At 35.3% G+C, this 72,089-nt stretch overlaps 1 protein-coding gene across 4 annotated transcripts; it reads left to right on the top strand.

Moving 5' to 3' along the window:
- The first annotated feature begins 50,431 nt into the window (after window positions 1-50,431).
- LOC149569015 (proton pump-interactor 1-like) lies at window positions 50,432-56,925 on the top strand. Of its 4 annotated transcripts, none has more exons than XM_089821828.1 (8): window positions 50,432-50,572; window positions 52,417-52,849; window positions 53,027-53,221; window positions 53,437-53,616; window positions 53,800-53,994; window positions 54,672-54,770; window positions 54,858-55,394; window positions 56,433-56,925. In XM_089821828.1, the coding sequence occupies exons 2-8, from the start codon at window positions 52,466-52,468 to the stop codon at window positions 56,757-56,759; spliced, it is 1,917 nt and encodes a 638-aa protein (XP_089677954.1). In that variant the 5' UTR covers window positions 50,432-50,572; window positions 52,417-52,465; the 3' UTR covers window positions 56,760-56,925. The 4 variants fall into 4 exon arrangements, with proteins under 4 accessions (XP_089677954.1, XP_089677953.1, XP_089677955.1 ...); XM_089821827.1 differs by having other exon boundaries at window positions 52,414-52,849; XM_089821829.1 differs by having other exon boundaries at window positions 52,401-52,849.
- Window positions 56,926-72,089: the final 15,164 nt, after the last annotated feature.

The raw sequence follows: 72,089 nt of genomic DNA, 5'->3' as shown, positions 1-72,089 counted from the left end.
ATGTTAATCGCCAAGAGGACAAAATCAAGGAAAATCCAGTCCACCCAATCATAGGCCTTTGAAAGGTTTAGCTTGAGTAGAAACCCTTCCCTTTTACCTAATTAAAGGTAGTTAATAACTTCATGAACCATCATGATAGAGTCCAAAATCTGCCTACTAGGGACAAAACTAGTCTGTTGTTGAGAAATGATCCAAGGAAGAATCTTTAGAATTCTAATAGTTAACACCTTCGAAATGATCTTGTAAAAGGAATTATAGAGACTAATAGGCCTAAATTATTCCATAGAATCAGCCCCTAGAACTTTGGGAATTAGAACCAGGAATGTAGAATTGACTTGTTTAAGAAGACTTCCAGCCCCAAAAAAATCTTGAATATCCTTAACCACATCTTCCATAACCATCTCTCAATAAACCTGAAAAAAGAACATAGGAAAGCCATCTAGCCCAGGGGCTTTATCAGCTGGTAAGGAAAACAAAGCTTGTTTCACCTCTTGAGCATTAGGAATCACCCTCAACATTTTATTATGATGAAGCTAGATAATTTGAGGGAGACAAGACACAATTTTATTCTACTCCACCACTTATAGCAAGGGATCCCAGGAAAGAAGAGAAGAGGAAAAAGAAACAGGTTCAGCAGAAATATCATTTTCCTTAGTCAAAGTCTCCTAGCCCTTTTTAGTTCCTAATATCCTATTATTAGCTTAGTGCTTGAGAGTGGAACGATGAAAAAAACCTAGTGTTATGGTCACCCTCTTTAAGCCATTTAATCCTTGATCTCTGCCTCTAGAAATTCTATTCTTTACTTATAATATTATGCAAATTAGTTAAAATAGACATCTCAATATTCCTATACTACTCATTATACCCATCCTATTGAATTAAATCTTGAATAAAACAAAGCATGTCTGAGATATTCTCTTTCTCCTTAAAGATATGGCCAAAATCTGTCTTATTCCATATTTTAATCATCTGCTTCACATTACTCAACTTCTTGGCAACTCTAAACATATCAGTTCTATCCACTTCCATATTCCACCAATTGGACGTCATGTTTAGTAGATCTAGATGAGAAATCCACATCTTTTCAAATTGAAAAGGATAATTCTTCCTAGGCTCTAGAGAAACAACTGAGATAGAAATGGGGGAGTGATCTGATCCCACTCTAGGGAGAAGAGATAGCCTATAAGAGAAACAATTCAGCCAATCCAAAGAAATGAGAGCTCTATCCAATCTAACATAAATACACTCACTCCCAATTCTTTTATTGGACCAAGTGTAGACTCCACCCTCAAGATCAATATCCAAAAGAGCGAAGCTATTTATGAAATTAGAAAGGTCCAACTTACTTTCCAACTCCAGAGCCAAACCTCCTAATTTTTCCTCATCAGTGAGAGGAGTATTCAAATCCCCCATAATAATACCTTTATTAAGATTATTGTTCTAGACTAAAGCCCCAAGCTTAGTCCAATAATGATTCCTTTCCCTTTTAGTATTTGGGGCATAGACATTCAAAAGCAACCGTGTATCATTGGTATTCATATGAAACACTTTACATGATAGAATATTACCTTCATTATACAAGGGAGTAACTTTAAACTGGTTATTATTAAAAAGAGTAAGCAAACCTCCTGATGCCCCCTCAGAATCTATAGCCTCACCAGCCATAATATTACTAAAGGAAATCTTATCCAGAGCCTCCTTCACTTTTGTCTCTTTAATCAACATTATATCAAGTCTTTGATCTCTTATCATATTCCTAAGAACTTCTTGTTTATGGACCCCATTTAGTCCCTTAATATTCTAGGATATAATCTTCATTTCTGACTAGTAGAACACTCTAGGATGGTTCGTCGGCTCCCATCTACCAAATTCCTTTTGGCCTCCTCTTGCAGAACTTGATTTGCACTCTTCCTACCTAGTGCCTTTGGTCTGACTCCCACATCCGATTTTCCATGGTCTTAGTCTATGCCAGTGAAACCAGGTACAAATTTCTACTATTCTTCTTTTTATTCTTGACATAACTTCCTTTTCTTTTCTCCATCCATTCATCTAACCTTGTCTTCTTACTAGGAGAAGAAAAATTCACCATATCCCCAAATCTCTCTTCCAAATTACATGAAATAGATTGGTCCTTTCTAGTAGATAAAGGAATCTCCTTGATTCCCTACTACTTTTGAATACCCTTCCTAAACTCCATTATCTCTTGATTATCCATCTTAATTTCCTTATTCAAAACCTTTTCCCCCTTTCTCTCCATATGAGGAGGTAATTTATCATCATTTTGGACCCGATCCTTAAGAGTAAGTTGTTGAATCCTCCTTGATCAAGCCTACATCACCCACTAGTAAGCCCCTTTCCTATTGTCCATACACCTCTAAATTAACTATGGTATCCTTCTTAATGTTCTGGGAACTAGCCTACTTTATTGGGATATCATCCGCTCTAGCCTCGAAACACCCAAAAGACTTAACTAAAGTTTCCACCTCTGTGGTCTTAGAGCCAGGCATAACTAGTCCATCCTTCTCAAAATATGTTGGGATATCCTTCTCAATGATCTGGGAATCAACCTACTTTGATAGGATGCCCACCTCTTTGTCTACAAAATATTCAAGACTCCTTCTTAGGGCTTCCAACTCTGAGATCGTAGGCCCAGAAAAAATTGGATCCTCTTTGTCTTTAGGAAATCCAAGAGTCCTAACTGGAACTTCCACCTCTGTGATCTTAGGCCCAAAAAAAATTAGAACCTCATCCTTACCAACCTCTGATCCATTTTGATTTGGATTAGTCCCTCCTCTAATAGGAGCTTCCACAGCTATCTCTTGGTTCTCTTAACCATCCTTAAATTCCTTTTTTTCTAGATCTTTTTGAACTTTTTCTCCTTGTTGGATTTAGAAAATGAAGTTTCCCTTCTGTTATCAGCAGTTATGACCTAATTTGCCTTATGAAATGATTTCAAAGAATGAAAACAAGTGAAAGGAACACTTTCATACACCAACTTTTGAATATGCATCCCAAGCTTAGAATGAAAGCACACAACCTCTCGCATATCATCCCCTCACAAACTCTAATACAAATTTGAGCATACATTAGTCTTCTTCTAGAAGCCATTATTGGGTCTATTGAAAGAAGTTCCCCAAATGAGTTTTCTATACCCACAAACACATCCTCATTCCAAAACTCTAGAGGCAACTTTGGAAGTCTAACCTAGACTGGTGCTTGCACAAAAAAGTCATCATTCAAATCCAGCTTTGAAGTCCACTTTTGAAGAACCAAGGTTGAGCGGCCTAAAATCCACGATCCTTCACACAAAATGCTTGACAAATCCTCACTACATGAAAAATCAAAAGATAGGAAACCTTTCACTATCGTCGTTACAGTGACCTATCCCTTGAGCTTCTATTTTTCTGTGCGTACGATCTAACAATGTCTATATTCGATCTTTGCCCAATGAACTTACCCACCAGAGTAGAAGCCATCACAACAATGTTATGATCAACTAGTGCATCTAGAATACCAATCACACAAGAACCCTTCTCCAAACTAGAGAGTAGTTTGACCAGTGGAAAAGAAGACTTACCAATTGGCTTAACTCCAAAAAGAGATGACCATTTTTCCAGAGGTACCCCAAACCTATCTACCTTGGAAGGCAAAAAATACTTTTTTGGACCTTTGCCCTTATCATGTGGGTCCCCATCTCCATTCTCTATCACATTTTTGATCTCTGCAGTCCCTTGACTTCCTACTTTCCTTCCCTATGTTCCATGATTCTAATCCTATCCTCCCAGAGGATTCCCGCTTAGGAGAAGATTTGAATTTTGACTTTCCAAACTTCCCCATCCTCTCTCTTGTCTGCTCCTGCTTGCCATTATCTTCTTTCCAAAAATCCTAAAGCTGAATATGTTGTTATTGTTGCAAACTGTACAAATATTGTATGGATCAAATAGTTACTAAAAGGTATGAAGGAAGAGGTCATAGAACTAGTGACACTTTATTGTGATAATACAAGTGTTATAAGCATATCAAAGAATCTTGTGATGCACACAAAGACTAAGCACATTGCAATCAAGTATCATTACTTAAGAGAATTAGTTCAAGATAAAGAGTTGAAGATGGAATATGTTAACACAAAAGAACAAATTATTGATATCTTCACAAAAGCATTACCTAAGGATGCTCATGAGTATCTAAGAGATAAACTAGGGTTGATACCCCTATCAAAGGCTATCTAAGTAACAAAGGTGTGCCCTACATCAAAAAAGTTGATTTTCATATGTTACAAATTGATGTAGTGGATCTTACTTTAGGAGCTACCTAAAGTAACCAAAGAGCTAAAACTAAAAATCAGTCATAAGTATGATGATAGAGGGAGAAACTGAAATAGCTTATATCTACATGTTAAGATGACAAGTCTTTGGCATTGTTGTCAAAGAGGGAGATAATTGATGATCAAGAGAAATATAAGATAAGAAAGAGGGATATAGTTACTGATCAGGAGAATCAGGAGAATAAAGAAAAAGAAATCCAAACATCTACCTAGTAAGAGGGAGATACAAGAAGTAATTCAAAGGGATTTATAAGGAAGAATTTTGTAACCTATTTTGAAGATGGAAGTTTTTGATAGAGGGAGAGATTTCAATACAAGGAATTTTTATTTTTTTTGGTATTTTGTTGGTCTTACTATTTTAATCTTGTTAATTTGGTTGATTAGTTTGGTTTGTCATCAATGCCAAAAAGGGAGATTGTTGAGAATAGATCAAAGAAGACTATTAAAGGGGAAGATTGTTGAGAATAGATTAACACAAGTATGATCAATATGTTTCAATCTTTGTTTTGTCACTAATGTCAAACCTATTATTTTCTGGTAAGACAATTACTTATATTATTTAAGTACTACAACTTATTTGATTAATGAAGAGGATTTGATCAAAAAGATGTAACAATGGCACGTAGACAAAAGTTTGAGTTGTGATTATGTAAAGGAGTACAAGAATTAGTTAAGACAGTGATAGTATGGTGTATTGATAATCTACTTAAGGTTGCAAAGGTTGATTATACTAAGAAAGTATAGAACAACAAGTTAAACAAAGTTTCTCTACCAAGCTTCACCGAGTGGATAGTAGGTACTGAGCAAAGTTAGTGCAAGTCGAGTAGAAAATTAGTTTGAGCTGAGTAAAAGTCTATTTTGGTGTATGCTGAGCAAAATAGTGGATGTCGAGTAAAGTTTAGTTGATGTAAAGCACCAGTAAACTTTAGTTCCTGTTGAGTGATTTTACAAAGGATGTCAAGCAATGTAGTATGTGTTGAGCATCAAAAGCAAGTTAATGTTGAATGGCTACATTACTTGAAAGATTATGAATTTGATGGATCTGAGCCAACAAGTTTGTTTTCTTGGATTATGTAAACCAGGTGGAAGATAAGATTGATGAGCTCGTGGCACAAAATTCAAGGTAAACCATTTTGAGGCAAATTCAAAGAGGATTGAAGGAGAAGTTTCTAAAAGAGATATGAAATATGGGGTAGATTCATTGTATCCTACATAATCTATCCTAACCCTAAATTGGACGATGGAGAATGAGCAGCAAAAGATCTTAATTTCCTATTTATAGGAATGGATGGTCAGAAGCAAGGGTTTTCATGTGTGAGAACCTAAAGAAGACAAGGAGTCAAGGGTTTTGCTTCATCAAGTGACCTAAGAGAAGAGTCTACATTGGAATGTTAAGCAAGAAAGCTTAAGGATATGAATTCTTGAGGGGTGAACAAGCTATCAGAGATGAAATGTATGAAGGTCAAGTAGAATGGAGGACTAGAACATAGATCTATAATCTCCAAATGGAGTTGTAAGTTATTATCAGATCAAGCCTTACTATTACTCTCTAATAATTGTATTAGTCTAGGGTAAATCTTTTGGATTAAGGTTGACCTAATAGTCATTTGTAAATCATCTAACTGGGTGACATTCCAAGTGAATGGTCAAAAGTCCTCTAACAAGGCTCACTCCTAACAAGGTGATCGAGATCCTTTAATAGGGTCACATTTAACAATTTTTATTGTAACCTTTAACAAGGTTGGCTTTCATAGGGCATCACTTCAAAAGAGTGAAAAAGAGTAGCATGCTACTAGTGGTTTTTCCCAAATTGGGTTTCTACATAAATCATTGTGTCAAGTGTGTTGATGAATCTATTATGTTTTATGTTTACATTTTTGCAAGTTGATTTGATCATAACCTACAAGTTTTAAGTGATTGCATAATCTTATGGATGCATGCATGATGATAAATGTTTTATGGGTTCACTATACAGTGAAAAATTTTATTTATACATCTGGACCTTGGATAACTAATTCACCCCCCCCCCCCCCCCCCCCACCCCCCACAAGTTATTCTAAAGTATTCCAACATTTTGTGCATATGTTTTCTATTCTCCTGCATGTGGATTTCAATTACATACTTATTTCAGATCTATTATGGATTATGTGGAAATAGTTATATTTTGGAGGCAAGTTTCCTTACAATTTTGGTACAGTACCTCCACGCTTCCTAAGATATTTTATGGTACGAACTAGCATGCTTCCTAAGGTAATTTTTAGTTCTGGTGGGCATGCTTCCTGAGGAATTTTGTGAGGGTCCTAAGGCAATATTTTTTATTTTTCCCTTTAAGCTCTTTCTATCCTACTTGTGGTTTTTTGGTCGTAACATGCTCATTTGGACTTTATTTTTCACAAATGAGATATTGTCCGAAAGTTGATTTCGAGCTCATCATGATGGTGTAGTTTATTTGGACTTTTGATTTATTTTGGTTTCCATTTTATGCAGTCAAAGTCATGGGTTCTTTTTTGCACTCTAGGAGACATATCTTAATACATTCTATTTTTTAGATTTTGCTCCAGGAACATCCCATTCAATTTTTTGCTTTTTTGCATTCAAGTGGATATCTTGGTTATTTCAGGTCTGAAGATTGATTTTGTTGCTTCAGATCATTCATCATGGACTATATTATATTTTGAATGAACCTTATGCCTTTTTTTATTCTTTTTGACATCCTTTTGTAGTATTTTTGCAAACACACTAAGATAAAGTGTCACTCTATTGCATTTCAGGATCTTCCACATCTTTGTGTTTTGTTATACTTGCAATACATTATAAAGTGCCTTGGGGAGTTTCATGTTGTCCATATTTGCCATCTTCCTTTGTCAAGTGAGTGTTCCTTCCACAAAATTAGCCTCATGATGTGTCGATGACACATGCCATTATAGGTGATTGTACTTCTTTTGCACTCTCAATGTTCATGGTTCTTCTTTCTACAGGAGATATTGAGTTCAATTTTAGTGTTCATGTGTTACCTCTTAGCATTATAGGGGGGTTATGTTGGTCCTATTACTTTCTTGGTTTGATGGAGTGAGATTTGTATTCAGTATTTGATCCTATGTACTAGGTTATTGCAATGGATGGATACCTATGCATTTTGGTGAGATGGATCATTTACCATATAAAAATTCTTTTATTCCTATTTTTGGAGGTTGTGAAGATACTTTCCATCTTTGATTGATCAACTCTTCAAACTTAGTCTTCCCTATTTGGTCATGTTCTATACAATGAAGCTTCTTAAGATCAGTAGTTTGGCAGTATTTTTAGCTTCATGCTTTAGTGGTGTTCTTCATGATCATCTTTTGTTTCTATCTTTTGGGACATTCCTTAGTTTGGAGGCTTCTTCAGTCCTTCACTAGTTATTTTCAACATTATTTCCATCTCTTTTTGGAGTAGGGCTTTTCCCATGTGGTTTTCTCTATTTCTTCTCTTTTTAGAGTATTGGTTGTTCTTAGGTACCTCATCAAGCTTTATTGTCGAGATGTCATTCTACTTTCAATAGTAGTTTCTAGGTTTTTCTAGTTACTTCATAAGTTTATCTTAAGGGGGGTGTTAGAGTAATAAAATATTTTCTTATTAATATTATCATATTGATTTAATTATTAAGTTGCTTATTATCTCTAGTTTACTTAAGCTAAAATTTGGGCATATAATAATTAATTCTTTGATTAATTATTATCATGCAACCTAGTTTAGATATCTATTAGGGTTTTGATCTACTTTTATAAGGATTGGTCTCTTTATAATTTATTAATTCACTTTTGATAATAGTGATCTCTTTTTTGTTTATCAAGAATGTCTCATCTATGGATCTTACAATTCCAACCTCCATAGCTTTTGCTTCTCTCTTTCTGTGATAGGTGTTTGCATACAGATGATTCTTGGGAGTTGTGGGGTTGATCTTTCATTAACCTCAACAAATTCCAAGAGTGGAAAGGGTTGATAAAATATCCAAAAATATTAGTCCCAACAATCCTAAAAGAAAATAGAATTCCCTTAAATATCCACCACCTTCTCACCCCATAAGGCACCAACATGTAGTTACTGAACACATACCTATCCATTATTAGAAAACAAAAAATGAAAGAAGAAACTAATACTACTATACTAAGGATAGAGAAATACATAGGACATAGCCTACAATTTAATGGTAAGTTGTCAGCCTCTCATATGGGAGTTACAGGGTTTGAGTTCACTTGAGCTTAGCAAATAATAGTAATTAATCTCAATGAATAATAACAATTAATCTCAAGAAATAAAAAATAATTAATCTCATCTTCAAACTGTTACCCTTAAAAAGGATAGAGAAAAACATTATCTCTTCTATACCTACTTCTTCAACTCCTTCAATACAAAAAAAGACAAATTCTACCAAGAAAAAAGTAAGTGAAAGAGAAGTCTAGAGACCCTTCTTGAGTATATAGAAGGATAAGGTAAGGTAAAAGGGTTGAACATACCAATGAGTTAGAGGAGGAAGGAGAAGAAAAATATCTTCCAATAAGAAAGAAAATAAATAGAATAACTGAGCCCTCAACCCAACCACACTATGTTGCGACACCCACAACTTCTTTTGAAGAAGAGGATCCTACTACACCATATCCAATGGCATCCATGTACCTTGTTTGTCTGCATATACCTTCACCCTAATAACTATGTTTTCCTTATTGTCTCAATTTCCCATGTATTATATTTCTTCCTCTTTGACCCCTTTCCATAACTTTGTACAAGATATTTTACATAGAAAATTAAAATTGCTAATTTGAAAATTCTTGTTATATGTTTTCATTTGCATAGATTTTTCAATGTAGCCTTGGGAATCAAACCACTTTATCATACTTTGTGTAATTGCTTCCTTCCTTCATCTTAATTCCCTTTAATTAGTAATCATATTTCTTCCTCCCTGAAAATTAGTGGTCACCCAAAATAAATAGATAGAAAATTTCAATCTTACATAGTTGATTGGACATATATCAATTATTTCAATAAATTTGACATCAACCCATTTTATTTGTAATTTTTCAGCCTTTTGCCAATCCTTTGCTCCCTTAGTCTTGATTCAAATCTTTATTCTTCCTTTAATGCATTTGACATCAACCTAATTTATTTTTACTTACATTTGTATTTTCTTCTTTTTGTCAAACCCTTGCTTCCTTGGTCTTAACTTAAATCCTCTTCCTTCCTTCCTTTCTTCCTTCCTTCCTTCCTTCATGATATCCTTGATTTTATTAATTAACATTCAACCAAAATAAGTAGATACAATTTTTAGTCTTGCATAGCTATTTCAATGTGGCCTTAAGCATATATCAATTCTTTCAATACTTATTTGGTCTTATGCTAATATTTTATCTTTTTACCAATCCATTTCTTCCTTAGTCTTAATTCTCTTTTAACTTAATAAGCATCTTTTTCCTCCCTAATATTCCTCAAATCAATAACTGATATAAATAGATACCAATCACCTTCAAAAAAAATTGTAGAATTTTATTTTGTGTGTAAATAAAATCTCAATGTAGAATGCTCTTAAAATTTTAGATTAACATAAATGAAAATTGATACAATCATTCGTAAACATAATATGAAGATAGGAATTGAACTTTTGGAAGTAAATTATTTACATAGTACTCTTTTAGAACAAATCTTGAAGCCCTTGGGTTACAACTTATCTTGATAAGGTCCAAGACTTGAAACTTGGATAAAGCTTAGGTATATCTGGTGTAGATCATATTTTGATTATAGGCCTAGAACATCTAAGTTATCTTCCAAAGTTCATTAGGAAAGCCTTCTCTAGGTTTGATGCATTGATGATGTTAGAGCATATGATGATGTAATAAGATCTTGCACCAAGTACACTAGGTAACTAATCATCATAAGTTAGATGCCATAAAGTTTCTTCATATCATTTGTAATTTATTATTAGTAAGATCATGTTAATTATTCTAGGTGGTATTTTGGAAGATAACTTATAATGGGCTATGTCTTATTTTTAACTTTTATATTATAGGCTTTTGTAAACAAAAATCAAGGGGGTGTCTCCGCTACCCACCTAGCAACTGAGTGGGGTGAAACCAGTTCCCCTTGGGGTACATGCATATACCCATAGCATACACACACCATTTAGACCTAGGGTAGTATAGAACTTGAGACCATGGGGGTAACCCATAACCTCAAGCTTGATCACTACACCAAACATGCTTAGATTATAGACTTAATATATTTAATGTTTTGGATATTTAATGTTTGTATCAAGGATGGTTGTTCCTATATGACTATATGATTAAAGTAGGTTTACGTCATACCATATCAATTGAATCTTAATTATGGATTTTTTCACATGAATTAAATCTCATTGTTCATGCAAACTTATGTTGTAAAATTATCTTGTGGAAAATATCTTTCTTAGCTAACCCTTTATAAATGGGAGTTACATTATTGGATTTATAATCATTCTATAAAACCCTTCTCAAATTAAAGAATTGAGTTACTATTCAAATTAGATTTTTATTTTAGATTGATTTTGGCTATCATTACAGGGAATATGAGCTCATTAATAAAAACATGTAGGGGCGAGCTTCCTAGTTCGTTTCTTCATCCTAGTGAATCTCATCACCATATGCTTTATTTTATTATGTCATAGATAATTGATAGATGAGAGATGATAACTGAAAACAAATAAAATAAAATAAATACAACTAAGACATTATGATATACTCAAATTACTAAAGTGAGGTAAGATGAGTGAAATCCCTTTTGAAGTCACAAAATTAGAGCTTAATGGAATGAAGGTGAGGTAGTGACCGAGGAGGTAGAGCTTTGATGTAAGAGTGGCAAGACACTGTGGAAATTAGTTAAAGACCTAATAAGAGAGACCAAAATATAAGAAGAGGTTGGAGAAGTAATAGTATTTTTAATATTCCAACAAACACTTATGCATTTACAAATTTATGGGATAATTTTGCATTGTGTGGACATATTTTGAGTTACCATACATCTTGAGCCAAATAGGTCACATGGTAAAGAATTCAAACATGAAAGGTGACAATGTAAATGAAGGGACATAAAGGATTACATGTAATTTAATTTTTAGATAAGACAGAGACATCACACAATGAGAATTACATGAGATGCAATTTTAAAAATAATGAAACCTTACCAAATAGATTTAATTCCAAGAGTGGAAGGGATTGATAAAATCCACAAAAATAATAGGCCCAAAAATCCTAAAAGAAAATATTATGCTCTTAATCATCCACCACGTTCTCACCCCATGGACACCAATAGGTAGTTACCAAGAAAATACCTATCTATTAGTGTAAATAAGTATTTACTATTTACACTTTACTTATGTTTACTAAGGTCAATGCATTTACATATTAGTTATCATGTAGACACCTAGGAGTTTGTATATTCATATGAGTTGTCATGTAGACAACATAGTTGTTTGCACTTCAATTGAGTACATGTTTCTACTACATCTATTTATGATATACACCTTTGCATTTTTATCCTCTCATTGTTGCATGTACATTCATGCACAATGGAGGATAATCCCCTCTTAGTGGACATGTGCTTAGTTGTGATGATTATCTCTTTGCTGACTCCTAGTCATTCTAGCTGCCTTTATATACAAGGCTCTTCTATGATGTATTCATCCAATCATTTGATATCCATTCTCATTTGATTATCATTTGTCTCTCTTGTGCTATCTACTAAGCTTCTTGATCTTGGTGTTGAATTATTACCTTGGACAAATTCTTACATGGTATCAAAGCCATAGGAGTTTCGTTGCATAGCCATTAGAGAGTTTTTTCTTTTTCTTTTTTTTTCTTTTTTTTTTTGCAGGTTAAGATTGGAGCTTGTTAGTGCAAATCAGATGTTGGTATCACATTCAAAAGGTCAAAAAACCCCAAAGTGACTTTTTTTCATCAAAATTAGACATCTGAGGTGAAATCTAGAATCATTTGATTTTTGGAGGTGCGACAGTAGCAATTCAGGAGAAATAATTATAGAGGTTATTTTCAAACAACGATATCTCCCTCATATGGACTCCTTTTTATAAGCAATTTTTTTTGTTTTGGGGTAGAATTTCATGATCTACACATTGGTGCAAGTTGTTTGTGATCTCTTTTACTGAATTTTTCTAAAAATTATCAGTCCTAATTTTACAACTTTAGAGGCTTCGTTTAGGCTCATATGGACACATATTCAAGTGTTATTTTTCTTGAAAGTGCATAATTTTTTTGTCTACTTTCTAGATCTGGTATCAGTTTGGAGTAATTCTGAGCAAACATAGTACTTTCAGCATTTAGTCATTTTTGGCCTATTTTGGCACTTGTAATTGATTAGATCCTTGAGAGGTAATATGTCTTATCTTGTTGAGTCATATATAACTTCATATTTTTAGTTGTAAATATCAAAAATCAAAGTTCCACTTTGGCCCAAAATTGGCAAGTGGTTATTATACTTGCACTAAATATAAAGTGCTTAATCATATTATTTTTGGGGTGGGGATTCTTTGATTGAGTGAAAAGGGGGAGTGTGCCTTGTGTTCTTCCATCTCCTTGATATTGTGCTCTTTCTTTTGCATTATGGGTTCTTTTTCTAGATTAACACCACAAAATTATGCTACTTAGAAAGATAAGATAAAGGAACCATTAGTTAAAAAAGGTTTACTAAATTATGTAACTGACCATGTAGAAAAGAAACCTGATGATGATGTTGATGAGTCTTGTGAAGAAGAATAGGAAACAAAACAAGAGATGGCCTTAGGAACCTTGCTAAGAATATCTCAAATCCTATCAAATATCACATTAGGAACATTACCAATCCAATAGAAGTTTGGAATAAACTTGAAGCATTGTATGGGATAGTGGATGAAGATATGGCCTACACCATTGAGGATAATCTTCTCGAATTGGATCCTAGGAATTTTGACATCGTCAAAGATTATCTTACCCAAGTAGACATGTATAGGGCACAACTTAAGGATTATGGTGAACCCATCATGGATGGAAAGTTGATCAAACATGTGATGACTCATATGTGGCTTTTTTTTCAAGTTATAATACTCACAAGTTAACAATGGGAAGTGCCTTTACGAAGCCTTCATTCGAGTCATTTTTAGGAATGTTGGTCTTAGAACATGAAAAGTTAGTATGGGAATTCTCTAGTCTTCCAAGTCCAAAGCCCTTGTGGCTAATAAGGGGAATCAAGGGAATCAAGGTGGTAAAAATTCCATCAAGAAGCAAAAGAAATGGAAGGCTAAGCCACAAGATGACACACAACAATCTTCCTCTACACATCAATCTTCCTCCACACAACAATCTTCCTCACAACAAGGAAAGCTTTTTTCCAACAATAATAAGAAGGGGAACAACTTCAACAAAAGGGAGAAGAAAACTTGTGCCTATTGTAAGAAGAATGGTCATGATGAACATGAGCGTAAGGATAAGAAAATTGGTGAGTTGCTAAACATAATAAGGAAACATAAAATTGATGTTCCAAATGCCTATAAGGATAAGGGATATTCATCCACTTCAAAAGGAAAGGGACAAGCTTTGGTAGCAAGTACAAACAATACTGAGGAATGGGTTCTTGATTGAGGAGCTACACATCATATGGGTGCTTCAAGGGAGCATTTTTCCTCTTTGAAACCATCACATGTACCTTACATCTATGTGGGAAATGACACACAAGTGGAAGTTAAAGGAAAAGGGAATGTTGAGTTGGACAATAGAGTTTTCAAGGATGTTCTTCATGTTTCCAACCTTAGCACCAACCTATTTCAATCTAGCAAATAACTCACTATGGATGTGGCAAAAAAGTGGAATTTCTTCTTGATTTAGTTGTGTTAAAAAATCTAAAGGATCATTCTATGGTGGCAATTGGAAAGGCTAATCATGATACAATACTTTATTATTTTTCTCATTTTGTGCCTAAGTCCACTTCCCTTGCCTTGTTGACTGACTCAAATTCACAAAGTAAACTATGGCATGAGAGGTTTGGACATCTCAATTACCATTACCTTCAACAACTTAGCAATAAGGATATGGTCATAGGTATACCTCAAGTCAAGTATTCAGAGGGTGTATGTATAGGTTGTGAAGCAAGCAAGCATTCCAAAGAGAAGTTTGAAACTTTGACAAGGGGAAGTCTTGGAGAGCTATTGTTGTTCTTGAATTGGCTCATAGTGATGTAGCTGACCCATTTCTAGTGCCATCATTTAGAAAGGCTTGCTATGTTCTCACCTTCATTGATGACTTTTCATGCTACACTTGGGTCTTCTTTCTTGCTCATAAGAGTGAGGTGTTTGATAAGTTTATCACCTTCAAAGATCAAGTTGAGAAGAAATCAAGGAAAGTCATCAAGATTCTTCAAATAGATAATGGAAGGGAGTATGTGAACTCAAGGCTTATAGACTTTTATACTCATAAGGGTATTGATCTTCAGCATTCAGTTGCATACACTCCAAAACAAAATGGTGTTGCTGAAAGGAAGAATAGAACGCTTAAGGAAATGACCACTTGTATGCTACAACATAAGTCTCTAGATCAAGTTTTTTGGGCAGAAGCTATGTGTTGTGCCAATTGCATCCAAAATAGAAGTCCCCATAAGGTCTTGGATGGAATTACACCTTTTGAGGCTTGGTGTGGAAGAAAACAAAGTGTAAAACACTTTAAAGTTTTTGGTTGTCCAACATGGGCAAGGATACCTCCACAAAAAAGGAAGGCATTGGAACCTCAAAGTAAACCTTGTATATTTGTTGGATATCCTGACCATCTTAAGGCATACAAACTCATGGATCCAAAGACACGTGAAATTTTCTTTCAAAGGAGTGTTCACTTTGAAAAAACTTGTCCAAGTTTGGCTCCTTCAACTCCTCCTTCCTCCTTAATGGAAAGTGATGATAGTGATGATAGTGACTTGGAAAATGATATTCCTTCAACTTTGACTTGCAAGACACTGACTTCGTAGGATCCACAAATAGTTGAGGATATTCCTTTATTTTCTTCCACTAGACCTTGTTGGGCACAACAAACACTTGATTTAGTATGATCATTAGTGGGGAATCCTTCAGATACTAGGAGGACAAGGGTACAACACAAATCATTTCCACATGCATATAATGCCATTGCTTCTAATCCACGGTCATTTGAGGAAGCATCAGGGGTTCCTGAAAGGGACAAGCCCATGGAGGAAGAATATAACTCTTTAATGAAAAACAACACTTGGGACTTAGTTCGTCTTCCTAAGGGAAGAAAGTTAGTTCAGTGTAACTGGATCTATCAAACCAAGTTTGTAGCAGATGCAAGTGTGGATAAGTATAAGGCTAGACTTGTTTCCAAAGGTTTCTCATAGGTTTCTAGTATTGAATATACTAACACCTTTGCACCGGTAGCTAAGTTGAGCTCCATTCATTTAACACTAGCTATTGTTGGAGGTCATGGTTGGGTTCTACATTCGATGGATGTGAAGAGTGCTTTCGTCAATGGGGATCTTCATGAAGAGATCTATATGGAGCAACCTCAGGGATTCATATAGGGTTTTAATATGGTTTTTAGGTTGAGGAAGTATATATATGGCCTTAAGTAGGCTCCTAGGGCTTGGTATGCTAAGATGGATTCATTCCTACTCTTTGTAGGATTCACCAGGTGCCATTCAGATTCAAATGTCTACACTCTTTAGAAGGATGACTCGCACTTGATACTCATGCTTTATGTAGATGACTTGATCATTACAGGAAGTACTTCATCCATCATTGCCAATGTCAAGACTTCTTTGTAGGATAGATTTTCTAAGAAAGACTTGGGTTTACTTCATTATTTCCTTGGTATTGAGATCACAAAGTCTTCAGCTAGGATCAGACTTTCTCAACCCAAGTATGCTCTTGATTTACTTTCTTGCTTTGGCATGAGTGATTGTAAGCCTAGACCTACTCCCTTTCTTTTAGGTGTTAAGTTAGAGGCAAAGTGTTCCACTCCACTTGTTGATGCTACATTGTATAGATAGTTGGTTGGGAGTCTCATTTACTTGACATATACATGCCCTGGCATAGCTTTTATAGTTGGCATGGTTTCTTGCTTCATGCAAGAGCCACATGAGCTTCATTGGAAGGTTTCCAAATGCATCTTACACTACATACAAGGTACACATACTAGGATACACTATGTAGCAGGCACTGGACTTTAGTTTGTTGGATACATAGACTCAGATTATGTATGAGATCTTGATTCCTACAAGTCTACTTTAGGTTACATGTTTCATCTTGGTTCAGGCTCCATTTGTTGGCAGAGTAAGAAGCAAAATACTATTGCTCTTTCTTTGACTGAGGCTAAGTATCGAGGGATTGTTACTATAGCTACAGAGGCTATATGGCTACGACATATCTTGAAGGAGTTTGGATTCAACTTTCCATAGTCTACAATCATTCATTGTGAAAATCAAAGTGCTATTGAGATATCAAAACATCCAATTCAACATTAGTGGACCAAACATGTTAAGCTTCATATGCACTACATCAGAGAGCTAATACATGAGTAGGTCATTGAGTTGAGGTATTGTCCTACAGTAGAGCAAGTTGCAAATATCTTCACCAAACCCTTCACTAAGGTCAAGTATATCCATTTGCAAGATCTCTTGGGGGTGCATGATATTTCAGTAAGGGGAGTCACTTGACTTCTCTCTTCTTTCTTATGAGAGGGATCCTTTCCTCACGTGAGGTCTTCTTCTCTCTCACTTTCTTTTATTGTACTTATCTCTCTTTTGGGGTTTCTTCCATGTGGTTTTCCCTCTTTCTTCACTTTATGAGAATTTGCATTGCATATTTTTTGCACTTGCAATTTGTACATGGGTACCTAACATGGCCTAGTAGCTGGGACCCATCATGCATTTTCAGCTAGCTTTTGTGAGCTTAAGTGCATTCCCCTAAGTTGCACTTAAGGGGGGGTGTTGGTGTAAATAAGTATTTACTTTTTACGCTTTACTTAGGTTAATTCATTCACATATTAGTTTTCATGTAGACACCTAGGAGTTTGCATATTTATATGAGTTGTCATGTAGACAACATAGTTGTTTGCACTCCAATTGAGCACATGTTCTCTATTACATCTCTTTATGAGATAAAACTTTGCATTTTTATCCTCTCATTGTTGCATGTACATTCATGCACAATGGAGAATAATCCACACTTGGTGGACATGTGCTTAGTTGTGATGATTATTTCTTTGATGACTCCTAGTCATTCTAGCTACCTTTATATACAAGGCTCTTCTATGATGTATTCATCCAATCATTTGATATCCATTCTCATTTGATTCTCATTTGTCTCTCTTGTGCTATCTACCAAGCTTCTTAATCTTGGCATTGAATTATTGCCTTGGGAAAATTCCTAAACTATCCAATCTTAGAACGAAACTAATAATGAGGAATTGAATGAGGTGTAATTTTCAAAATATTGAAACCTTGCCAAATGGATTTATTTCCAAGAGTGGAAGGGGTTGATAAAATCCCCAAGAATAATAGGCCCAACAATTCTAAAAGAAAATATAGTGCCCTTAAACATCCACCACATTCTCACCTCATGGACACCAACATATAGTTAGCAAGCAAATAAATATCCAATATTAGAAAGAAACTAATAGTATTATACTATGGGTAGATAAAGATGCAAGAAATAACATACAACAAAATGGTAAGTTGTGGGTCTCTATGTTGGGAGATCTTGGGTTCAAGTTTACTCGAGATTAACAAATAATTATAATTTATCTCAACAAATAATAGAATATAATCTCAATAAATAAAAAATAATTAAATCTCAAGTTCAACCCATTACTTATAAAAAAAGGATAGAGATAGACACATTATCTTTTCTCTACCTACTTCTCCAATTCCTTCAATACAACCAAGTACAAATCCTACCAAGATAAAAGTAAGTGAAAGATAAGTTTGAAGACCCCTCTTGAGTATATAAAAGGTTAAGGCAAGGGAAAATGGCTGAATAGACCAATGAGTTAGAGGAAGAAGGAGAAGAGAGATACCTTCTAATAAGGAAGAAAACAAATAGAGTAACTAAGCCCTCAACCCAATGACAATATGTTAAATCACACACTACTCCTTTTGTATAAGAGAATCCCACCACACCATCTCCAATGACGTAAATCCAAGAAGATATAAAACAAAAACCACCCCTAGTGACCATATAATATGATATTGAAGTTGAGGATAAGGGAGTTGAATTAGAAAAAGAGAAGATAGAGGAAGAATGGCCTCTAATAGTAAAGGACTTTTATAGGTAAACATACAAGGTGTAGAAGATAGAAAGATACTTCCTTTGATTCATATGGGTTAGATGAAGAGAGAAATGAGTCCCTACATTCTATTCTTAGAGGAATTGACATAGGTGCAGGAGATAAATATAGATTCTCACAAGAAACATAATTTAGAGCCCCATCAAGAGGATAAAGTGCTTGAAGAAACAACTGGACAAGATTCTAGAAAAAAATGAAATCTTGAGATAGAAATAGAAATAGAATAAGATCAAGATCAAGACAAAGAAATGAATAGGAATACTTGAAGAAGAATATCCTCAAAATATCTTACTCAAAGTCCCTTCCAAGAAAACAAGAAGAAGATGGCATACCAAATATGAGGACACATGCATGTGAAGTAGAAAGAGCCAGATGCAAGTGGTTATCCCGAATTGAGCATAAACGTAAAAATGATACATAAGGAAGTCAAAAATTTGAAGACTTCACAATTGTGAGTGAGACATCCATAAGTTAGAGCCAACACTTGAAGCCATTAGAAAGCCTAAATTTTTATCCCCACCATGGACAAGTATGAATAAGAGATGTAGGAGGATGGATACCAAATGAAAGAGGTAGATCTTGGGCTGCCTATAAAGGAAGGAGAGGAAAACCATTTGCAAGTGGTTGTCACAACCATTATTAAATGAATGTAAAAGAATGAAAATACAAAAGAAGAAGTCCAAACCCAATACAAATATTAATAAATATATTGGTCACTTAATAGAGCTAGTGGATCCCTCAACCCCTTCTTCCAATTTGCAAGAAACACTCACCTAAATTGTCAATTTTTTTAGATTTTGACACTTTTGTACCAGTGGCTTAATAATGGATAAAAATATAGATGAATTAGGAGAGAAAATAATAAGGATGACATTGACCTTGTATCACTCTATAACTTGTCAACTAAATATATTATAAAACACGATAAATGGGGAGAAACTAGTTACATGCATTAAACAAATAATTTTGAAGTGGGATGATTATCTTCTAAGGGATGATTATCTTCTAATTTTGTACATCATTAAGTCAACTAGTCTAAATAACCTCCTTAAGGAAGCTATATTTGAACTCAAAAATGTAAGGGTGCCAAAAGGAATGGTTGAGGACAATAAAGTTGGTGATTAAAACCTATAAGAAGACAAAATATATATGATCTTCAAAAAGACATAAGTTGCAAATACTTTGCTTCAACGTGAATTGGATTTTGTTAAAGTAATCTCATGAATATTTTGGGAAGATAAAGAGAATAGAAATAGTAAAGAGACCATAATACAAGATTCAAATGTCTTTGATGGAGGATGCAAAAAATATTTTATAGACTAAACGATATGAGTAAAAAGAAATTTGTAAAATATGAAGAAAGAGCTTTTGCAATTTGAAATAAAAGTAGAATTACTAAGAGCTATTAAAATTAAAATACATGAAGACTCTTGACATTGAAGAAATTAATGTAGTTACATGATCATTCAATTATGAATTTCTAAATCTTGTTGGACATTTGTTAAAATGGGTTTTCATTTTGTTAGTTTTTACAATAACAATTGTTGGATGTTAAAAACCTCTTTGGCTAAGAGCCAAGGACTGAGGGGTATTTATTCTACCAAAATATGCCTAGAGCATTATCCTAACCTCATCACTTATGATGCCAAAGCCTTTGCACTCATTAAGACTTGATCCCTAGTGGACTCATTCAAAATCATTCAACTTCACTAGAAGACCAAGGGATCAATGACATTTTTGTTTTATGAATTTTGAGATTGCCAACAAGTAAAAAGTTTGAGCCAACAAAAAAATTAAGTTTTTACATGATCTTGGGGGTTAGTTTTGGATCATTTTGATGTAATTAATGTTGAGAAATTTCTATGAGTTGAGCAATAGGTTAACTCAAGTTTGTGGCTAGTTGTTGACCCATAAAAATGCCAAAAATGTAACAATGGTTGAGTTTTGCTGTTACCACCAAAATAGCCAATCATTCTCAAAAATCTTAGGGCACATTTTGAGAAAAATGAGTCCCTTCCATGGTAATAAATACAATGAATGAGTTGTCTAGGCATTATTCTTCAATTTAGGAGTAGTTTTAGCTTGTTCATTTGTAGTTTCAAATTTATTTTGATCTATAATGACACGTAAAAACCCTAGTTATAGGTGGACATTTTTTAAGTGAAAACTAGTTAAACCCATGTTTATTGTAAAAATGACTAGAAATCATTTAGTAGACAGAAATAATAAGTGGCACTTCAATTTTAGTGTGAATTTGTTTCATTTGTAGTTTCAAATTTATTTTGATCTAGAATGATACTTTAAAACCCTTGTTATAAAATTATTTAAACCCATGTTTATTGTAAAAAGGGTTGGAAATCATTCAGTAGACACAGGTAATTAGCACTTCAATCTTAGCATGAATTTGTTTCTGGATTTATAAATTTTGAACTAAAAATTGAGATTCAAAGCCACTTGTGTTTTTTATTTTTCTTAATTAATTTGGTAGATGGTAGTGATCTTTGAATGAGAGTGTCTCTCATGTTTGCAGTTTATAACTTGTTTATTTTGATTCAAGAGATACTTGATACTCTTATTATTGTTACTTTTGAGATGACTCGAGGGTCAAATGTTTTACCTTGATTTCAGTATCATAGATGTTTCACTACTATGTTGTTCAGTTTATCATATTTGCATGTTTATGTCATTTTGAGATGATAGTAGGTCTATGATGATATTTGGTTATCTGGTATTTTGGATGTATCTCTGATTTTGTTATGTGATGGGTTTTATGCTATGGATATTTACTTCATTCTTGTTTCATTATGCTTTATGTGAACGTGAGTGATGTAAATGGTTAAATTAGGTATTTAATGCATTTACTACTTTAGCTATGATATTATATGCAATTACACTTGATCATGTGTTTTAGTGTGCAAGAATTCTATCCCTAGTAGTGGCACATGGAGTTAGTGATTCATCTATTCATATTTCACCAATTTCATCCCTGTAGGGTCAACGTATCCTTATTTTAATTATTTAATTAAACCTTTTGGTGATTATTAAATCCGAACTCATTTGCATTATGTGACTAGACCTATGAGCGTGTCTATCCATTTAGAGGTTTGCATTAAGTTGCAAAATTTGTTAAGGAAATTTCTATGATTTTGGGTTTTCAAGCTTTAAATTTTATTGAATTTAATTTTTGGCAGCTTTGCCATAGATGAATTCCTATTTCTAGAAATAACCTATTTTTGTTTGGGTTGATTTGGAGTCTAGCTAGTCTAACTAGCTATTTATCCTAATCGATTATTCACTTGAAAAGTGATTAAGTATTGAAAGAGGAATTTAATTCCTCACTTATCACTTTTGCAAAATACAAAATTAAGAGCTTTTTTGATAATCCTCTTTTGAAGGATCATGTTTATGTTCATTGTTAGAGATGTGGGCATGGGATCTTCGTGAGGTCAATCTCAATGGATCTAGCTTGGGGAGACCTTGTTGTGCAGTGATCTCTAGCAGTTTCTACAAGGGATTTATTTATTTGTGTCATTTCCTCTTTCAACCATTTTTATTATCAGGTAGGGCTCTTTCATTTTCTTGTTTCAGCTCAGTTTCTTTATCTATTTCTAGTAGTTGTTTGTTAGGAGGCTGAGAACTAGTGTTCCCCTTTGTTTCTACTTGTTGGTTCTACCTGGTTGGTCATGTATGAACATTTTTCCTAGTTTTGGGATGAGGGTTTGGAGTTTCACACTATTATGCTGGTCATTTTTGCATACGGTGTTCGAACCCAAATTTTACTAAATTTTCAAGGCTTTTGTGCCCAAGACCAAATGGGTTTTTATTTCAAAGTTTTCCAGTTTTGGGGTTTTTACCTCATTTTGTGTACCACTCTATTTTCTCAAGTTTTCTTAGCACAATGTTGGTTGTGGACCTGGATCATCTGTTTGGATGTCATTCAGACCATTATTGCACTTATATGTTGCACTGGGGTGTGCGATGCATTTATCCTCCCACGTCTATTTTTGATTGAGTGTATTTTGCATTGTGTTCTCATCCGGTCCTTGTGTTATGATCTTCATGATGGTGGCATGCCACACAAGCACATGTGCATGCATTTGTTAGGTGACTTGCAAGGCCCAATCTTTTGTGGTACTTCTAGGAGTTATGATCATTGGGGTTGGGTTGGGAATATGCCAACCTACAAGAACTCATCATTGGATGAACATGGGTAGGGTAAGGTAGCACATGGAGGGGCTTCTATCTTGCGGTTTGGTGACTATTTCTCATGGGTTGGAAAAGGAATTTTTATATAAGTGATAACTAAATAAAAATATTGGGTGGTAATGAATATAAGATAATTAGAAAGTTGGGATTATGTACCTTTTGTTAGGAAGAGCTACCACCTAGACTGTATGCCTTTTGTTGGGAAGTGCAGTTGCCAATACTAGCTTGGGCTTTTTGATGATAAGAAACTCTCCATGATGTCATCCCCTACATAGTAACCCATTGAGTGTCTGACCAGGACCTATTGTACTTGCATTATTTTATGATCTTGGTTTTAGTCATCATTACTATCTAGGGTGAGTGTTAGCCATGGACTTTTTCTTTGAGTGTGTTTGTGGTTGGATCATTATCTCTATCAACACAGTGGGAGTGGACCTATGGGTTTCATGTGGTTGGGAAGCGTAGCTATCTATACCAATACTGGGTACCGATGTACATAAATAGTCTATTATCCTAGTGTGACTATTGCTGGATATTTTCACTTGGTACTTCGAGTTCCAGAGTATGCTTTCTTGTGATTTATGCTTTCATTTGAATGCTTGTATATCGTGTTTGGATGATGTTAGTATTGATGAATTTCCTCATTATGATGTTTAGCATATGATGTTATGATGTTATCTGCTTAGTTGGAGTATCTATTGCTTTTGGTTTAGCATGTTAGATTTCCTATTCTTATGATGTTATTATGCTTGAGTAGTGACATCCTCATAAGATAACTCTGACTATGTAGTTAGTATTTTGGGATGCTACGTACATGGAATGGCTAGGACTTTCAAGGTTTCATAATGCTATTATATTTGGGAGGAACCGTGCACTTAGTTTGTTGTTTCAGTTCATTGTGATGTTGCTTATGTACACTGTGATGTTGCTTTCACTATGTTCTTTCACTACTTTGTTAGATGGTTAGATTCAGCTTCCATCTTCTAGTGATTTGTTTAAGTGTCCTTGCCTTGAATTGTGGATATGGTACTCTCTCGTGTGGAGGAACACTATTTCTTAGCTTTTTCACTTTTTGGTTTCTAGTATGCTATTTTGGATTCTCACGCAAAATTATACATTCTTGTGTGAGAATGAAAAAGCTCGTGTGGTGTGTTGGGTTTTCTCTTGTGGCTTTTAGCACTTTCTCACATGAAAACTCACACCAATGTGGGGTACTTTGGCTACTAGACCAAGTACTTCCTTGTTAGAATTCTTTAAAATAACTAATAGGGGGGGTGAATTAGTTATTCAAGGTCCAATAATGTCAAATACAACTTTTTCTTCTAATCCTTAATGGCACATAACTGAAATTATCATGCATGCAATTAAACATTAAACAACCATGAAAGTTAACATGCATCACACCATAACACTAAGGATTTTGATGACCCAGAAACCCTCTAGGAATAAGAAGGTAAAACTGGGGTGGGGATGATACCCACAAAATAACTACACAATTGATCTCAACCACTTCTGATGGTCTGCCCTGCTAAAGGCCTACCCTGTTAAAGGCTACAACACATTGTTAAATGTGACCCTGTTAAAGGATTTCTACACCCTGTTAGGAGTGTGCCCTATTAGAGGATTTAAGAACATTCAACTTGGAATGTCACCCTATTAAAGGATTTACATAGAGCTGTTAGGCTCACCCAAGGCCATGGGATTTACAGTCACCTTCTCAAAAGAATCTTTCATCCCTCTCTAAGGATCTCCTATCCTCCTCCTAAGGATCTCTTTATCCTTCTCCTGGGGATCTTCTATCCTTTTCCTGAGGCTTATCCACCTAGCTGTTAAGCTAACCTAGAAATGTAGGATTTCAATATCTAATACAATGGTAAGAGAGTATTAGAAGGGTTTTGACATGATAAAGATTGCAACCCTAACCTTGCAGATTTCATATCACTCTTCAATTCTTTTCTTTGCTTGGCTTTCCTCCCTTGCAATGCTGACAGCTTATTCACTCTTCAAGATCTATCTTCTTGAGTTCTTCCACTCGTTATGCCAATGCACTCCATGATCACTTGATCAACTCAGAGTCTTGATGCTCTGTACTTACACCCCTTGGCTTCTTCGCACGACCATACTTATGACCAACTCTCTCTCATACATACGCATTTGATCTCTGACCTGTAACTCCTTATAAAGAAGTTATGTTCTTCATTTCCTACTCAAATCTTGATTTGATCTTGAGAAAATGGTATTATTTTCCCTCCAAATTGCTTCTTCTAGAAACCTCATGATAAATCCATTAGCATTAGCCTTGAATTGGTTTACATGGTTTATCTAAAATTTTGTGACATCTACTCATCATCCTTATCATCCAACTAATTCACAAAATTTGATGTAACAAACTTATCATCACTGATCTGGTGAATCTTTGACTTTATCAAATAATGCAGCAACTTGGCATCATTGGTTTACTGATGCTCAGCTCCTTCTATGTTACTTGACACTTGAATATCACTCGGCTCCTATATCATGCTTGGCACCTAAAGTCACTCAGCACTTGATCTTCACTCAGCACCTGAAGGCTGCTCGACACTTGAAGATCACTCGTCATTTGATCTTCACTCAACACCTAAAGATCACTCGGCACACACTAAAATTGAACTTGCTTGGCTTCAACTGAGAATTAGTTCGGCTCTAACTAGCTTGCTCGGCTCTCTCCAATGAACTTAGTTAGGCTTTACGAATGACTTAGTTAAACCTTACATCTTTGATGTGTCTTAGTGTGTCCAACCTCTTAGAGTATGTCATCAATACACTATTTCATCAATGGCTTAGCTGATCCTTATACTTCATTACAACATCATAACTTCAACCTTTCTCTAGGTACTCTAGTTACATCTTATTGATTGCCACCTCCTTGATAATCAACCAATTGATAGTATTTGGATCACTTAAGCAATTGTCATTCCTGCAAGTAGCAAGTTTGACATCAATGACAAAACAATGATTGAAAACATTCTTTACTAGTTCCATTACTCTTCATTCATGATCTTTTCAATCATTTCCAACATTCCTCGCACCCTTTGATGCATTTCCTCATTCGAAAGGCAAATCCTCACGTGTAGTGTTGCACTTCCTCGTGCAAAATTCTATCATTATGTTGTTTTCTTGTGAAAAATAGGGGGTATCTCCACTAGTTTTTGGGAAATTCATTTTGGACTTTTAAGTACCCTGCATTTTCCAGTGTTTCCTTGCTTCTATAGTTTGGAGATTTTAGGTTCTATTATCTTAGTGGCTTTTCATTCTTCAATTGGTCATGTCAATTAGTAGTGGCATTTGGAGATTTGTTGGTGTCTGGATGGTTGTTTAGTCTTCCATTGTGATCTTTGTGATCCTTATGTGATGTTTCCATGAGAAATCATAACTATAAATTTTTTTATCTTGGCTTATATTTATTCTTGTTACAAGGGTCTCCAGGCGGGGCACTACAGATTTCTTTATTATCATTGATGAATTGATTAGATCATATTGCTTTTTGGATGCTAAGTACAAATTTGTCTCATATATACACATGGGTGATGACTTTGCGATGTGAAGAGTTTTGAGAAATCATTTTCCATTTTAATTTCATTTAATGATTGCATTGTGTTTATATGAGTTGTGGGTTTCTAATTCATTTTTACATAACTTTTATTGATCTAATCTAATCATTTGTAATAGAAAGTTCTCACTTAATGGATCATTATTTGAAGTACTTTTAAAATTTATTATATGTACTTGTTGTATATCCTTATCTCTTTTTTGGTTTACTTTTGATGCATTGTCTAGTCTAGGTTATAAATTAGTTTGTTTTGAGATGTTATTTATTGTTAATATAATCCTTGAAGATCTGGAAATATAAATTTGTAACCAAAAATAATTAATTAATTTAAGTTAATCTAGCTACTTTCACTTATTTACTAGTGAATTTCTACTATAAATGATCACATAATTCAAATATATCTATCTACATAGTTGAGAACTAGCCTCCCAAAACCTTGGAGGGGTTTATTCCACTTTTCAAGAGAGGAAATTCATTTTTGAATCTCCTACCATTGTTCATGCTAACATCACAATCAATAGTGCATACATCATCCAACTAATATGTCCCTAGCCAATAATTAAATGAGCCTCCCTAGAAGAATATGTTACTTAATGAAGGATCAATGTCCTTATTATGCATGTACATTTAACTATTTCCACCAACCTATTGTTCATAATAGATACCAATCATGGAGGAGGTTGTGAAGTTAAGGCCATCACTAAATGTTTGATCATACTAAATCAAATCTCTCAAAGTGATTTACCAAGGTTTCCAAATAGTAGAATGGTGCAAATCCACAAATCTTTAAAAAGATCCAAAAGGAGCATAACATTCTAATTCACCACATATCATTAGTGACCAATAATGAAATATTGGATTAAAGATTAGAGAAAATGTTTCTAAGGGGATTTTCAATCCAAAGCACACACAATCCATTTATTGGTATGGAAAATACCTTGGGTGCAAGGATCAATGACCCCCAAGTCATATTTGTCTTTCATTGAATACAATGTGATGCAAGAGAATCCTAGGTGTAAGAGAAATCTTGCATCACCCAAACATATTTCCTTTTTTTCCCCTTAAATAAGGGTTATCTTAGTGCAAATTTGTTATTTTTGGAGGCTTAGTAAGTCAGTCTCATGAGCTTAGATTGTCCTAATTTTAGAGTTGGATGTTCATCTTTGATATATCAACCTGCCAATTGAGGCTTACTGTCATATCATGAGTATTCATGAAGTTATTGTGGATTTTTAGTGTGAAATTTGGTATAAAACTACAGGCTTAGTTTTGAAGGCCCTAGATGCCCTTGATGGGCTCTGAAATGGGATTAACTAGAGCTTGCATGAGTTAAACATTGTAGATCAGAAGCAGAGGATTCTAAAAGGAGCTTATAATAGCCAATTAGAGCAATGGTTTGAAAGTTATGGTCTTCCAAAGTTGGGTTGACCAAAATTTCCAAAATAAGTGTTAAAGGTGTATCAAGCTGACCCTATATGTAATTTTAGGGTTAGTCGATCTCAATGGTTAGCATTTGATGTCTAAAAACTTCTTGGGTGGTGTAAAAATTCCTATATAAGAAATGCCCATAGATTGTTTATGACAACTCTAGGAGATAGTTCGCAGTTCTATGTTGCAAATTATTGTAAGGAATGCACCTATGTGGGTTTGCATATTGTATTTCAAAATTTTGTAAATCCACATTTGGGCAATAATAAGAAGCCTGTATTTTTTTCTCACAAATTTATGTTATTTATTTGTTTATGTTATGTGCTTGTGGTATTTAGGGGAGCACCCTTCATCAAGTCGTATTAGAGAAGGAGTTCTTAAGTGTGTAAATAGATCACCAACTATGAGGCAATTGCACCATGATCACAGTTTTGGTTGAGCATGTAGATAGATCACCAATTGTGAGGAAATTTGCACTAAGATGTTAGTGGAAGCATGAAAATGTCTCCATGAAGAGAATGTGGTGGAAGAGTCATAGGTGTTACACCGAAGGGTTTTAGAGCCTATCAAAGATAGATGCAAGAATTGGAAGAACAAATGCGTCAAGGAATAAATATTTTCATAAGAGATGAAAGTGAGGATGAAGGAGAAGAAGAAGGAAATATTAAAGAAGATGTAGTTCTAAACACAGAAGAAAAGAGAATTTTTAGGGTCATCTCCATGATTGGAAAAAGACCTAAGTTTGAGGTTCCTACATTTTTGAGAAATCTTAACTCAAAGGAGTTGATCGATTGGATCAATGAATTAGAGGAGTAGATGAGTATGAATATATTAAGGATTCTGATAGGGTCAAGTTTTTGAAGGCCCAACTGAAGGGTCATGCAAAGATTTGGTGGTAGGAGATTCAGTTAGAGAGAAATAGAAGAGGGAAGGACAAAATCACAAGATGAGACTGGGTGATAGATAAATTGAAGTGACAATTCGTTCACATGGATTATGAGCTTGATCTATTGAAGGAAATACAAGGGTTGAAGCAAGTAGGAAGATTTTTTCAATAATATACCCAAGAGTTCTATTGATTTATCATCTGAATAGGCCATGCAAAAGCTAACAAGGAGAAAGTTTCCCATTATCTTAATGAGTTGAGGCCAAGCATTTAGAAGGAATTGAGTTTGGTCCAAATGAATAGTATTGAAGAGGTATAACAATTCACTCTAAGAGTTGAGAAAAAAGATGAACAAGAAGTTTGATAACAAGAATAGTGGAAGAGGTCGTAGTGGAAGATCTAGTGGATGGTCTTATGGAGGTTGAAATGATAATTAGAAGAACAAGGGTGAGGTCAACAATAGAAGTCAAAACTAGAGGGGAAACAATTTCAATTGTTCCCATGATGAGAACAATAGAGATCAGAGAGGAAGAGGAAGAGGGCAAGGATATGGAAGAGGATGTTTCTATGGAAAAAATTTTCACCATGGAGAAGAAGGGCATAGAGCATTTGAATGTTCTGAGTGCCACGTAAGGACTGAGAGAAGAACAAAAGACTAGCCCATAGTTACACATGTTGATGAAGATGCCAAATCATCAAATTCTAAAGATTTTGAAAGAGGAGATGTCCTAGTTAACAAAAGAGTCTTGCTAAGTGGTGAGAATGAACCTGATCAAAGGAGGAGCTTATTTTGCACTAAGTGTAAGTGGGAAGATAAGTGTTGTGAACTGATCAATTATGGTGGAAGCACTAACAATCTAGTGTTAGAAAATGTGGCCATGAAGCTAAAATTGAGGAGGTAGAAACACTCACATCCATACCATATTTCTTGGGTTCAGGGTGACCACAAGGTCATGGTTAGTGAGTAATGTTGATTAAAGTTCAAGATTGGAAGCTACTAGGATGAGGTTTTGTGTGAATATCATACCTATGGACATATATCATATGTTTTTGGGTAGGATGTGGTAGTTTCATAGGCATGATATTTTGATCTTTAGTAAGACATTGAAGGAGAATTTGATGCATATTTGTAAGGTGTTTCATAAGTTGATGAAAGAAAAGATGTTGATTAATCTAAAGAAGTGTAGATTTGTGAAGGATTTGGTGTACCTAGGATTTGTAGTTCTAGCAAAAGGTCTAAAAATGGACCTAGAGAAAGTGAAGGCTATTCTTGAATGGCCTTCTCCAAGGAGTGTGGCTAAGGTAAGATCTTTCCATGGACTGGATAGTTTTTACAAAAAAATAATCAAAGGTTTTAGCACTATTTGTGGACCCTTGACTGAAACAATGAGAGGGGATAAGAAAGAATTTAATTTGACTATAGGAGTAGATAAGAGCTTTAATCTATTAAAATAGAAAGTTACAAAGCAACCTATTTTAGCACTTCCAAATTTTAATAAGGCATTTCAAGTAGACTATGATGCTAGTGGTACTACAATAGGAGTTTTTTTGAGCCAAGAAGGTGGACCTATTGCTTATTTCTGTGAGAAGTTGAATAATGTCAAAAGAGAATATTCTATTTATGATTAGGAATTTTATGCTATAGTTCAAGCATTAAAGAAGTGGAGACACTATCTTCTTCCTAAGGATTTTGTTTTGTATACTGATCATCAAGCTTTGCAATATTTGAATGGTCAAGGAAAATTGAACCAAAAACATTTCAAATGGGTTGAGTTTTTGCAAAGTCATACATTTATTTTGAAACACATGAGTGAGAAGTCTAACAAAGCTACATATTATCTTAGCCAAAGACAAGTTTTACTAACAGAGATGCAGATTGAGGTGGTTGGGTTTAAGGAACTCAAGAATTTTTATCTAGTAGATTCTGATTTTGGTGAAGCTTGGAAGTCTTGTACGAAACTTGTTACACTTGACAGGACAAAGTGGTTGGATTTCATAATCCAAGATGGTATGTTGTTCAAGGGAAAACAATTATGCATTCCTAGAAGTTTTGTGAGAGATAATCTCATCAAGGAGAAGCATAGTGGAGGACTGGCTTGACATTTTGGTAAAATTAAAACCATTACTTTGATTTTTGAGAATTATTTTGGCCATAATTGTAGTAAGATGTGAAGAAGTTTGTATAGAGTTGCAAGGTATGTCAGATGGCAAAAGGAGTGAAGTAGAATACGGGTTTGTATCAGCCACTACTTATACTAGAAGCCATGGGAGGATGTCAGGATGGGTTTTTTTTCTTAGTTTACCAAGGACTTAGTGTGAGCATGATTCAATATTTGTGGTGGTTGACATATTTTCAAAGATGACACGTTTCATTCCCTGCAAGAAGACTAGTGATGTTGTTCATGTGGAAAAATTATTTTCAAAGAAGTGGTGAGACTACATGGTCTACCAAAGAACATAGTTTCAGATCAAGATACCAAGTTTGTTGGGTATTTCTAGCGTACATGTAGAAGAAGTTGAAGATCTATTTGAAGTTTAGTTCATCACATCATCCAAAAATTGATGGACAAACAAAGGCAGTGAATAGGAGTTTAGGGAATTTGCTGAGATGTTTGATTGTGTAGGGCCCATTTGCCATTGCACCAAAAGTCCTGGCTTTTGGTGCAACAAAAAATGGGCCCTACAATTAGTATTAGAGCCTGGTTTTGGCTTGGTCATGGGTTCAAATCTCCTCGGTGCCTTCCTGACCCGCGTAAGCGCTTGGTATGTGCGTCGAATTGTTGGGTGATGTGACGCGCTCCCCTGCCCACAAGTGGTTAATTATGTGGTGTTCCATGTTCACTAATAGTCATGGCTTTTGGTGCAACAACAAATGGGCCCTACAGATTGGAGATAAGCCAAAAGGCTAGGATCTAATTTTACCAAGGAAATAATTTACATTTAATAATTATTTTAATAGGAGTATTGGTAAATCATCATTTTAGATTATATATGAGAGAAATCCCATAAATGCTTTTGAGTTGAGGTAATTGGATAAAGGGGAAATAAGTAGTGTTGAAGCAGAAGATTTGTTGAATATTTGAAGAACATCCATGGGAAGGTGAGGAAGCACATTATTAAGATGAATCTATAGTAGTGTTAGAATTATTAGAATAACTAGAGGGTGGGGGGGATGGGGAGGTTAATCATCTATCCTTAGGTTTAGATGTACCAATTCAACTTCTAACAACTTCAACCAACTTATTCAAACTCATAATTCCACTCAGCCAATATAGCAATTCATTAGTGACTCAACTTATTCATATCAAAACTTGGCTCTTTGTTTTAGTATTTTCCAAATAACAAAAACATGTAATAGTAAATAGCATGAAACATGAAAACAACATTCACACAAGTATGACATCAAGATTTATTGTGGAAACCCTATTTGGGAAAAACCACCAAGTAAAATGCTACCACGTTTTCACTCTTTTGAAGTAAGCTTTGTTAAGATCCAACCCTGTTAAAGGTTATAAAACACATTATTTGGTGTGACCCTATTAAAGGATTTAATCACCCTTCTAGGAGTGACCTTGTTAGAGGCCTCAAAACATCCCATCAGAATGCCACCTTTATTAAATGATTTACAATATGACTATTAGGTCAAACTTGATTAAAGGATTTTACTACCATAATGGTAAGAAAGTAACAGTTAGGTTGATCTGATAAATTACAACTCACTTTTTATGTTCAGATCTCCAATCGACTCATTCTTGGTTCATTGGTTGGTCTTCATCACATTCTCCATCTCTTATCTTCTTGGCAACACTTCAAGCAATCTTGCTTTCACCAACTTCTCACTTTTTCTCTACAACTCTTTTTCTTCACAAGTTCTTCACAAATTCACCAATAAACTCAGAAATTATCTCATATGTCTTCTTAAATAGATAGGTTTAATATTTTTTTGCTTGAACATAACTATAGAACTTATGGTGTTATCAAATTCATTGAATCTATACATCATTTTGTCCTACTTTTTCCTTGAAACTTCTGGAAACATCTCATTAAATATTTGCCTTAGATTACTTAACAAACTCAATTGATGCATTAAATATGCCAAATCATTAATCTTTTTTGTGTTTTAACTATTCTGTAAATTCAACTCTATCAGCCTCAAATATTGATTCTTTCATAAATTGTTCTTTTGTTGACACTCAGTCATCACTATGTTCTTCATCTCAGTCATCACTAGGTAGCTCAATCACTACTAATCTGTCTCACTCAACTTACACTGGCTTGCTCAACCATCTCTATGCTCGATCATTACTTCAGTTTCCCTTCATCTTGCTTAGTCATTACCATCACTCAACTAATACTTAAGTTCCTTAATCATCTGCTCGGTAATGCTTAACTTCTACATTGACCTAGTAACCTATTGCTTGGTTAAACTCATGTTTTACACAACTTCTTGACTTCTATCAATCATCTCTTCCATACTTCAACTCATCCTTCTTCTTCACTGATCAAACAACATATTATCTTGTCAAATAACCAAGTGCCCTTTGTAGTTCCATCATACTTACTCCTCTTTCCTCAACCACTTTACTAGTTATCTTGTTATCTATCTTTTCAAATCATCTTTATCAATCAAATAATATGTCACTCTACACTATTAGCAAATGTTTTACCAATAATATTTGACATCAATGAAAAAATAACAATTGTTCCAATTGTAGTTCCAATAAGTACAAGGATAAAGTAGATGTGAAAAAGAGATATAAGGAATTTTAGATTGGAGATGAAGTCATGGTTCATTTGAGAAATGCCTATGAAAGAGAGTGGCTTGCTGAACTGAATATTTCACAAGTATTTAACATTTCATATTGGACAGAGCATCATGAAGGATATGATGGAGATGAAGTTGTAGAAGCACACTCAAGTATTCTAGCAACTACTTCAAATATGAAGGAGATTGAGGAGATAGTAGACAATTGTGTTGGAAGGAGCACAAGGAACATAATGTATAAAGAGCATCTAGTCAAGTGGAAAGGGAAGACTAGTAGAAGATTCATCATGGATAGTAAGGGAAGAGGTTAACCATCTTGATTTTCCTCTGAACACCTGAGACATGATGGGTTCACTTCTCAAGTTTTCCTGGGTGTTTAACATAGAAGCATCCTGGGTGTAAGAGCAATCTTGCATCACCCAAAAATATTTCCTTTTTATTTGTTGAATAAGGGTTGTCTCAGTGTAGAGTTGTTGTTTCTAGAGACTTTCTACTTAGTAAGTCAGTCATACAAGCTCATAATGTCCTAATTTTTGAGGTGGATGTTCATCTTGGATATATCAACCTGCCAATTGAGGCTCAATGCCACATCATGAGTATTCACGAAGTTAGTGCTGATTTTTGGTGTGCAATTTTACTATAAAAAATTTAGCCTCAATTTTGAAGGCCTTAGAGGCCCCAGATGGGCTCTAAAATGGGGTTGACTGAACCTTGAGTGAGTCAGGCCCTATAGATTAGAAGTTGATGATTCCAAAAAAGGATTATACTAGCCAATCAGATCAACAATTCAAAAGTTATGGTCTTCCAAATTTGGGCTGACCAAAAATTCCAAAATGTGTCCACGGTGTATTAGGCTGACTCTATATGTAATTTTAGGGTTAGTCCATAAGGAATGCCTGTAGATTGTCTAGGAAAACTCTAGGTGATAGTTCATAGCTTTGTGTTGCAAATTATTGTAAGGAATGTGCCCATGTGGGTTTGCATATTGTATTTCAAAATTCTATAATTCTACATTTGCAGTGATAATAAGAAGTCCATACTTTTTTCTCACAAATTGTTGTTATTTCTTTGTTTATGTTATGTGCTTGTGGTATTAAGGGGAGCACCCTTCATCACAACAATGTGAAGAAGTAGAAGGATTACCTTTCTTGTTGCCTTGCTTGGACCAAATAAAATTCAATGATCAACTTTGTTGATTTAATAGATTTCAAAATCTTGAATCTATAGTTGTTCAATTATTTGTCAATTCAAATTTTAGATAAGGTAGGTTGGAGACAAATTCACCACACTTAAGATGTTTAATAGTGAAGGGAAACTTACCTATCTTCAGAGAATTTATTTTGATTGGTCCTCAAACAATAAAATGAGTTTTATGTAATAAAATGATGAGTAGAGATAATATGATATTTTATTGGAGTGTTTAATTGTCAATTATAAAAATAATTTAAAATTTGATAATTTAATTATTTTACTTAAAGAAGCTATTTTTAATAATAAAATTGAGTTTGTTGATAAAAACCTCAAATACTTTGTGTATATGACATGTTTTGTGTATATATTTGCATATATTATTAAGTCATCACATGTATATTACTTATTTGTGGCATATCATAAACATTGGGATCCAATTTATCATCTATCATACAAATATCCTCTTTAACCTCCTTTAATATAGTGTTGAAAAACAAAATAATAATTTTGTGTTCTCTTTCAATATACATTTTGATCCCTTGTTTTGATCATTTTCTTTAATAGATGTCAAAGACACTTCTTTGATACTCCTATGATTGAAATTGACAACATACTTGTCATTTTCACTAGCTTCTACATAAATAAATGAAATTTTGTCTAAATTTCATGAAACAAAATTCAATATTAAAAATCATTTATTTTAAAACATCAAAAAATTAAAAATTAAAAACATAAGAATTAAAAAAATCATACTATGTCCATGAATGTTTGGTCTATTATCCACTTAAATTATTCTTAAGAAACAAGTCTTGTTAAGTACAAGATTGTTTTTGAATTAAAAAGTAGTCAAAGTAAGGGGGTCAACCCTTACAATAGACAAATTGGCATACAACCAACAGATTACCCCCTACTACTACTAATCCAAGCAAAAATAACACCTAAAGGATCATTAAAAAAGTTTTACCAAGCAACTTACTACTATTGCTTGAAACAGTACTACTTAAATTGTAAAAGTTTATAAATAAAGATAGAACCACTTTATACCACACTAAGTTCTGTAACCAACAAACCATAAAACACAAGAAACCAAGGGGAGTAGGCCCTAATTGGGCTTCTTCTCATCCTTCCCTTTAAGGAGGATGTTGGCCCAATCCTTAGCTAGGAAGTCAAACAACATTCTGGAGTCTTCATGAGTCAAGTCCCCCTCCTGATTATCCTTCAACAGGTGCAGAGTAGTGGTCATCATGTGTGTCACCTTGATGGTGAACTTTTCCAAATTTCTTACTCTTTCCTCCAAGGCATCCACTCTCTCCCTCAACTCTTTGTCAGCCAACTTGAAAATCTCCTCGGGGACCTCTTGCTTACTGCTCGGATTACCTTCCACAATGTCCTTGTCAATTTCTTGAAAAATTGGGGGGTTAGAGATAATCTTATCTTTAGGTATAGCCTTAGTAGATGAAGACACCATCATAGGGTAGGAGGCTTTTTCCACTGTATTAGGGAATTGGTCCTGTGTGAGGTCCATACACCCCATAGTAATTGAGGCAGAGACATGGATCATCTCCTTACTTCCTTTAGTCCCACCACCTTAGCCAAACCTTGAAGAGTCTGAGACTTCCACCTCCTTTTCCTTATTATTCCCCACACCATATTTTGAAGTCTTGTATTTTATTCATTGTTTGGGGTGGGCCATTTCCTTAGAATCTGAATCCTCCTCCTACAAGGTTGTAGACCTCAACTTCCTTTTAGCTTTAGTTTTTGCAATTCTTCCAGATCTTTGCCTACCACCTCTCACCTCATCCTTAGAGTCTTCCAACTCCTTCTCCTTCCCTTTCTCCATTTTTATTTTTTTACCATGGGGGGAAATTTTCCTCTCCTTAGGGGACCTAGAGGCTCTAGGGCTAGTAATTCTTAGAGGAATATGTTGGGGGTGAGGGTTATGGAGAGTCGGGATATCAACCTCCACAATCCTAGGGGGTAACAGGGCTAGGTGGAATTGGTAAAGACAAAACAACAATCCCTAATGGAGGATAGTACAATCCTAGGGGGTAACAGGGCTAGGTGGAATTGGTAAAGACAAAAAAACAATCCCTGATGGAGGATAGTATAATTAACCCCCCTTTCATCTTCTCCTTAACATCAGAAACTATATCCACTAATTCATGTAACAGGAATAACATAATAGAAATATAATCATGATGGTGGAAGTGATTTAGAAGAGGAAAATGATAATAGTAACAAACACCATACCTACTTTCAAGGGTTAAATACTTCATCAGAACCAAGCAAACTTCATTCCAAGGCTTTGGAAGTTTCTCCCATAAAAACCCTCCGCAATGGCGAATGGGTTCTTTACCCTCTAGAAAGAATCGATTTAAGTTGGCTTCATCTGCAACCCTAGTCACCTTCCACCACTTTCTCCCTTTCATCACCAAGCCCATCACCAAAGAGATAATTTACTCAGAAATCTAGAATGTAATACCATTAATAGTAACCTTCCTAACCTCCCAAGAGTTAACAAATTACTAAGAATAGTTATCATCAAAGCCATTCATTACCTCCATTAATGGGACCAAACCACCCTCTTTAAGCATGTACCAAATTAGGGGTTTACAGGAACTTTCCTCAATCATTGTAGGCTTAATACGTAGAAGATCTCCCCCCATATCAGTAACCTTCACCAGAATTCTCTCTTCTTTCAAAACTCCAAACCAAAGCCAAATATTAATCTAGTCATACTCATGCAAAAAAATGGGTTGCACTAAGTACTCATAAAGGCCTTTTCTCTCATGAAGGCCTATGTCACATCTTGGCTTAGTTATCACATGCCAATTGTCGTTACCCCAAATCCATTCTTTTCCATCATTCCCAATAATTTGAAACCTTTTAAAATTTGAATTTTTACTTAGCACCAAGCATGAAGATATGCATAAGAAAATCATAAAAAATACACCCATATCATCCTCCAATATACTTTCCCTTTCAAGCCATGCAAATGTAGTATTATAAGTACCCATTTCATCATTCCTTGTCATCTATCCATAGTGAACTGACCTCATTAGTCCACTCATCACCGAGTTGTCACTAAGATACACAAATCCTCTCTAGCAGTACTTAATCATGAGATAATATCCTTATTCACTAAAAGTCTTACCAAATTTGACAACACTCTAAAACCCCTCTAGCAAAGTAGGCCGTACACACTCAAACATAATGCTGCCACCCCATTACCCTCCCAAAAAATATGCTTCAGCTCCAATCTTTTGAGGATAAGTTATAAATCCATTATATCTTCTATCACCCTTTTGATCACCCATCCCTCTTTCATGATGCCTTGCATAGTTTCAATAATAATTTTTGAATCACCTTCTATCCCCACATTCTCCCATCCCACACTAATAACAATTTCAAGCCCCAAAAGAGTGTCATGGCTTCTACAACATTATTGGATATTTTCCCTAGATTACAGCATAGGCCAGAAGCATTCTGCCTTTACTATCTCTAACCATACCCCCTCTAGTCGAACCCTCCTCACTCACAACACCATCAAAATTAAGTTTAACCTTTTTCTCCTTAGGGGGTCTCCATCTCATCCTTTTTCTAGCAAGTTGCTTGGAATTGTCAACCTCCGTGAATCCTTCTTCAAGGTTCTAATTCTTGGCAATCCTTTGTTTAGTCATATTGGGGGGAATTGTTAGTTTCCTTCACTTGCAACTCTTCATATTCTCCACTATCAGCTTGAATATAATATGTATAACAATCTCCTCACTCCTTTCTTCATTTTTGAAAGCTCTACTGTTTCTCTCCTTCTAAACACCCTAGCAGACATGGGGGGGGATCACTTTCCATGATTGGATAAAAAGGGAGTGGAGGAACATGCTTTGCCAATTCTCAATAAATTAGTCTATCCCCTTATCAAACACCCAAACCATTTCCAATTTTTGTAACAACCTACCCCATATATTAATAACATAGTTACAATCTAAGAATAGATGGGGGATATTCTCTTCCTCACTTTTATAAAGGTAGCATCTGTTAGGTAATTGGAATCCCCTTTTCCTTAAGTTATCAATGGTAAGGAGTTTCCCATGCATGGATACCCACTAGAAAATATTTACCTTCAAGATCATATGGCTAAACCAAATTCTCCTCCAGGCTCCATATCTTTCTCAAAAATCATCCTATAGGTAGAACCAACGAAAGACTCCCCAGACGTGGTCTCCTTCCAAATAAAGGTGTCATTTTGAGTGACCCTTGGGATTTTGTAACCTTTGAGGAGCTCTTCCAGTTCCTCCACCAAAATTCCACCATCTAAGTGACCCTTTTACAATTGTATCTTTTTTTACCTCCTTCTTGGTCCAATAAAATTCCTCACCTTACTTCCTACCTGCAACTGGAGGTAGTCCCTGAGCCTACCATACTTCATTTGGACCAGGGGTTTCCCAACAAGCCAAGTATCCTCCCAAAAATTAATTAGATTACCATCTCCTACCATGAACCACCTCACTCATTCCCTAAGTAAACTTATGTTCTTTAATATGTTATCCCAAACTCTAGATCCCATAGGAAGGTCATTTCTCCAAATGTGGTGAACAAAATTCAAATTTCCTAGATACTTAGCTTTTAAGATCTTACACTAGTTTGTTAGTGTAGTTTTTTATTTCCTAGTGGGTTATTTATTTTTCCCTATATTGTTAGGTTTTTCCTAAATTTTTAATAATCTCACTTAGGTTAATAAAGCATGTCTTATTAGGTGAGTGGTTGCGAGGTGTCACTTTCCTACATGTGAGCATCCATTAGCTATCTTGGGAAGATACTTTGCTATCTTTAGTCCGATAGATGGTTTCTCCTCATTGGTCAATGTTGCCACCTCCTCCCTCTTCCTGGTCTATATAAGCATCCTACTTGGCTTGTATTTGTTATCTCTTGCTTTTGTATCCTCTTAATGTTGTTTTGCTTCTAGCTTTTGCATTACTCTCTTGGAGACTAACTCTGTGTTGCTATTTTGTTTTTGTATCATTTGCATTCATAGTTTATATATCTATTCTTTGCACTAGTTTTTCGGGTTATTAATCTGTTCAGATTCTAACATGGTATCAGAGTCATTCTATGTGCAAGAGTAGATTTTAGTTTCCTTATTTGAGAGATTCGGGGGGGGGTGGGGTAAATATATCTTATTGTAGGATATTGAAAATCCAGTACGCTTTTCTCTTGCATCTTCAGATGATCTTGAGAATCATAAAAGTTTAACAAAGACGTTTTTAATCTTTGGGGTGTACATGCGTGTTTTATGAAATCTGGGTGATTGCCACATTTTTTGTTATACTAGCAACATTTATGGCTGTTCCAACGCATCCAGGAGGCTTGAGAAAGTCAAATTTGGCTTTCATTTCACCAAGATCAGAGATCCTCATACAAGTTGCAAAAACTAGGGTTTCAATCTCAAATTTGACAACCAACTTGCATATTTGGTGTTTTCAATCAATATTGCAGGTGCCAACATGCCATTGATTGTCTTAGGTAGCTGATTCAACCTTTGCATGATGTTTTTTGGTTGTTGGGGTCATTTTTGTTGCTAAAGGCATCTGATTTACACTACAGCTACATGTTTTGTACATCAGCAAGAGAAATGCCTTCTGGATTTTGTTTGTAGCACAGAAAAACCATTTGGGTATCTTTTAGTTTTTGCATGTGATCTGTATATTTTTCATAATTGAGCATGGAAAGCTACAACCGTACCCCTCTCCCTTGGTAGTCGCATATTTGAATGTAGTTTTCAAATGCCTCGTTCTTTCTCATACAAACTCTAATTCCAATGATTCTTTTTATGATCTTAGCTATCTTTTTGTGCTCTATCCACTAGTGCAGTCATTTTTTGATTTTCATGCATAAATTTTTCAGAAATTGCAGATTCTCAATCATGACTTTGCACAATTCTCATTTTGGGAACTTTGGAGGATCATACATTTCTTATATGACCTTGTATTGAGGTGATTCTTTTTTTGAAAGTGCATGATTTTTCGATTAGATCAAAGTGGTGCTATTCATTTCTCTGAGTGTTGTGTCAAAGTTGCATTTTCAACATATGCTCTTTGTGAGGGTTTTGTAATGCATTAAAATCAAGACCACTTAGTATTTCTTGCTAGTGGTAGTTGTAAACGCACTAATATAAAGTGCCAAATCATATTTTCTTGGGGGGGTTTCTTTGATTGAGTAAAAAGGGGGGGCATTGTCTTGGCTGGATTCTCTTCTTTTTAGCATTTCTTCTCTACATTTCTTCATCATGGATCAAACAAAAATGCCCATCCTAACTCCATACAATTACTTTGAGTGGAAATCACATGACAATTCACTTAAGGAAAGATGGATTAAATAGGATAACTATGGGACTTGACACTGAACCTGATAAAGATGAAGATAAGCTTAATTGGTTTAACAAATGTGATGAGGCATATGGAACATTGTGTTTGTCTGTTTCTCCTGATTTGCTATTTCACATTGAGTCTTTGGATACACCAAATGAAATATGGACAAAGCTAGAAACACTATTTGGCACACAAGATTCAATGAGGGGTAATATGTTGGAAAATGAATTAATTAGTCTAAGTCCAGGAAATTTCACCACAATCCAAGATTTCTTCACTAAATTGAAATCACTAAGGCTATAGTTAAAACAATGTGGAATTGAAAAGGAATGAACAACTGATTCTTAGTATTCTCTCTAAGCTTAGTTTAGAATATTCTATGTTTGTCTCTACATTCTATGCTACTAAGAGTGCACTTGGTACTCAATTCACTATGTCATCTTTAGATGATTTTGTTGTCAATCCGAATTAGGAACAGGACAAGCTAATCCAAATGGGCACTCTTAAGTCCTCTAGGTCACATGCCTTGACTACCAACTAAAACACAAAAGAACAAAAAGGACAAAGTAGTAACAACAATAGTAAGGATAAGAAACAAAAGAATAGCAAGGAGAAGAAGGATTAGATATCGGTTGCTTCAAAAGAAAATATTGACACTCCATCTTCCAAGGGCAATAAACCTAAGAAAGAAAGGGTCCAATGTGCCTATTGTAAAAGATCCAGTCATGATGAACATAAATGTTTGAAGAAACAAATTGATCACTTGACAAACATTCTTGAGAGGAATAATATCAATGTTCCTGAGTCTATCAAATAAAGTTCTAATGAAGGGTCTAAGAAGGCAAAAGAAAACAACAAAGGGAAATGAAAGGGCAAGGCCCTTGTTGTAGTGGCTTCTTCACCATCCACTTGGTTTCTTGATTCAGGTGCTTTGCACCACATGGCTTCATCTAAGGAAGAACTTGCATCTTTGGAGCCATGTATTATGCCTTCTATTTTGATGAGTGATGACACTCCTGTTGAGGTGTGTGAGAGAGGGTCTTTTGATGTGGGGGATGGCACATTCCATGATGTTCTTTGTGTGCTCTCATTATGAACTAATCTCCTATCGGTATACTGGATTACTCCCATAGGGTCAGGCAAGTGGGTTGAGTTCACTCCTAATTCAATGGAGATACATGAGTTGCATAGTGGTTCTACAATTGCAGTTGGGAGAGCAGATCATCAGTCATGACTCTATTTGTTTTCTCACTTTGTTCCTAATCCTCCTTCAACTGTTCTGCTCACTCACTCTAATGATGTGAGAAAATTATCACATGAGTGGTTTGGCCATCTTAACTTCTGCTACTTGCATCAGCTCAACCAGCAAAACATGGTCACAGATTTGCCTTCATTTCAATTTTTAGGTGGTGTTTGCCAAGGTTACATTCTTAGTAAGCATCCTAAGGAAAAGTTTGACAAAAGTAAGACATGGAGAGCTTCATAGATATTAGAGTTAGTTTGTAGTGATTTGGTTGGTCCATTTCAACATCCTTCTTTCAACATGGCCTAATGTGTCCTCACATTCATTGATGACTTTTCTCAATATACTTGGGTGTACTTTCTCAAACAAAAGTTAGAGGTATTTGATCATTTTTAGGACTTCAAAACTTTTGTAGAGAAGCAATTTGGAAAGCCATCAAAGTTTTGTGAACTAACAATGGTGTTGAGTATGTCAACCACCAGTTTGAGAGATTTTTCACTTTAGAGGGGATTGATTTGCAACATTTAGTTCCATACAATCTTCAACATAATGGTGTTGCATAATGAAAGAATAGATCCTTGAAGGAAATGGAAAACCATATGATTCACTCTAGATCTCTTCCACCACAATATTGGGCAGAGGCCATTAACTGCTCTTGTTATATCTAGAACTATGTTCCTCACCGAGCCTTGAAGGGAGTTACTCCTTTTGAAGCTTGGAGCATTTAGAAACCATTAGTTAAGCACTTTCAACTTTTTGGCACTCCTACATGGGCCCACATTCTTGCAAAGAAATGCAAGGCCTTGGATCTGTAGAGCAGACCTTGTAGAATTGTAGGTTATCCCGATGGTGTAAAGGGTTATTGGTTGCTCCATCCTACTACACATGAGTTGTTCATTGAGAGGAGTGTTCAGTTTGAGGAGGGATCTTCAAGATCACTTTCTATCACTTCTCCAACTCCTTCTACTTTAACATTGGAGTCACTTTGAATACATGACAAATCTTCTGATGAGTCAAATTCACCTGAGCAGTCTTCTATCTCCACTTCCAATGTAGAGAGTGATTCAGAGGACTCACCTCCTTCCTCTCGTAGTCATCATTCAAAGGTTGATGATTCCCCTTTAGATTCTCCATCTTCTACCACTTTGGGCTAGACAGACCTTGCAGTCTGTAGGTGATTGGGTTGGAAATCCATTAGACACCACGAGGACTCGTTCATAGTTCCAAGATGCTCCACATGTCTTTATTGCTACTGCCTCAGATCCAAAGTCCTTTTATGAGGCTTCTCATATTCCTAAGTGGGATATAGCTATGTAGGAAGAGTATAGTTCCTTGATGAGGAACCACACTTGGGATCTTGTCACTTTTCCTAAGGGAAGAAAACTTGTTCAATGTAAGTGGATCTATCTGACAAAATTTGCAAAAAATGGGTTGGTTGACAAGAATAAGGCTCGCTTGGTCGCCAAAGGATTCTCCCAAGTTTTGGGATTGACTACTTTGAGACATTTGTGCCAGTTGCCTGAATGAATTCCATTTGACTTGTTCTTGCCATTGTTGCAGCTAATTGTTGGGAAGTACATTAGAAGGATGTGAAGAGTGCTTTTCTTCATGGTGACCTTCATGAGGAGATCTACATGGAGCAGCCATAGGGCTTCCTTCAGGATTCTTCACTTGTGTGTCATCTTTGGAAGTCTCTCTATGGCCTCAAATAGGCTCCTCAAGACTGGTATGCCAAGATGGACTCCTTCCTTCTATTAGTTGGGGTTCACTCTATGCCATTCAGATCCTAATGTCTACATTCTGCAATAGGGTGATTTACTCCTATTTTTGGTTTTGTATGTTGATGACTTGTTGATCACATGAAGTTCTTCACCCACCATTAAGGCTATCAAAGTTTCCCTTCATGACAGCTTTTTGATGAATGACTTGGGCTTGTTGCATTACTTTCTTGGGATTGAGATCTTTCAATCTCCTTCTAGGATCACCGTCACATAATCCAAGTATGCTCTAGATTTACTCTCAAGGTTTCATATGGCTAACTATAAGCCTGCTCCAACTCCCTTCATTTCTAGAGTCAAACTTGAGGCTCAATGTTCTTCTCTACTTGTTGATAGCACTTTGTATCGACAACTTGTTGGGAGTCTCATTTATCTAACTCATACGAGACCTAACATCTCATATGTTGTAGGCATGGTCTCTCGATTCATGCAAGAGCCTCATGAGCTGCACTGGAAAGTAGCAAAATGGATCCTTCACTACATCTAGGATTCTCACAATTGTGGGATTCACTAAGCAGTAGGCATTGAGCTTGAGTTGGTGGGCTACACAAATTCATATTGGGTGGGTGATTCTTAGCATCACAAGTCTACTTCAGGTTATAGCTTCTCACTTGGTTCAGGTCTTATTTGTTGGTTGAGCAAAAAGCAGTCTGTTATTGCTCTATCTTCTACTAAGGCTGAGTATCAAGGGGTTGTGAATGCCACCATTGAGGCCATCTGGCTTTAACATCTTCTCACTAAGATTGGTATCCAGATCAAACAACCATCAATCATATTTTGTGACAACTAGAGTGCCATTCATATCTCATGGAATCTAGTCCATCATCAGCGGACCAAACACATAGATATCTACATGCACTACATCTGGGAGCTCATCCATGGTCACATCATCGACCTTCACTATTGTCAGACTTTTGAGTAGGTTGATGATATCTTCACCAAACCCTTCACTGAGAGAAGTTCCTTCATTTGCTAGCTTTGTTGGGGGTGCAGGATGCTTCATCTTTTGAGGGGGGGCTCTTCCTCTCACTTAGAGTCCTAATTTTTTTTTTTGGTGGGGGGGGGGGGGGGGTTCTCTTTTCTCTCTCTTTTGGGGGAATTTTATGTACATGGGTACCTCATTAGGCCTGACTTGTCAGGACCCATTTGTACATCCACCTAAGCTTCGCTTATGGAGGGTGTTAGTGTAGTTTTTAAAATTTCCTAGTGGGTTATTTATTTTTTCGTATATTGCTAGGTTTTTCCTACATTTTTAGTAATCTTTCTTAGGTTAATAAAGCATGTCTTATTAGTTAAGTGGTTGCAAGGTGTCACCTTCCTACATTTGAGCATCCATTAGCTATCTTGGGAAGATACTTTGCTATCTTTATTCTGATAGATGGTTTCTCCTCATTGGTCCGTGTTGCCACCTCCTCCCTCTTCCTAGTCTATATAAGCATACTACCTGGCTTGTATTTGTTATCTCTTGCTTTTGTATCCTCTTAATGCTATTTTTATTTTGCATTACTCTCTTGGAGACTAACTTTGTGTTGCTATTTTGATTTTCTATCATTTGCATTCATAGTTTAGATATCTATTCTTTGCACTAGTTTTTTGGGTTATTAATCTTTTCAGATTTTAACACAGTTAGCCTCCTCCTTAATTAGTTTTCATCCAACCTTAGTAAGAAGATCATTATTCAAGTCTAAAATCTTTTTGATACCTAAACCTCCTCCGTTTTTTGTCTACACATAGTTTCCCAACTCACTAGACTTAATATGTTCTTCTCTTCCCCCTCCCTCGACCAAAGGAAATTTCTTTGAATTTTTTCCATCTTCTTCGCCATAACCTAAGTGATTTTGAACAAGGAGAGGAAGTAGATCATGATCCCTTGAAGGGATGAAGTAAAAAGTTGAAGCTTACTTGCACTACTCAAGGTTTTACCTTTCCACCCAATTAACTTTTTTCGCATCTTTTCCATAATGGTATTCCAAAAACGATTGCTTACCTCTGTAACAATCAAAGGAAGCCTCAGGTATGTATCAGGGAGGGAGGCAGAGTTGTAACCCAAGATATTATCACCCTGCTCTAGATATCTAACTCAGCGTTGAAGAAGAAAACCTTACTTTTATCTAAATTAATTTTCTATCGCACATTAATTGCATATATCTCCAAGACATGTTTCCAAGCTTTAGCTTCCACCACTAAAGAGCCTCCACTTAGGAAAGTATCATCCCCAAATTGTTGTATTACCTCTGTCAGAATAGAGGTAGTAGGTTTGATGCCTTTGATCTACCCTTCTTTCACTTTTCTCAAGAATGCTCTTCCCAACACTTCCACAACCATCATGAACAAACAAGGGGAAATAGGGTCCCCTTGTCTAAGACCTCTTTCTCCTCTAAAGTTTCCCTAGGGCAAATCATTCACGAACACTGAGTAATTTATAGTCTCAACCATCAATTTAATCAATTTTATAACTCCCTGACTAAAAGCAATATTCACAATGACCTCATATAGGAAAGTCCAATTAATCCTATCATAAGCATTGGAGATATCTAACTATAAAGCCATACCTAGATTACCACTCTTCTCCATAGAGTGTAGCACCTCATGAGTAGTTATAGCAGCATCAAGTATTTGACATCCTAGGACAAACCCATTCTGATTTTTCTTAATAAATTTATGCAATAGCAACTTTAGGCAATTCACAATTATCTTGGAGAAGATCTTATAAGTGGTGTTACATGGGCTAATGGGTTTGAAATCAAAAAGAGCCCTCGTGTCCTTAATTTTCAGGACCAGAACTATGAACATTTTATTAAGTTGCTTGAATAATTTACCAGTCCTAAAGAAATCACGTGCAACTCTAATCAAATTGACTTTTATAATCTCCCAGAAGTGTTGAAAGAAGGCTGGGGAGAAACCATTAGGCCTCGAGGACTTGTAAGCTTTCATAGTGAAAATAGCTCTGCGAACTTCCTCCTTAGTGACAAGCTACGTAAGCTTCTCATTCTCCTCTGCTAAGATCACATTGGGCATGGACTCAATCAACCATTGCCTATCCTCCCTATTAAAGGCCCTGTGCTCCTCCTTATAAGAATTTTTGAAGTAATTGCTAGCCTAGCTCCCTATCTCTTATGTTTTTGTTAGCTTTATATTATTATCATCCATCACAGCATGAATAATGTTTCTTCATTTATGGATGGAGGCTGATCTATGGAAAAAAGTTGTATTTCTATCTCCCAACTTTAGCCATAAAACTCTCAATCTTTGCTTCCAGTAAGTTTCCTCTTTGATCATTGTGTCCTTCCACACCCTCATATAGTTTTCCTCTTCCAAAACCATGTCCTCTGAAGCCAAGGCCTCCCCCATCACCTTTTGGAGCTTCTCCAGCTTCCCTTCCACCTCCTTCTCTGTCTTAAAGATATCTCCAAAGTAACTTTTTTTCCATGGTTGAACATTCCTTCTCACATTATCAAGTTTGGCCAGAGTCTGAAAATTATAGTTCCTTCCACTCTTATACCCCACCATTCCTCCACTCAAGAACAAAAGTCTAGATGAGATTGCCACATTATTTCATATCTAAAAGGTCTTGGGCCCCCTTGCACCACCTCTTTCCAATTAAAAATAATTGGGGTATGATCGGAGACCATCTTAGGTAATCTCGTGAGAGTAGAAAAGGTAGCCCATCATAGCCAACTAGGACTAGGAGTTTGTCCAGTTTGACTTGAATAAGGTCAACCCCCTTTCTATTATTCGACCAAGTAAACTTGACACCACACATCTCCATATCCATCAATTCATTTATTTTTTATGAACTAAGCCAAATCCATCATACTATTAGTAAAATCCACTGCTCCTCCAACCTTCTCAGAGGGATATAGTGGGGAATTAAAATCGCCCATGCAGAAAGTGTTCCTAGAATGGGACAAGAAATTAGACAATTCCTCCTAGAGCTGACCTCTTCCTTGCCTTGAGTTAGGGGCATACACATTAATGACATTCCAAGTCTTGTCATCTTTCCTATGCTCTGTAATAAGGTAATTTTTAGAAGAATGTACGAAATTCCCTTTACCAACACTAAGGTTCCAAAAGGTAGCCACACCCCATGATGCTCCCTTTGCTTCACTATCGTAAAAATTGGCCCCTGGCCAAATATAACTCGCAATACTTTATACGTTAGCCATGGTCGCTTTGACTTCTTGAATTAGAAAGATATCAATCCTTGTATTAGATAGATGTTGCTTAAGTGCAAACTACTTTTGAGGGCTATTCAATCCCCTCATATTTCAAGATAGAATAATCATTTCTACCCTTGGTCATAGCCTCCAGGGTAGGTTGCCTGCCACTAGCCACCTCCCTTGCCATCCGTTTCATTCTTCTATTCTATTTTCTCAATTTCCCAACATCTAACTTCAACTCCTTTCCCCCTTCAGATTTCTTTGAAACTCTGTTCTGCCTTCTTTGAGTTTTCCATTTCCCCTCCTCTTCCCCAAGCGGGAAAGCAAAGGTAGTGGGTTTTTCTATCATCTTGGTAGCTAGGGAAACATTTTCACTCCAATTAAGCACTCGGGGCCACCTCTTTCACTTTTTTTGCTCTGCAACTTTTTTCACGTTTTTCCTGCTCTCCTAGTGTTTGAATTTTGATGGGTTGGGTTGGGTGGGATCTGCCCAGATCTGCAACTTGTTTTGACCTCATCTGGGAGTTTTCTGGGTGGAGTGGATCCCAAGCATCCTTCTGGTGGGGACCCTATGGAGTCTATTGTGCTTTTGGTGGATGGCTAGGAGAAAGTCGTGAGCCCTATACCAACTCAAGGTTGGAAGGACATAGTCCAAGGAGAAAAGATGACTCATGTACCCCTAGAAGCCCCCAAGGTGATTAGTGGAGATGAGGGGTTAGAAATAATTATTTTGGACAACTTGGTCGACATTGTGTCTACCAACCTAAAACTGTGCCTGGTTTTTTTTGCCTTCTGCCCATTAATTGAAATGGTTAGGAAGTGGGTAAGTCAGAAGTGGAAAGTGAAAGGGTGTGTGGCTATTTTAGTGATGTCTGGGGGGCTCTTCTGCTTCAAATTTACGATGATAGAAGATATGACTATGGTTCTTGCTAGGTCTTGGTACTATGGTAAGCATAGTTTGACGATGGCTAAATGACACCCTGCTTTGGACTCGACGAAGGAATTGAATAGGCTGGCTCTTGTCTGGGTCAGGCTCCCAGGTCTCCCTTTGGAGTCTTGGGATGAAAGGGTCCTTAAGTCGATAGGGAATTCCTTTGAACACTTTGTGGTAGCGGACATGGTTACCTTTCAAAAATCTAGACTAGTTTTTGCAAGGTTTAGTGTAAATGTAGTGATTGGTGCTGCACTACTTGAGTCCATTGTGCTGAGCTCTAAATGGGGGAAGAAGGTGCAAATGATAATGTAGGGCTTTTCTGCCAGAGTTGTTCAATGTTTGGACACTTGTTTGTTGACTGTAAAAAGAATAACATGCCTCCCTGGAAGGAAGATGAGAAAGTGAGGGAAAATGAAATAGAGGAAGTACTAAAGGAAAAGGAGGAGGTAGAGATGGCAGAAAAGGTGATGAAGGTAGCAACATCTCAAGAGGGGCTTAAGGAGGTGGTTGTGTTTCCCTCTGATGAGGAAAATATTAGAGCGATAGAACTAGCTGAGGTCTCTGAGAATATTGTAGAGCCAGGTGGGTCTTTAGCAATGGTGGAGGAAGGGGAGATTGTTGATATTGATGGCGGAGATCCTTTCCCCTTTTTGCAAGATATTGAGGATCTTCTAAGAACCCCATGAGTACAAGATTGTTAACATCTCAAGAATAGGACTACACATTCCCAATGTTAAAAGCATACGAACTTGATAAAATAAATATTCCTCAATGTACTAAAAAATATATATTTTTAAAGAAAACAACTTTTCTCTTTGCCTATTCTCAAATTTTCTTTATTTACTAGACATATACAATCCTATAAAATGTCATTATCATTTCCATCGTAATAATTTCCATCGAAAGAGGGGGCTGCCCTTTGATAAATTGGTCACCAACCTCCCTTTTCCACATAAAGTTCGCATATAGAAATGGGTAAAAAGCTACGAAAATGGTCAATACTCCACCGTAAGAAAGGGCAAGAGTAGAATTATTCTATTTTCTAACACTAAATTGAGCTACTTCATAAAAGGAAAACTTTATAACGATACGTGTCTCTTTGGATCTGTGGCAATTTGTGTCCGCAACATGCGACAAATGAGGAACCAGCACGTGACGGCTTAAGAAGAAATATCTTCAAACACATTACTTATCATCTTTCCTCCCGTCTGCTCAAGCCCATCGAGGGTTAACTTTTGCCCTTTTATATATCTTGCTTGTTTTGATCTGCATTTCTGATTGCACGGTTGGCCCGATCCTTAAATTGGGCGGATTCTTCGAAGAGGATTAGCGTATCGGTTCTACGGCTCTGTAGAACGCAGGTAAGAATTTGATTCACATGAGATTTTCTTTTTCCTTTTTCGGAAAATGAATCTTTTGGTTTCATTGCTTAATTTGTCGACGAAATTGTTGTATGGATGGCTCGCTATGGATCATGTTTTCTGCGTGTATGCAGTTTGATGTGTCTGGTGAAAGAATTGGGATTTTTGGCGAGGTGGAAGGGAAGAGATCGGGATTTAATGTTTTATCTAGTTTTAATTTTGTATGATTGATGTCAAATGTCTGTGAAGATAGCATATATTTTCATAGAGAATGGTGAAAGTTTTGTTCTGTGTGCAATCTTTTGATAGGATCATTTTTTTGACCGGCGTGGCTGTGGATCTATGTTGTGCATCCTCATTCCGTTTGGGAATTTTTTTATTCATTTGTGAGCTTTGTTTTGGGGGAAAAGTGGGGCTTTACCTATTGTGGGTTTTGTCGCCGTATTTGATTAGAGTTAATTCTTTAAATCTGTGAAGGTTGCATTTCTTTTTCATTTGTTAGAATTTTGTCCAGAGTTTATGTTTGGGGATCGGACGAGTATTTATAATTGTAGATCTCTATTTCGATATGATAGCTTTGACATCATTCTCTAGGTTATTATTTTTAGAGGGATTTTATCTTTTCGACGAGAAAATAATCATTTTTGCCCTTTTCTCCTCTGGTACTTGATTCTGAAGAATAAGTTCAGGGAAGATATCCGTTATTACATTTTCTTAATCTTTTTAATGTTTAAGTTTAGAAAGGTGTTTATTAAAGGTTTAATCCATAAGGCAAATCTTGTGCGATTTTAGCAATTGATTTTGGGGTTCTAATATTGTGCGACTTGGGTCAAAAATCGAGGTTTCTGTAAAGTTATGATGTTTGTTGGCAGGTTGCTGCTGATTGTGTTATCTTAGTTGAAAGTTTATGAATACATTTTTCGTAGTGATTGATTTTATCTTTTTTCTATCATCCATTTTGTCCATCTTTTAAATTTCCATTGCATTTGATGGTGTTGTTGGTATACGAATTTTAAGGTTCAGTGCACATAACAGAGAACAGACGGTATTATGTGACTGAATGGTAAAATTTAGCTAACCAGACAAATGATACGTATTGTTCCTAGTTACTTAAAATCTAGCGAAATCTCATCCCCTAATATGCTTGAATGTGCCAAATTTTGAAGACTCTAGTCCAAAAATGTGTTTTTGTTGCGAGCTAGTTTTTGGAGTTTGCATTAAGCTAACTTGTTTCAATGAATATACTCTGTCTTGATTTTGTTTTCGTGTTTTCTTGATTGAGCTCTTGATGATTATGATATCTTCTGAGAAATAAATTTACGGCATATTTTTTCTCATGTTTACGAAGTTATAACGTTGTATGATGCAATCTACTAATTTAAATCAGGCAGTGCATAATGAAGTAGGAGGCATTGAATTTGAGAATGAATGGTAGATTTAGCAATAAAAACAAATGGATGGCAGTGTCCTCTGCTAATTAAGATCCATCTAAATTGAACCGATTATCAAAAGCTTTCCTTAATAAATAATCTATCTGCAGGAACATGGTATCTTTATAGTCTAACTGAATGGTGTTATTTATGGGTCTGCAGTTTTTGATTAAATTTTACCAATCTTTCTTTCAAGTATATGGACATGATCTGATCTATCAGGAAGATGCACTTGTCATAATTTTGGTGAATGGTGCCATGGCATGGTTAAGTATTTTTTGATAGGAAGTAATAAACCTTTTCGGGAGTCATCAAATTATACAGTTTACAATATATTTGTCGACTTTTTTGTTAGCCTCTGGAAGTCCTTTTTGGCAAAATTAATTAATTCTTACCAGTTTCTTGATGTAGAAGGGATTGTTGCTTCTGCAAGAAGATTTTGTCCAGTGACACCTGATAAATTATGGGAGTTGAGATTGACGGATCGGATAATGTTAAAGATCAAACAATCTCAAAATCGCTGAATGTTGATGGGGAGAAAACTCAAAAACTTGAATTAAATGACATGAAAGCATTTTCTGGTTTTGAGGCAGCTGAAGCACCTACTGGTGCAAATGGGTCCCTGAATGTTCAGGATCAAAAGCAGGACACTGTTGTAGACAATGGGATACCCGTAAATGTTAAAGATGAGTGGCCCGCCCCAGCAAAAGTTCACCAGTATTATTTGGTGAAGTTTCGATCGTATGATGATCCACAGCTGAAGTCAAAACTTGACCAGGCTGACAAAGACCTTCAAAAGAAAACTCAAGCTCGTAACCAAATAACTGAAGCATTAAGAGCTAAAAGGGTCTGTTTTTAGTTCTTTCTCTTTGTGCCATTTAATTTTAGTAATGTTTATTTTCTGTAGATTCAACTATTGAATCCCAGTCGAACTTTAGGAAAACGCAAAATGATTGATGCGACAACTTTTATAGACTGTCATACAATTAGCTACAAAGTAAAACCAGTTAAAATGCACGTGCAGCTTGAGAGGGCTGAGCTTATTGAGAAATTGAAGCCTTTGACAACTACTGAAAAAGTTTATAGGAAATCACTGGAAGAGAAGAAAAGAGAGTTGGAGCCCCTCCAGACAGCCTTGGGTAAATTCAGGAATGCAAATGTTGCATCAAGAGAGAGAGGTCAGGGTTTGTGCTCTTCCGAAGAGGAGCTTAATAGAAGGGTATGTTTTTACTTTGTTAAACATCTGTTTGGTTGTTATTTTGTAAGTACCATTATTTTGGTTCTTAATGTTACATCCTGTGCTAGAAATTCAGATACAAAATAGATTTAGAGAGATGCCAACGTTCTGTGTTGAGTGCTACTAAAGCATCACATTCTTTTTTCTTTATTGACCTGGTTGTAGTTTTCTCTTTTTTTTTTTTTTGTCTTCAACAGATACAAAACTTACAGTTTAGAATAGAGCATGATAACAATACATTGCCAGAGGAGAAGCAGATGATTAGAGAAATAAAACAACTTGAAAATACGAGAGAGAAGGTTATCGCTCATGAAGCAATGCAGGCTAAACTTCAGGACTCCATGGGAGAGAAAGAGGTTATTCAGGACCGATTCAAAGTATGTGTCTCTGTATACTGATATTCTTGTGCACTGAAATGCTTGATTTTGATCAGGCTTGCTTTTGGTTACGCCTTTTGCCTGTTTCTGTTTTGGTCTTGTAATTATTTTTTTCCTTTAATTTCCCGCATTATAAATCAGAAAAACAGAATGCTATATTAAAATATTTATTCTGATTTGCAGGTCTTGGGAGAGGATTTAGATGCATTGAGAAAGGAGCAACAAGGTGCCTGGAATAGGATTAAACCCCTTGAGGAAGAGTTGAGGGTTATTGATGAAAAATTAAACTCATTACAAGAAGAGTTCACTGTTGTAAATGGAAAGAAACTGAAGGCTGGTGATACAGTTTTCCAACTGAGAAGAGAGTGTGATGCTGCGGTACGTTGAGTAATTTTGCCTAGGAAATTTGACATCAATTGAGCAGTATGATCTTTTATATTTTTTTCTTGTCTTAATTTAAGATTGGTTCCTTTCAAGGGTACAAGGTTTAAGCATGACTGTCCTTAGTGGTCTCAAGCACATTTCTCCCTGTGCTACATGGGGCCATGTCCGAGGAACGGGACACTCCTGTTTAGGACTCGACAGCCTGCACCATTTGGTGCATTAACATAGAAATGTTTACATTTTTTTTTTTATAGCTAAAAGCCCCCAAAGAATCTTGAAGCGGGGTTTCTTATGTAAATTACCTCATTGTATTACTTTTCAAAATTCCAGCTTTTTAAAAGTTATTTTAATAGCTGTGCCCTCGCCACCCCCAAAATCTGTGCCTCTTGCTTTGCTTGAGACCGTGTCACTGTGTCTGCCCCACCCCGTTATGGAAAGGTTGAAGAACACCGGTTTCTTTTTCTAAATCAGTCTTGTTCTAAAACTTTTCTGATTTGTCTTACTTCTGCATTAGGGTAATTGTGTTCTATTTGCAGCTTTAACATATATAATTGAATTGACTCTATTGGTTACTGCAAGCTTTTTGTTATAGGGGTCACAAATTTATATAATTGTCTTATTAAACCAACAGAAGCAGTTTTCTAATAACTTTTATCTTTTTGAGCTTTCAGAATGCACCATTTTTTCAATATCGTTCTCTGCTAACCACGGCTAAAGGTTTGGCTTCTACGAAGGACACTGCAGCATTAGAGGAACTTTCTCAGAGTGAGGTAGAAATTTATTCTCTCAGGTTCAGAATCCAGATTGAAGACTGCAACTATTTTTCACTTACTGCAAATTGAATGATGCATCTACAGGTTGAGAAGTTCATGTCTCTCTGGAAGAGCAGCTCAACATATAGGGAAGATTATATAAAGAAAACTTCTCCCTTTCTCTACAATCGACAGCTAAGCAAAGATGGCAGGACCCCAAACCCTGATGAAAATTTTTCTGTGCCAGCTGGAGGGGAAGGTGTGGCATCAAGTTTTAGCCGGGATAATCAGAAGAAAGAAACTGTGATTTTAAAGGCATCCAGTTTTTTGGCAGAAAATGGCCTTCCTGACTCAAAAGGAGATCCAAAAGAAAATTTTCAGATAGCTGTATCTGGCAAGGGGAAAGTGCCTGCAAAGCGAAGTCATACAATTGAATCTGAAACTGCTGTAGAATCAGATGCGATTCCCAATGACAAACCTAGTACTCAAGATGAACAGGATGCAGTCATTATGAAGGAAAAGAAGAGAGAAGAAGAAATTGCTAAAGCAAAACTAGCTCAGGAAAGGAAGAAGAGGCAGGCAGAAAAGGCACAAGCTAAGGCTGCAGTAAAAGCCCAGAAGGAAGCTGAGAAAAAAATGAAGGTGTGTGTCTGAACTTTGCATGGCATGTTAAATTTTAATAAATTAGTGGAACTGATTTTGTTTTTATCATCATTGTTTCTAGATGTTGGTTTTATTCACATGAATCTTAATGATGCCCATTTTAGATGCAGAAATGCTAGTTATGCCAATAAAGTCCTCTTTCTTTGGACATCATTATAGTCTTCATCTCAGCATGTGAGTTTGACATTGTGATAATGAAAAATGTATTTGCTTAAAATAAGCAAACATGTGTAATGTTTGCTGAAGGTTACACACTTGGTGTACATTTTAGTCTTCACTTTTAACTTCTTAAGATATTTGAGCAAATCCCAATTCTTCTACAACTTGAAATCGTAGATATGTTTGTGCTGGCAATATGCCAGAAGTAAACATTGGTTTTCAGATGCATATGCTCTAATTTTCTACCCTTGTGTATCTGAAGAGTTCTTGTATCCTTGTTGCTCATATAACGTTGAACTTTTATCTTTGGAATTTTCTAGTCTCCAAAAGTAGTTTGTTTTTCAGAGTCTGAAACCTTTGGAATTTCGTAGTCTCTAACAGTGGTTTGGTTTTCAACGTCTGAAACCTTTGGAATTTTGTAGTCTCCAACAGTGGTTTGTTTTTCAAAGTCTGCATTTATGTGTTTAGAGAGATTTACGCTATGCTATTTAAATTTATTTGGTTTGACCCGATAAGTACATAAATTCTCTTTGATTTCAAGCTCTGATACACTTTTATTTTGTCTTGATTGTTTTTGGCTGCTTGTCTTACTGGAATTGCTATGATAATTGCCATTTCATTTTTTGCTCACTCTGCTGAAATTTGTACCTGTTATAATATTATCACACGTGTATGCTCTTAAATCCCTTGGGATATATGTCCAGTAGTCTGTAACTGACAACTTGCTTTGCACCTGCTGGAAATTCTCAGCATATTTTTTTTCTCTCTAAGCTTAGTTATACATCATATATCGTTAGTCTTTTATTGTTTTGTTAAGCACACAACAGCTTTTGCTCATGTGAAATTTGGTATTTATAGGAACGTGAAAAAAGAAGTAGGAAGAGAGCATCAGCGACACAGACTGCGGAGTCTGAAGTAGCAGCAAATATTGAGTCCGAGGCTGCAAATGATGCTGATGAGCTGGTACCAAAAATATCTGAAGAAACAGAGCAGCAGAAAGAAGTTGAAACCAGTAACAAAATCAGGTCAAGAAAGAGAGACTTCACAAGCAAGCCAAAAGTAAAGGTCTCTTTTCCCAAATCAGCTCTGAAAAAGAAACAATCTTTAACTAGCTGGCTTTGGGCAGGCTTGGCTATTCTGATGGTGTTTCTGCTCTTTGCAATTGGTTATTATTATGTTCTCTAATTTGAGCTTTTACTTTTGGAGAGAGGTGAAATTACATTTCGTGGATTTAAATCACCAGGATATAACGAGATATATCTGTAGTTTGTACCATGAGGAACCAAGATTTGAATAAAACAATTTTGAGTTCTCATTCTTCTGGAAATACCATAAGAAAACATTTGCGGAATGTCGGCAGTTCTTTTTGATTTGGATAATATTTCTCCCCGTACCTGAAGAGAGGGTTACTTTCTCTGAAGATCATTGGCTGTTTACTCAAATTGTTTCATGTCTGGATAGCTTGGATGATATATTGTCTTACCTGAAGCATAAATAAACATTTTTTATTTATATTTATATTTTTCCTTTCTTGATTAAGCAGTAAACCAAGTTCCGTGTGGGATATGCAAGATCTGTCGTCCAGTTGAGAACTTATGCTACTGCTTTCCCTACAAACCTGACCCGGATTTTAATATTGCAAATTTTCCCAAGCTCAACATAGAAGTTTATAGAAGTACACAAGTAAAGTAGGTATGTGAGAATTGTTACAACTTATTTTACAAAAACTCTTAATACATGGGAAACAACTAGCTTATTTGGTTTTAACATAGATGCTAGAGGTACTTGAAGTTTCTGTTCGAAAGGGCAGAACTTTGAAGCTGTATCAGCAAATGTTCGTAAGAGAACAGGATATCGGAGATGCTAATGCCCCCATCGTGAGGTAAATGAAGTATCTGTTTACCATTTCAAATCAGACTTGGAGGAATCTACTAATCTAGCCCCGAATGTGTATGACATGGTTTCTTTCGATTCGTCATCTTCCCTCAAAACCCAAGGTTCTAATCATCATATCCTTCGATGTGCTTATTTTTCGTTTTCCCAGCGAAAACACATTGCCAAGATAAATGTGCTTTGTTGTACGTTGTCATAATCGTAGTAGTGGAATCATCAATGTTATTGCATGTTGAAGAATACTTGTGAGTCTTCCATGTTTAAACCATGCACCACATACCAACAGTGTCTCAATAGTGAAAACACATGGCTACTGAAGGTACCAGGAGGTTGTGTAAAACTATATCATCATTTGATTTTGCAATTTTATATTTTTAGGTTGCACAATCACACGATCAACCTCGTGTTTTTGGCTTCTTTGTGAGACATAGCTTATAAATTTATGGTCCACACATTTTGAGTTTAAGTTTGTTTGGATTGAGCTGAAGACACGAGGGTGAGATGAAAGCATACAATGTCTGTCTGCCTATACATATATATACATGTCTACGTCTGCATGTGGGTATGCTCCACAAATTGCAAATGGTGCATGAATAGATTACATGAGTAATACAAATACGTTGGGTAACCATGTATGTCAGATAATCACTAAATAATTAATATAGTTATGAATCAAATCTTCCGTTATAACATGTTGCTGCTCCAAATACAAATGCGTGTTAGAAAATGAAATGAAAGCTTTCAACAAAAATACTTAAAAACACGAAGCTTAAAATGTGATATACAAGAATGATTGAATTAGTCCTTGTTTGAAAAGCCTTTAAGGACCTCAAAATATAGGAGTAGTAGATAACTAATTCCATGAATAAATTAATTAATTCCAATTTGAAAAGCAATCAGGCACCTCAAAATATAGTTGTAAGAGGGCAAAGTTTTTGTATACTTACAATTTCTTTCTGAATGCCAAAGACTGCAATTGTAATATTAAAGAGACCCTTTTTATCCAAATAGGTGCACTTATTATGAAACAATGTCTTCTTAAAACCTACTTATCATGAAACAATGTCTTCTCATAACCTACTTTCTCATGGAGCAATGTTTGTTCATGAAGTAGTTGTGTCTTGGGTTTAACACAAATTTTTCACAAAAACTATACCCATCATTATTTGTTATTTTTCACAATTTTCTTTCACGAAAACCATGATCCATTGTTTATTATTATTGTATTATTTTATTATTTCATCTGTTGCTAGTAAAACCATGATCACTTTATTAAAATGCAAAACCATGGTCACTTAATTAAAATGTTTTAGTTAAATGTAACAATTGAAGACGGTGATCAAATAAGCCAATTAATACAATATGAGACATGGATGCTGAACACATTTCCAATTCCCATACTTACACATACACTTAATATTTTTAATATAATTCTAAATCCCCAATGCTTCGATAGAAGATTACTTTACTAATTTATGATATACTTGTTTATTTGTGCATCCTTTCACTCATTTTTAGCTTTCTTCTCTATTGTCTTGATACCTTGTCTTCGATATCTTATGCTTCCTCATTGTCCCAATTCAGTAACTTGGCTACCCATATTTTGCCCTTGTTTTCTCCACCCTAATTGATAGCATTGTTACCTCATCAACTCTTATGTGATTTTTGAAGGGAAAATGAGAGGACCTAGAAAGTCATCTGAGGTCAGTATGCACATCATGTATATAATAGTTTTTTGAATAGTTTTCAATAAGTAAATACAAGTGCATACTACTATGTCATAAAAGTGGAAACATATAGTTGATTTCCCATAATTAAAACCTTAAGGCCCCGTTTGGTTGCTGGAATATGAGTGGAATAGGAAAACGAAATTAGAATATGTTTTATATTCGCTGTTTGGTAAGCTCAATCGGAATTGGGAATAGGAAGAATAGGAAGACATATTCCAATTTTGCCCCTAAAATGAGCATATGTCTATGCCAAAAAATATCTGTTATTGGAATAGGCCATTTCCATTCCCATTCCGATTTTCCATTAAAAAATATTTTTTAATTTAAATTTTTTTTTTTTTCAAAATTAAAAAAAAATAAATTTTTTTTTGGATTTTTTTTTTTACTTTTACTTTTTGAATTTTTTTTGTTAAATTTTTTTTAATAACATTTTTTAAAATTATATCTATTTGTTTAAAAAAATGAAAATGAAAATGAATTAACTAAAAAAATAATAAATTAAAAAAAAAATTAGGAAAAATGTTTTTAAAAATACAAAACTTAACCTTATTCCTATTCTATTTTTGTACAACCAAACAATAGATTAACATATTCCTAGTCGAATTTCAAGTGCACCAAACATGATTGGAATTGCCTATTTCTATTCCCATTCCTCATTTCCATTCCCATTCCATTTTTCTATTCTAATTTTCTATTCCTATGCCAGCAACCAGTGATTGCAATTTATCAATCTAAATAAATTTCAATAGCATCACGACATACATATTATTATTTTATAATCATAAAACTAGAAGAATGAGATAGAATAGAGAACACAAATATTTGTGGGGAAAACCTTTCCAGGTAAAAAACCCCACCCGCCAAACCATCAAGCTAATGTATTATTCAACAAGAAATTACAATAAAATTTTAGCTGTCACATCGAGATTTACATCTTGCTCCATTCTACCGAAAATTCGGCAGTATAACCTTGTGCATTTAATCTCTCTCTCTCTCTCTCTCTCTCTCTCTCTTAATTCTCTACGACAATGTTTTGTACTATAGAGTTTTCATACAAGAGGACATTGTTTCTAAAGCGTCTACATTCAACGCATCTACAAATTATTTTAGAAACTTTCTTATGCACAACCCTTGCATAAAACAAAGCATAAGAGAATAAATTGCCAAAAAACAAAAATTTTCTTGTTTTCTACTCCAAGTCTATTCTTGTGGAAGAATTCAACTTCATTTAGCAACTTTCCAAGAAAGCACAAATAAAACAATAAATCGTGGTAAGGTCGAGTCACCTTATCCCAACAATCTCTCACTTGATGAAGACCTTACAAGATTCAAATTGATGAAACGATATCATCATAGCCATCCATGAAACAACATTAATCATAACATATGCTCTTGTGCTCCAACTATACACCTGTTCAAATAAAAAAAGCATAGGATCCATATGATAACAAAGGCTACACACTATTGCCACCACTCCACTATGCTTATGAGCTACACAGAAGTTAAAAAAAAAAAACTTCTTAGCCCAACAAAACTATGAAGTCATCCTCCAGAAAACAAGATAAAATATCAACCAAGACAAAACCAAACTGATTGGTCCAATCCAACTGATAAACCCACAAGATTGAAAATAACATCCATAGTAAATGCTAAGCCATCCAATCACCCATACCTCGAAGATATCCAACACCAGAAAACTCATGCCAACAACATAACCAACCCATAAAGTGCAACCTCAAGCTCTATGTGCAAACCAGTCGATGAAGACCAAACACATACAAGAACTCCCACTACATGGGTAATGTCAAATTTGAAAAATCAAAAACATATCTAGTCTACTAATAACAACACAAAGAAAGTGCAACCATGTAGTACCAAGCACCATCCACAAAGACATGCAAATCCTGTAGCAAAAACACCTCAACAGACTCTCATCCAATCTCCAAGGCTCTCTCATGTTCTCCACATCCAACAAAGAAAAGAGATTAAAGAACCACCCTATCATCACAAAAAATGATGAAGTACAAGTGATAACAAATGACCACAAAAGAGTGACCACCATAGCTCCAACAGATCTCGAAAACAATGTCATGTGAACCAAACATCCAAGAAGTTGACCAAGACCAAAGAAAGAAATTGCAAATCATAAGCATGTAGCATGTCCTTCAACAAACTCTTCTAAATGTCAACTATGCCAAGTATGATCTCCTTCACAATCCTAAGAGAAAAGTCACAACAACACCCAAAATTGTTCAAAGCTCAAGAGATCAAACATAACACGATATCATGAATCTACATGGATGTAAGCCTCTCGAAGAAGATCAAACAACTACATTCCCATTTTAGGAAATCAACCCACTACCATCTCCTATTGTCATCATAAATGAAAATGCACCTCAAGGAGATAATCATGTTATCCATCTCTCATAACGAATCCTCCATAACCATCTAATTGCAGCTCAAGATCTATGAATATGAAAGAAAAGATAAAGCACTTGAAAGTAACATTGTGCAATACCTCTCAAGTGATAAACTACTGAGTAGACCAAGAGCGGGGAATGAGAATGCTCCTCCAAGATATGCAAGTCACCCTGTGACTTATCCAACAACAGTCTCCTCATAGGTCTCTATTGAAATCACATCCAACAAAGGTATAGGCTCCTTGGACTTTCTGTTCAAATCTCATCAAGAGTATACATCTCAACAACATCTCTCATATCAAGAGAACTCTAGCCTCACCTAAGTCTCCAAGTATCTAGAAGCACCTATAATCAATCGCTCCCTACAAAACTCCACTGCAACATAACACTGTCATGAAGTATCAAACAAATGATCAAAGTACTCATTACTAATAAACTAAACCACGATCAATGTCAAAGCTCCAACCATGGAATTAGGAACATAAACATGACATCATGATCTAAACCATCTCCTCCAAAAGAGATAACATGCTCCATGTGATCATATCAAATAGCTGTATCATGTCACAACTCTAAACTGGTAATAAAGAGAAAACCATGACATAAAAGACACCATGATAACATATCAAAAAAAAGCATAAACAACTTCTCTACTAAGAACCCCTTGAATCCTAAAGATGTCAACATCTCCAATCACATGAAGATACCATCTCCAACTAGTGAACCAATAAATGTGAGAGAACCTTTTGCAACAACAGGATCTAAGGCATCCTCCAACATCTACAACACTAAAGAAGATCACCCATCATCATGTGATGCAAAATATAGTTACTGCTAAAGCTCCCATTGAAACTTGATACCAAGCTCTTCAAGCATATGGCACACCATCTCCCGAATCTAAAAAATGAGCCAGGCTTGCACATCACACCAAGTGAAACCAAGATTTCTAGACTAAGGAAATTCACCATGCTATAAGACCCCATAACTGATTATCCAAATACTCACTTATCATCTATCCTCTCATCCCAAAGCAACCATACCAATGCACAAGTGACCACAAACAAGGTCAGCTAACAAGTCTGCACGAACATTGAATCAAATTTGGTGGATATAGATAGTCCACATCCAAGTTATCCCCACTGCAACTAAATGGGTGACCTACCCACATGATTGCATAACTTGTAGATCTAATCATTGCAACATGCAAACCCACTATCACATTAGTGACATGTACAAGTGAAATCAAAGAGAATAATCATGTAGACAACATGACTCAAACACCAAATCAAGCATAAATGTGATTTGCCAATTATGTCCACATCGAGCACCAAAGTCTAGGAATCCAACAAAACATCTCCATAGAAATGTTGAGTGACTGATCAAGTACCAACTTCTACATCAAGAGAAAGAAACACACCTCCTCTCACCATGCACAAAGCATGCATGCATGTGGAACTACAACTATATTATCTAGTACCACTCTAAAGGAACAAGAGTCAAGAAAATAGGTCTTCAGTAGATCCACAAAAAACCACAAGTTTTTATTTTAGCATGCCAAACCTTCATAAACATTATGTTTAAGAACACCCATGTGTCATGCCCAAATTTTCTTGAACAAGACACACACATACACACACATACTCACATGCAATAATAATATTCAATTTTATTTCTTGGAAACAATTTAAGAAATAATTAAACTAAAATATATATTCACAATATTGAAAATTTCTTTCAAATATTACAATCATAATTGGATACTTACATCAATTTACAAATTACATGAAGATCTACTTCTGATATTTTACAATACATAACTTTTACAAATGTGCATAATTAAATCATCTTCAAATCTTCAACAGAAAGTGAAAATCTTCCAAGCTTTTCTTGAACACATATCCATTTAGAAAACTTGTACAAAACAACCCTGTAAACCATAGAGAGCTCACCTCCCAACTTAGGTCTCTAAGAGACCACCCACCGAGCTTGGAGAACCAAGACCAACCAGGTAACAATCAAGCACACACATATAAAACAAAAATAGATGATACAACATTTAACACCCCTTTTGAGCTTACATAGTAGGTTACCAGAGAAACCAATAGAATGGGTGAAGGTGTGCCTAAAACCCCGAGGAGAAGCCAAATACAAAAAACCAAATTTGCCTTCACAAGGCATACAAAATAAATACCAACTCTCACAAAATTTCTCTCCTTATCGCCCCCCAAAGTACATAACAAAGTACTAGCACATGTAGCCCATACTACATGCTTATCCCTCTTCCTTCTAGGGAAGAGACTCTGCACTCAGGGGATAGGCCCAACTAACCCCTTCACCCGAAGGCCACTTCTTCCCTCCCAAGTGTGAGTGATGTCCTTCCACACCCATAACATCACACTCTCAAAATCAAATGAAAATAAGGCAATAGAAATTCATCCACACCCAACAATACAACAGGGACAATGAACAACACACATATGCATCTGTAGCAAAATTTACACATCTTTTATTCAAAAAAACAATACAACACGTAATTTCCAAAACATGGCAAAAACTCCAACCTTTCTCCAAGCTATGTAAAATGAACTGATTTGAGAAGAGCCCTCTATCCTTCCTTAATCCAATCTCCAAAATCAAAAATCTCTAAAACTAGAGAGTGGGTGAATGCCCAACCTATTTTCCAATTTCCCTCTAAAAGATAAACATTCCTAATTTTTCTCCATCATGAAAGAGAACAAACACTTAAACTCCACCTAAGTTTCCCTATTTGGTTCGAATTATCAACTCACTAAAGATAAGGTGGGAATCAGGGTAAGTCTTCTTCCATTTTCGAAATACTTAAAAAATGAGATTTTAAAAGTGTTAGAAAAGGGATTTTAACTCTAGTGAAGCCAAAATTAAAGCCCTAACATATAGTACTAACATGTAGGTAACTTAATTTCACTAAAAGAACACTCCAAGACTCAAACAAAACCCTCTAAAGTCACCCTAAACTTGAAATCCAAAATTTAATTTAATTAAAACCTTCATAAGATATTTTAGGCAAGTAGATAAAAAAAACTTAAAAATTTCTAACTGGTTAGGAATAAGGTTGGCCAATATCTCAAACTGACTTGCCACTAAACACATAACAACACAAGTGTCAAGTGACACTATAAGTATACATTTAACTTTACGAGTGGCAAATCAATTTTCACAAAAAAAAATCTAATCTAAAACATCCATTCACATTACGTTCACAAAGTAAAATACTTAACAACGAGGTTAAAATCTCTTCATTAGATCTAACCTTGGCAATCTCAATTAATACAAAGGTATAGTCTTGGTTCTCCATTTTATCGTGGATATTTCCTGCACACTTAAACCACATATCAGTAGTCCAAGATAAATAAAACATATGCATATATAAATCCTCCATCAATTCTATATTCATAATTGAATCAAAACATAAGGTATTTCTCAATTGAATAACATTTTTCCATTTCTAATGATTGTGCATATATAATACTACCATTATCGAACTAAACATGATATGACTTTTGCAACATTTCATGATTTATACATACATACATACATACATACATATAATAGTCCAACATATAACAAGGTCTCAAAATATAAAGTATCTGCAATACAAAAATATAAAGTATCTAAAATGCAAATAAACTACTATGATATGCTATTATGGGCCAAGGTGAGGCCTCACATCATGCACATCCACACCCACTTCTCATTTGGAAGACTCAAAGTCTGAAAAAAAAATACCAAACAACTAAACCCATAACAATGGATTATCACAAATAATCATCACCATAGATTCTTTTAGGAAAATTTATAAACCCCTTAGATTCAGTGAACAAGAATCCAAGCCATGCATGTATAAGCATCCAAGAGGAAAATATAGTATTGGAACTCCAGGCCCACTTTTAGACCAATTCCACAACCACTACTAGTACATGCATTTGAGAGAGATAGGCTATCCAGAAGCTTCTAGATCATCCAATGATCAACTCCATAACCTCTATGCATTATAGGTAACAAAAGAGACATCTTCCAATACCAATGCATCAGGAATTATTCTACTATCAACCAAGAGCTCCAAATCAATATCAGTTCAACATGACCAACTCTATTTTCTCTGTCTTCACTATCCTTCAAGAAATGTCCGTTGTTTCCTGAAAAGTAAATCAACTGCAAGACTTCCACTCATCCAAGGATTAATTATTAGCCAATTTCTTCAAAAAAAATCTTCAAGCTCTACAAGCTAAGAAATCTTAACAAAAGAAATACCCTAACTAGAAACATTGTGAATCTTCACATGCAATTCAAAAAATTGAGCTCTAATACCAATTGAACTAAAAATGGGAGCACCCCAAAAAGTCATATGAGATCAGTATGCACATCATGAATACAATAGTTTCTTGAATAGTTTCCAATAAGCAAATACAAGTGCATACTACTATGCCATAAAAGCAGAAATATACATAGTTGATTTCTCACAATTAAAACCTTAAAGGAAAGTGATTGCAATTTACCAATCTTCATAAATTTTAGTAGCATTACAACATACATATTATTATTTTATAATCATAAAACTAGAAGAATGAATAGAGAACACAAATATACATGGGGAAAACCTTTCTAGGTAAAAAAACCCCACCCTCCAAACCATCAAGCTAATGTATTATTCAACAAGAAGTTACAATACATTTTTAGCCTTTACATGGAGATTTACATCTTGCTCCATTCTACAAAAAATCAGACAACATAACCCTATGCAAATAACTTCTCATCTCTCTCTCTCTCTCTCTCTCTTCTTAATTCTCTACAACAATGTTTTGTACTTATAGAGTTTTCATACAAGAGGAAATAGTTTCTAAAGCGTTTACATTCAATGCATCTACAAATTATTTTAGAAACTTCCTTATGCACAACCCTTACATAAAACAAAGCATAAGAGAATAAATCACCAAAAAATAGAAGCTTTTTGTTTTTCTACTCCAAGTCTTTTCTTGTGGAAGAATCTAGCTTCATTTAACAACTTTCCAAGAAAGCACAAATAAAACAATAAATTATGGTAAGGCTAAGTCACCTTATCTCCACAATTTTATTAGTTGAGTACATTGGATTGACATGAAAGACAACATATAAGTAAAACTGACATCGGATTGCTTAGGGATTGTATTAATAGAATCCATTCTCATTTGTGTGCATATGCCTTCACCCTACCAACCATGTTTTCCTTACTATCTCAATTTCTCCTGTATTCTATTTCTTCCTCTTTAACAACATTCCACAAGTTCGTACAAGATCTTTTACTAGAAAAAGTATGTTACAAATAGGCATTATTGAGAGAGGGGAATATGTATTTTACAAATTTTTCCCATTTATGATATCATTAACAATCTCACAGTTTGCATAAATGAATAAACTAATTAAGTTGAACAGTAAACACAATCATAAACCAATGCAACACATAACACCATATTTTGTTAACTATGGAAACCCTGACCAAGGGAAAACCCTGGTGGGGATGGTACCCACAAAATGATGTACTAATCAAAAGTATCTTGTGAAAGATATTCACCTTGTTAGGAATCTATTACATCCAAATAGAGGATTAGGCCTTGTTAGAAGCCTCAACCCTATTCAAAGTGTTGTTTTTCTAGGATCATTTCTTTAAATGTAGTAACATTGCCAATGTGATTGATGTCTTCCAAATGTAGATTTGAAGACTCCTAAATATGAGAGGAGACATGTCTCTATTGTTAATCATCATTAGTAAATAAATAATCATATGTATAACTCATCTTTAAGCATATATGTAATATTAATATATTAACCATATATATATATATATATATATATATATATATATATCTTAAAGATAATTTACCATCAACAAGGTATCTTATGAAAAAATTGATTCGATAGAAGCTACAACCTTAACAATAAAGTTATGTCCCCATAGAGACATGACTCTATATGGCCAAAGGCCAAGTAGTGTCATGTCCCTATGGGGACATAATTGATCGCCTTTGGTGTATAAGCAAATACAATTAGTTTGCTTCTTAATTGACAATCATGTGATGGTAAAACAATTACATTTAGGAACCCGATAACATAATAGTCTCTTCTGAATATAAGAGCTCAATTAGTTAAGTAAATTCATATATATATATATATATATATATATATATATATATATATAAGACATAAAATAATGTTCATATAAATCATGAATACAAATACTCAATGTAATGAGTATATCACTTCGACTGATGCTACACTTCAACAAAAAGTTGATATTACAATTATAGAATGTATGCAAGCTGAGCCCACTATCCAAACATGCAATATACAATGATATACAAAATATAAAATATTAGATACAAAAACTTCTTGACAACTTCTGATATCTTCAATATCTGATATGACTTTTGAAGCTCGCTGTATCAACTTCACATACTTTGTCTTTTACTGCTTTACCATCAAAGTTCACATTACAAAACAATCACATTCTTACCACAATAACCACACTTAACTTTGCATTCAAGAACTTTCCTTTATACCATATTATTTGATAATAGTTAGCAATGTCAGCTTTCATGCTTTTACATGTTTGCCAAAATGCAAAACCATACCTTGCCAACTTAGGGTTAACATCTAGGATTTTGTCCATAATTAGTCAAGTAATTTTTTTGGTAAACAAAACAATTCCTTAACATAAAATATTTGATTCCTTAATTTTTTCCTATTCAGTTGGCTCATTACTGTTAACTGGAAAAATTGTGATAACTCTGTTTGTACTGCCTCACGCTCTCACTTGTAGTATCTTTATAATTTGCACCTAAATGGGCATGTGCCAATAATGCCTCTGTGACCTATGCCAATCAAAACTCTAATTGTACTGCCAAATAAACTCTGTGATACTTAGACAATTTTTAACGTCTAATTGCCAAATTGTATCTTCATACTTTTCTCACTTCATATGACTTATATGTTGTCATAAATGAAAACCTCATACTATCTAACCCAACCAAATTGCCAACAATCTCCCCCTTTGGCATTGATGGCAACACATGAGAAAATTTGTTAAGTCCCAAAAATCAAAATTTCTAAACTTGTGAAAATCTTCACATTACCATTACAAAATTTCAAAATGTCAAAAATGAGGATAATTTCTATTTATAGCATCATACTTCCTTATATCTCCTCATTACATTATACTCCCCATTACATATACATAATTTTCTATACATATTTTCCCTTACTATTCTACTTTACATATCCAATTTTTCCTACATAACTCTCCCTCTTTGACATCAATGACAAAGGTGAGGTAAAACTCTATATTCAAATCAAAATTTGAAGTTCTACCTTTATGTCTGTTGTATGGATATTTGCAGGATGCAATCTGTAAAGTTATTTTTTTAAAATAGATAATTTCATGTCCCATTTATCCTTGATTGCATCTGATACACTTAGTAATGCACATAATCCATATGATACAATTTCTATTGTATTCAAATATGTATATGCAAATTTCTCATATGATGCCTTGGTTGAAAGATATTCATCCAACTATCTCTGGACATGATCAATCTTTAGAGTAAGGTGCTCTCTCAATAATGAAAATCTTTTCAATATCCATTCTTTCTTCAGCTTTAATAGTCCAATGTCATCATGGACTTTGTTGATTCTTCTTTTTGATGCAGGAACATCTTGCATTACAAAATAAATGGAGGTGTGATACAAAAAATAAATTAAAAAAATTGAAGAGAAAGTGATGAAAATTAGAGGGAACAAAAAGAAAAATGGAGAGAAAAGGCTTTTTCATTTATCGAGGTGCATGGGTGGCATAAAAAGAGAAATAAGAAAAATAGTTTTTATTTCATATATCGACATGTGTAGGTGGCATCTTATAATTTTGTGGAAAGTTCCTTAAATCATGCATTTAATATTTTTTGTGATCCACAAAGGCAATGCAATTTTCTAATTGGCCACATGGTGGTTCTTAGTTGTATTTGTGTGGGAATTAAATATTTGTTGTAAGGTAGTTGCATTTACCTTTTATTCCACATTGGTTGTGTTTGTAACATCTTGGGTGGTAAGTGCCTAATTAAGAAAGACATATGAGCATTTGTAATCAATCTCTCAAGATGTGATCTCTTCTTGCATAGAAGTTTGGAGAGGAGGAAGCAGAGGAGCGAAGTTTGAGAAGAGCTAGTAGCTGCAGCTTGGAAAACAAGGAGATTGGTTGGTGGCTTGCAAGCACAAGTTAAAATTTTCCTTGGAGGTTTCCACTAGAGTGTGGATCTTGAGGATCTTGCAAAACTATTAGTTGCTTTGTATTTGGCCATAAATGGGAAGGCCTTATAGCTCGACACATTGCATGTAATCAATTATTTTATGAATAAAGAGTCATGTTTGGTATCAGATCTTATTTATTGCTTGTGTTTCCATTGTGTGGTTATTTTCTTGGGGCTAGGGCATCTCCTTTGGGGATTCTCTTGCCTTGTATTGCATCAAGTGGTATTAGAGTGAAGGTTTTCTTGAGCGTGTAGATAGATTGCCAAAGTTGAGGCAGTTTGCACTAGGACCTGGGGTGAAGATTATCTTATTGTGATTAGATCTGATCAATCTTGTGGTGGATTGTTCCTTCTGAAGTCCTAGATATCTTTGTTGCGAGGTGGCAGATCGTGGTTCTAACTTATGATCCTAGAGGACTTGTGGATGGATCGATGGTTGCAAAGATGAGTATTTGATCTTTTTGACTAGAAGTTTGATCTAGTTGGTGATTGTTAAGAGTGTGGATTTGTTGCAGAGGGTTTGTGAAGATCTTGGAAGATGCCTCCAAAAAGATTGGACCCTAGGATGATCACATATCTCTATGATGTGGTGGAGAAGAAGATTTCAGAGATGTCTACTTGGTTGGAAACTAGTTTGACCGATTGAGTTAAGGAAGCGATAGTTGAGTTTCACAGAGATTTATGGAGCTAGAGTCTATCGACCGAAAAGAGAGTGGTCAGGCCAATTAAGAAGATTATGGAGAGAAGAAGATAATTTTTTATTGAGGAACATGTAAAAGATGACTTCACTAAAGCTAACGAGGTATGTATGGTTGGTTTCATTAACCAATTTGTGGAATCTGATATGAAACCTACAGAGCAACTTGTGGTCATTGTTGAGATATCGAAGCTCATAGAAGAGATTCCTAACCTTGTTGAGATTGGAAAGGAGATTTGTTTTCATGATTAGTTGGTTGGATCTAACATGAAAATTGCAGAGCATCTTATTGTGGATGATTAGATTTATGATTATGGGGATTTACATATGGATGAGGATTTGGATATGGTTGTTGATATGGATTTGCATTTATATGTTGCTACTGAGATGATTGAGGATGTACTAGTTACTGCTAATATGGTTGACATGGATGTTGTTGATGTGGTTGAGGATCTACATGATACTGTGGATCTCTATGTTCCTGATTTTCCTAAGTTATAGGGATTTTTGATGAAGCATTATGTTTAGTTTGTTCCTGAGAGTGAGTATAATGATTGGGTTGTTAAGAGTTATTTTCTTTAGATATTTTTATGGATGAAGCTGAGATGGTGTATAGATTTTTTCTTTTGTCTGTGATGGATTGGAAACCTTTGGTGAAGATGAAGTTGGTTGAAAGAATTTGTTTTGGCATCAAAGTATGGAACATACTTTTCTATCTACCTGGGGAGTCTGATGTAGGAGAATCTTGCATTATGAAATAAAAGGGGGTGTGATATTTAAAAAAAAAAAAACTAGACGAGATAGAAAGTGACAAAAATTAGAGTAAAAATAATTTAAAAATAGAAAATGGAAAAATGGAGAGAAAAGGCTTTTTCATATACTGAGGTGCATGGGTGACATAAAAAGAAAAATAAGAAAATAGTTGTTATTTCATTTATTGAGGTGTGTAGGTGGCATCTTAGAATTTTGTGGAAAGTTCCTTAAATCACGCATTTAATATTTGTTGTGATCCACAAAGGCAATGCAATTTTCTAATTGGCCACATGGTGGTGCTTAGTTTTATTTGGGTGGGAATTAAATATTTGTTGAAGGTAGTTGCATTTACCCTTTATCCCACATTGGTTGCGTTTGTATCATCTTGGGTGGTAAGTGCCTATTTAAGAAAGACATATGAGCATTTGTAATCAAGCTCTCAATGTGTGATCTCTTCTTGTATAGAAGCTTAAAGAGAAGGATGAAGCTTATGAACAAATTTTGTGAAGAGCTAGTAGCTGTGGCTTGGGAAACGAGGAGATTGTTTTGTGGCTTGTGAGCACAAGTTTACATTTTCCTTGGAGGTTTCTACCAAAGTGTGGATCTGGACTAGCTAGGGTTTGGGTTGGATCTTCAGGATCTTGCAAAACTATTACTTATGATTTTTTGCTTCTGGATTTGATTGTGTATGCTTTTTTGACATCAACGGT

The sequence above is a fragment of the Cupressus sempervirens genome, chromosome 3, assembly GCF_028749045.1.
Source record: "Cupressus sempervirens isolate cs-2001-9-10 chromosome 3, ASM2874904v1, whole genome shotgun sequence".
NCBI lineage: Eukaryota > Viridiplantae > Streptophyta > Pinopsida > Cupressales > Cupressaceae > Cupressus > Cupressus sempervirens.
The sequence above is the reverse complement of the archived record's forward strand: the minus strand, read 5'-3'. Positions and strand labels throughout refer to the sequence as shown.

Bases quoted from the DNA above. Each gene is read 5' to 3' on its own strand.
- LOC149569015 (XM_089821828.1), top strand. From the start codon at position 52,466: ATGGGAGTTGAGATTGACGGATCGGATAATGTTAAAGATCAAACAATC. The intron at 53,222-53,436 runs GTATGTTTTTAC...TGTCTTCAACAG, and splicing joins AAGAGGAGCTTAATAGAAGG to ATACAAAACTTACAGTTTAG. The intron at 53,995-54,671 runs GTACGTTGAGTA...TTGAGCTTTCAG, and splicing joins GAAGAGAGTGTGATGCTGCG to AATGCACCATTTTTTCAATA.